The 72,089-nt window shown below is 33.8% G+C and overlaps 2 protein-coding genes, 2 long non-coding RNA genes and 1 pseudogene across 6 annotated transcripts; 3 read left to right on the forward strand and 2 right to left on the reverse strand.

Annotated features, from left to right (window-relative positions):
* Positions 1-8,094: 8,094 nt before the first annotated feature.
* Positions 8,095-12,609, forward strand: LOC124432520 (annotated as a pseudogene).
* Positions 12,610-19,893: 7,284 nt separating this feature from the next.
* LOC124432352 (histone-lysine N-methyltransferase SETMAR-like) lies at positions 19,894-20,397 on the forward strand. The gene is made up of 2 exons (XM_046981267.1): positions 19,894-20,202; positions 20,308-20,397. The coding sequence occupies exons 1-2, from the start codon at positions 19,894-19,896 to the stop codon at positions 20,395-20,397; spliced, it is 399 nt and encodes a 132-aa protein (XP_046837223.1).
* Positions 20,398-25,572: 5,175 nt separating this feature from the next.
* On the forward strand, positions 25,573-26,438 carry LOC124432354. Its single transcript, XM_046981268.1, has 3 exons — positions 25,573-25,593; positions 25,701-26,045; positions 26,283-26,438. The coding sequence occupies exons 1-3, from the start codon at positions 25,573-25,575 to the stop codon at positions 26,436-26,438; spliced, it is 522 nt and encodes a 173-aa protein (XP_046837224.1).
* Positions 26,439-28,445: 2,007 nt separating this feature from the next.
* On the reverse strand, positions 28,446-48,962 carry LOC124432521. 3 transcript variants are annotated; one of them, XR_006944282.1, is made up of 10 exons: positions 48,912-48,960; positions 46,992-48,645; positions 44,600-44,711; positions 42,876-43,080; positions 42,642-42,705; positions 42,323-42,473; positions 42,051-42,195; positions 30,290-30,460; positions 30,133-30,213; positions 28,446-29,415 (listed from the first exon to the last, which is right to left on the reverse strand). It is a non-coding gene; the product is annotated as an uncharacterized LOC124432521 (long non-coding RNA). The 3 variants fall into 3 exon arrangements; XR_006944283.1 differs by lacking the exon at positions 28,446-29,415 and having other exon boundaries at positions 30,168-30,460; positions 42,564-42,705; positions 48,912-48,962; XR_006944281.1 differs by lacking the exon at positions 28,446-29,415 and having other exon boundaries at positions 30,168-30,460; positions 42,656-42,705; positions 48,912-48,958.
* On the reverse strand, positions 36,219-38,759 carry LOC124432524. Its single transcript, XR_006944286.1, has 2 exons — positions 37,211-38,759; positions 36,219-37,103 (listed from the first exon to the last, which is right to left on the reverse strand). It is a non-coding gene; the product is annotated as an uncharacterized LOC124432524 (long non-coding RNA).
* Positions 48,963-72,089: the final 23,127 nt, after the last annotated feature.

Raw genomic sequence — 72,089 nt, forward strand, 5'->3', positions numbered from 1 at the left:
TTAAAAATGGAAGTCAACAAAGAGAAAACTATGAACATTTTACAGTTTTTCTTTGATAAAGGCGAAAATAGAAGCCAGGCGGCTGAAATTGTGAATGGTGTTTATAGTCCCGATACTGTCACAGCTAATTACGTACAATTTTGGTTTCGTCGATTCCTTTCAGGTATTTTTGATGTTAAAGATGCACCACGCACGTCGTCGAAAATGTCGATAAAATCACAGAAATAATCGAAGTTGACCGGCATATTAGTAGTCGTAGCATCGCCCAGGAGTTAAAGATCGACCATAAAACAGTTTTAAACCATTTGCACAAAGCTGGATTCAAAAATAAGTTCGATGTTTGGGTGCCACACCAATTAACACCAAAAAGCATGATGGATCGAATTTCCATCTGCGAAGCCTTGGCCAAACGGAATGAAATCGACCCATTTCTTAAACGGATGGTGACTGGCGATGAGCAATGGGTCACATACGACAATATTGTGCGAAAACGATCGTGGTCAAAGCGCGGTGAAGCAGCTCAAACGGTGTCCAAACCAGGACTAACAGCCAGGAAGGTTCTGCTGTGCATTTGGTGGGACTGGAAAGTAATCATTTATTATGAGTTGTTTCCATATGGCCAAACACTAAATTCGGATCTCTACTGTCAACAACTGGAACGTTTGAAGTTAGCGATTGACCAGAAACGGCCAGAATTGGCCAACAGAAGAGGTGTTGTGTTCCATAAAAACAACGCCAAGCCACACAACACACGTCTGTAGTGACTCGCCAGAAACTCCTGGAGCTTGATTGGGAAGTTTTAATGCATCCACCATATAGTCCGGATCTGGCACCAAGCGATTATTATCTTTTTGTCGCAATGCAAAAATTCCTGAGTGATAAGAAATCGTCATAATGAGAAGATTGAAAATCGATAACTAGAGTTTTTCGCCAATAAGGACCAAGACTTCTATGAGAAAGTCATTATGAATCTACCTTTAAATTGGCAACAAATTATAGAACAAAACGGTGTATATTTGACCCAAATCGGACCAATCCGAAACATTTAAAATAAAGTCTTGAAGTTCACGCAAAAATAATAGATTTCCTTTTCCCCAACCTAATATAACAATCAGTTTCGTGTAGGTTAAAGTAAGTAGTGTTAATATGCTGTGAATTCACACTTTTCAATCGCTACGTATTTGTTTCACAAATGTAAATGAATAAAAAATAATAAAAATAATTTACACATATAATAAATAGTATATAAATTTGCGACAAAAAATTAAATGTCGTTGAATATTTTGTCAAAAATAATTACTGAATACTTTATATATATATATCGTCTCTTCAAAATCATATCGAATGATCGTACTTGAGTCGTAATGAAAAAAAAAGATTATTTTAAATATATATAAAACAGAATTTAATAATAATCAAAAAAAAATCGAGGATATAATACAAGCAACTGTACATATCGCAGGAACTTCTGAAAGGAAGAATTTACATATTATTTACATAGTTATGTAAAATTTATTAAATTTACATGATATTATATCTATTTTATAACGTTTTAGATCAGTTTATAGAATATATAGGGAAAACAAAATGGGAAGAATATCGTCTCCAAAGAGATCAAAATCACGTCAGAAAATCTTCAATAAAGTAAATTATTTTTATAAAAATGCAATAAGATGAATAGCCAATCAATTTTTCTATCGAAATGAAAATCCCACAATTGATAAAGTTTTGATATTGATAAGTGACGATATTTCTTGGCCGAATTTTAAAAGGAGTACGTTTTAAAAAGTTGTAACAGCTATGAATTTCAAATATGAGAAAACAGGACGCAACAGTTTTTTAAGCGATAAAAAAGAAATAGTTGTATGGCAGCAAAACTATTTACGAAAAATAAAAGAATATAGAGAAGCTAAAAAATCAAAATATTATTTAGACAAGATGTGGATAAATGCAAGTCATACTACAAATAAAATATAGAAAGATTCAAACGTCACTTCATCACGAAGAGCATTTTTAGATAGACTTTCAATAGGTTTGAAAAATCCCTCCGGTAAAGGTAAACGCCTCATTATATCTCGTACTGGTAGCGATAGTAATAGGTTCGTTGATGATGTATTGTGGATTTTTGAATCAAAAAATCTAAAAAAAAGTAATAACTACCATGAAGAAATGAATTTTGTTACATTTGAAAAATGGTTTACGAGAATAGTCTATAAAATTTAAGGAGAATTCAATTATTGTTAATGATAATGCTTTGTGTCATTCCCGAAAACGGAAAGAATGCCTGGTGTTTGGAAAAAGGATGACATTCAACAATGATTGACTAATAAAAATATTAATTTCTCTCAGGGTATGGTGAAAGCCATTAACTTCTCTAAGGATATGATGAATTGTTGCATATTGCAAAACAAAATAACCCAACAAATAATTTTTATGCAATAGATGAAATTGCAAAGTTACGAAACAGTATTGTACTGAGACTTCCATCTTATCATTGTAAATTAAATCCATTAGAAATGGTATGGGCTCAAATAAAAAATTATATCATAAAAAGAAATGCAAATTTGAAAAAATTTGCAAAAATGAAAATTTTATTTTATAAAGCAGTAAACGCTGTTACTAAAGAAAATTGGAAAAATTGTGTTGAACACGTTAACACTAAGGTTGAAAAGAAGTTTTGGAAATTGGATTATATAATTGAAAAAACTACTAAACCTTTTATTAGAAATATAAATAATAGCGATATTAGTTTAAAAGAAAACACAGAATCAACTTCTGAGTAAAAAACATTAATTTACAATTAAACAGAAAAAATTAACGTGAAACTTTTGCGTCAATTATTTCATTACGAGAATTCCATCCAAAAGTGGTTTGAAAGGATTTGGAAGTTGTAAATACGCTCCTGTCCCAATCACACATTGGTTTATTTCTACTGACTCGATTCGTTGAACAAAGTATAGAACCTTTCGTTTCTTTTTGTTCATCGACCGGCATATTTCACACACACACATACACAAACACACACACATATATATATATATATACGCACACACATACGACTAGCCAGTTCTGGAACCTCTCATCTTATTGTATACCTGTTGATCGACATATCTCATACACAAACATACGACTAGCTAACTCGGGAGCCTTCTTTCCCACATTCTGCATAGGCATCTGTCCTCAGATGCTATCATATTTTTCATCACTCGTATCACGCCATGCGCTCTGTCATCGCTATCACTTTCTTTAATCCATTCGTTCACACATATTCATAATCGAGGTTACAATAATAATTACCATTTATGCCTAACTTATATATAACGCATTTACACACTTAACAAATTCCACGGCACTTTTTGTTTCCTTTTTGTAATTTTTGAATTGTAACAACTTTCTCTTCTTTGGCTTTTATATTTTTCTGCTCGAAAATAAATGAAGATGTAGATCGTCCGGTTCCTTTTGTGTTTTCTCAGTTGTAGATGATTCCTTTTGTAATTCCTGAACATTACCGTTAACTTCATCGCCCTCATCTTCGTTCATACTTTGATGTCCATTTCATCAGTTCGCCTGTCTAATTCGTAATGTGTTCTTTACATGAAATCATCCTGGCACCTTTCTCAAGTACCATATTCACTTGGATTTCCACTAATACTAAATTCATTATTCATTTCTTCTGGGCCTACATTTGGCACCTATACTATTTCTAACAATATTTCTGTTTACTACATTATCAATAAGTTCTTAAATATGTTGACGAGTCTGCTCCACATCTTGGTGCTTCCCAGATAATAAACATTTTCTATCATCAGAATCATCCTCTCTTTCTCGCTGGTATCGTACTCCTGCTCAAGTTCCGACTTGGATATTTTTTATCATGTCTCTCCCTTTACCAATGACAACAGCTATTGTGGCTCTTGGAACAAGTAGTTCTACTCCATTAATAGAACCACTCTATTAATAGAGCCATGAATAAAATTACTATCATTACTATCAGTTTCCTCCCTATCACTATCCCTTACATCTCTACAAAATATTTTTGTCATTTTATGGAGCTTACCACTGTTGCCCTTGACCGAATATCTTTTTTCCTTTACAGTAAAGGCACTATTCATCCTCAGGCACTACTCATCCGGAGGCATACTCAGTCTCGGAGTGTCATTTTCTCGAAAGCTTCCAATAAAGCATCGCTCGAGATAAAACGTTGGATACTGTTACGTCTGATGCCATTCTTACATCTAATGACAAGACGCAAATAAATTTCCTTTTTCACAGCAGCTATCAAGCAATACCCATCGAGCAGTTAACCCTGTCCGCGACTTTTCAAATCATTGTACTTTATAATTTTGTACTCGTTGTACTTCAAGAAATTCAGTTTTGTTCGTACTCGCTGTGTATATATACTTGAATAACCCCGGTTGCGCGTATCGAAATTCATTCGAGATCCTTCTAATCGTCTTTATTCAAACCTGTAAGGTTTCTTATCTCTACGATTCGGGAATCGATTAATTAAGCGAATTCTTTACCGCGCAGTCGACAAATTCTCTCACGTGGTATTCTTCCACTCCTTACTATTCAATCTTAAAACCTCAATGTCATACTTTCGTTAGAGGTGCGTACGACTTGCACGTGCGAATGATAACTTCTTATCAAATCCTTCTAGTGATGCATACGGTTCGCACGAGTGAGTCCTTATCAGCTTTTCTCCTAAAAATTCTCACAAATGCCGAGAATACGTCATGCCAGTAGAAAGTATCACTTGCGTCGACTTCTCGCGACGTTACATGGTACCCACACGTACTTCACCGATGTCATTGGGATTTATCGTAACGAAGAAGCCAACAAGAAGAACGAGGTACCTTACCGCCTCATAGCGATCACATTCGACAGGAAGGCCATTCCAGTTCCTCATTTATCAAAACCTGACCCGAGAACACCCAGGTATTTGAAGATCGAATCATAATTCACGAGGATCACCGAACAAGGTAAGGACATCCATTAAAAAATCTCTGAAGTGCTGTGTCTCGAATCATTTTATGTGTGCTTGTACGAATCTCGAACCAAGAACTGCACATAACAGGTAAGGGCCAAAAAGGTACTAATCTAGCGATAAGTAGGAATTCCTTGGAAAAATTGTAATATATTTTATTGAGGCCCGTACTGAGCGGGACGTAACAACATTTCTGGTGACAGCGGTGGGATACATGAATAAGATACAAAATGTTCAACGACAAGGCAAGTCAGCTCGAACAAACAGACGTGCCTAACGATAGAATGGAGACACGAAGCAAAACTAGACAGCCGCCCGAAGCCGATTACGAAGATGTAGTACGACAAATTCGCAATAAAGAAGTCCAGCTAGCGTAACGCGAAAGACTTTTACATGAACGCGAAGAAGCATTCAGTAGAGCATAAGAAAACGTACCAAAACCTGAAATGGACGCGTTAACGATAATCTTACAAGAGATTCACTTCATGCGGAAGCATACGAATAAATCTCGCGAATTAACCGATAATTACTCTATACGCGAAACTATGAATATCATGCCGCGATTCGACGGAAAGAATATGCCTGTAAACACCTTCATATGTGCTTGTAGGAGAGCACGAAAAATGATGCCCTCGACTTCTAAAATCACAACCACCAATGGTAAACTTATGATCAATAACTTAAAAGTCGTAGCTTACACAACTATCGAAGACTGTGTAATAGACTTTCTATATATTTCTAATAGATTACGTAAGATCTTCGAAATCTATCCTACGCATGAACATTATAGGTCAGAATTACGAAATATTCTCATGCATAATAAATCATGCAAATATCAATGATAGACTACATAGGGCGAGTTGAAGACTTGTACCAAGCCTTGATAGATGAGTTACGCAGTAGACAGGGATGAACCGAAGACAAACAATGCGAAATCGACGATCTCACCTTACAAAGTTTCTGCGATGGCCTTCCGCTTTAATAACATCGTTTGATAATACCGCGTCTTTGTAGAAACCTCTGAGACGCATACGACCAGGCATTAGAGTTATGCGCTAAGATGGAATATGCGAAAGAACGTAGGAGAGATCTCTCGCCTTCTCGAAATGCGAAATATAGGAACAATAACCGTCTGAGTAATAGGGAGAGACGCGCTCAGGAATGATATAACGAACCATGTTTTCGAAACAATAGAAATAAATCCACACGTGTCGTGCACACGTCCTCTCCTCATAAGGAATGTACATATTGTAAAAGGATAGAACACACTCGGGAGGAATGCTTCAAATTTAAGAAAGAACAAAGGACACAGACATAGAAAGACCTTTCAGGAATAGTCTCCCTCCTCGACTTCCTCACTCTCTTCAGCCTTCCGCCACCCAATCATTCCCTTACCGTTCCACCACCACTCCAAACACGAACTACCTCAAAGAATGCCAATATTATAAAAAACTTCGGACATGTGATAGAGGAATACCGAAAGAATAAATGGTACGAACAACAAGCGAAAAATGGCAGCCTCCCTCCGTTGAAGGACGCGACCTCGGAGGCGACCGCACAGATGCGTCCAGTAAGAACAGTAAAAGTGTATGAACCCTCCATGTCCGCACAATCAAGTTAAAAAATGATCCGAGTAATTCTTCTGTCGCCGTAGCTTCCAAGGACTTGAAAACGAAAACAGAATTTTTAGTAGATACGGGATCTGAACCAAACATCTTAAAAATAGATATGGCCGATGACGATTTCTTATGCGACGAGTCAAACAAAATAAAATTATCGATTTTTATAGTTATTCCGTGGAATTTCACCCCGTCTCAAACTCCGTTTCATATCCCTCATGGCGGCATAATAGACTCGGATTTCTTTAAAAATACAGTAAAGATAAATTTCATAAAAGAACAAGTAGAATGGCACAGAATGACTATGCAATTTGTTAAACCGAGAGAAATAGTCATTGTGACTCGCACTAGTAACATCCTAAAGTTAATATCAAAAATAATAAAAATAAAACGGACTATGTGCTCGCAATCGATTTAGGAAAAGGAATATTTGCAGGATGAAGCTTTAGTTACAAATGACAACGGCAAAGCTCTTATGAAGATTTCCAACACGAATGAGACAGACGTTAAAATTACAATACCAACGATCAAACTCGAAGAATTCGAGACGTGAATCTCTTATCAGCCTTAGGGCATATGAGGTCGTCTACGATATCGTGGATTTCAACGATTCAATCAAGTGGTTCTAAGGAGAAATGCATAACACTAATCGCTCAGCCACTCCAATCTCTCATCTCCCTACTCCTAGACTCGAGGCAAGCAAACTCGACACACATTCCACAACTCTCCTAAAGCGAGATAAGGATGCCGAAAAACTTAACATACATGCCTCGCACAAGCGATTGAGACAAAGAGAATCTCAGCTATTAAAAAAGTCGTCGAAACCTCTCGTTTTTCCTCTCCTAACTCCTACCACGGTACAAGTCCAGATAAATTCGAAGAATTCTACACGAAAGCTTTGCAAAATATCAAACTAAACTCGCTCAATGAAGAAGAAAAGGAAATGGCACAAACCATGATAAAAGGTTCATTAGATTTATTTCATCTACCTGGAGATAAACTCACGCACACCTACACAATAACTCATAAAATCGAGATTACAGAATCTATTCCGGTTTCCGTACGATAGTATCGTTTTCCTCCAATCCACAAGGAGGAAATAAATAAACAAATCAAGGAATTACTGAAGAATGATGTCATCCAGTCTTTAGCATCGCCCTATAAGTCCCCTCTCTGAATCGTCCCGAAGGAAGCCGACGCAAACAGTAACAAGAGATGGAAGCTCGTTATAGATCAAATATTAAACAAGCAAACATTTAAGGGCAACTATCCTCTCTGCCTAATATTACCGAAATATTGGATCAATAAGGGAGCGCCACATACTTTAATACTTTCGATCTCGCTTTAGGCCTACATCAAATCGCAATAAGTAAATACAACGCACAGAAGACGGTCTTCTGGACAACATAAGGGCAGTATGAATTCACGCGGATGCTCTTTGGCTTGAAGAACGCCCCGTCGATCTTCCATGCCTCATGAATTGGATTCTTACGGAATTACAAAGAAACGAACTTTTTGTATATCTTGATGATATTGTCATAAATTCCAGCGTTTTCACCGAACACATTGTAAAATACAGCAAGCAATGCGCTCGTTTAAGACAAGCAGGACTGAAATTACAACCGAAAGAATGCAACTTCTTACGAAAAGAGGTAACTTACCTAGGGCATATGATTATCTCCGTCGGAGTGAAACCGAATCCAGGAAAAATAAGAGCAGTACAAGATTTTCCTATACTCAGAACACCAAAGAACATAAAACAATTTTTAGGATTAGCAGGCTACTGCAGACGGTTTATACCAAATTTCTCTGCCATGAGTAAAACACTAACAAATTTATTAAAAAAGAACGTAGCTTACGTATGAGATAATCAGGACAAAGCATTTAAAACATTGGTAAAATTATTATGTCAAGAACCTCTATTACAACATCCAGATTTTACGAAACCTTCAATCGTTACAACTAACGCTTCAAATTATGCTATCGAACAAATCTTAAGCCAAGGTGAAATACGAACGTTGAAACAGTCAAATGAAAAAACTTGTTCGATTAAAAACGAGACACCACATGATTATTACAAACACGCCCGGGAAGGCGTTTGACAAAATCTTTTTAGACATCGTGGGTCCGATGCCCACAACGAGGGCAAAAAATATTTATATATTGACTATTCAAGATCTGTTTAGCAAATATTTTCTCACGATTACTCTCTAGCAAGCTTCTTCAGAGGAAGTCGCAGACGCATTCATCAAAAATGTAATATGCCGTTTTGGATCATCAAAAGGAATCTTGATTGATCAGGGTAGTGATTTTATTAGAACTAATGAAAGCAGTAGCGAAGAAGTTTCAAATAAATCACCATCACACTAACGTGTATCACTCGCACACAAATGGCTTCATCGAACGTTCTCACCATGTACTCATCGAGTTCCCCAAGCACTTTATCACCGAAAATAACGATTGGGATAATTGGGTTGACATAGCAATGTTCTCCTATAATATGGGCGAACACGTAGGAACAATGAACAATTATATTTAATCAATTAGCTAGGATACCCAACGAGTCCACCTACAATGACTTACAGAATGGAACATACGCAGATTATTTGGGCGTATTAAACGAACAGCTCAACAAACTTCAAGAGGCAGCAAAACATAATTTAACCTGTTCAAAATATAAAACAACAACGTACTATGACAAAAGGCAAAGAGTCGTTAATTTTAAAGTAGGCGATAAACTGTATCTTTTAAAAGGAACGCAAAAAGGGAAATTCGATGATAAATATATAGGATCATTTGACGTCATAGAGATCAAGGAGAAAAATAATATAAAAATATGTACCCACAAAGGCAATCGTGTAGTACAAGCCAACAGATGAAAACTCAATAAGCTAGTTTAATTTCCAAGCTCGATAAGTCGACATTATGGAAATCTGCATCACCGACTCGCGGTTTCAGTAAGAGCAGCATGGCGCAACAGTCTCTCTCCTTTCCATGATGGCGATCAATAAGACCCCCACAACTTCGATAGTCGATAAGAACTAGCGTATAAGCAGCGCAAACAGGTGTGTCAGTATCAATTGTTCTCTCCTACGAGACAAATCAAATATATAATCTTCAATCGAAATCATGAATATTTTTTTTATAATATTAACTTTAGTAAGAATACCAGTGGTCTTAGTAGGATATGATTATACAACGATTTCATTAAATATCTACACATTTTCTCTTCTGGACATAGCCGATTGCGAGATATCAAATCTACAAACTACCAACAACTCCGTCTACGTACAGCTATTACAAGCAGGGAACTACAATTCGGTTAAAGTACTGCAGTGTAGAGTAGAAATCGACAGAACAATATTTCTTTGTCTGCATTTTAATGCACTCCCACACATCCATCGTCTATAATGGACGTCGGGAGTATTTATTCACCTTAAATCACCATCTATGTCAACAAGTACACTCAACAGGAAGTCTCTCTTTGGGTCTAAATGCTTACATAAGAGAATTATTCAATAACAATGCAGATGCAATAAGTTTAACTATTAGTGGCACACTTACAACCGATGGAACATGCAAAGCATCTCAGTATAGTGACCCCTATGAAACTTGGGATGACGTGGTAGTTCAAGCCTCTCTAAGGATAAAGCTACGCGACTATTACGCTACAGTCAAAGCAAAGACCATGTAATACACCTTGGAATGGGAACCGTCTGCGCATTGAACGAGGAACCTTGCCTCGACTAGGACGGAAGCGAAAGCTATTGGCCGACCCTTCCAACCGACAGCTGCGGTTTCCACGAACACGATGTACTATATGAAGGACCTGCAACGAAACTAACACCTCCGGAATCGTCACAGGGTCCCATTCTTTATACAGTAGCCACTAAAGATGTTACCTTCGCTATGACGAAGGCCAATGAATTCGTCTTAAGCGGTTATTCCATAATCCAACTCAACATCTGAAGTTATTTATCACGGAAACATCTCCTGGACAAACATTCAAAGGAAAAGCTAAGACTTCCGTAGAAAATCTAGATATTTTTGCATACATGAAACCAAAGTTTATATACGTAGAGAGACATCTAAAAACACAGTGTACATCACAATATATAGATAAAACTAGACAGAAATTCATCCTCGAACAACAAGTACTCAAGGATCTACTCTCTCTAGCTACAATAGCACTAGATGAAATAGCATACACTCTTATGAAGCAACAAGGATACATGGCAGTAATAGCTGCCGAAGTAATATCTATATAATTAAATGCAATCTAGTACGAGTAAAAATCAGGCAGACCGAAAAATGCTATAGGAAATTACCCATTTCCTATCGCAATAATTCATACTTTCGAGCGCATCATCTTAAAGGAAGCATCGCCGAAGGATTGCAATGAACTACTACCAAATATGTATAATTTACATGGCACCTGGTATAGAGTCACAACTAAATTAATGGAGTCAATACCTCTTCCGGTGATTAAACCCTAAACGAAAGCAAAATGAAGATACATCGATCCCGAACATCTCGGAACGAGCTACTCCACCAAAGATTTAAATAAACTATCGCTAGACAAGATAACATCAAGCACAGGACGTCTATGGGGAGCATTCATAACTTTCGGATCAGCAATTGCCGGGTTCTTAGTCATTTTCATGGCCCTTCAATTAATAAAATACATTGCCGACACGCTCCTCCACGGATACGCATTCCATAATATATACGGCTGGAACCTACATCTCATAGGAGGGATATGGGGATCATTGATTCATCTCCTTCTACATCTGGTTACTAAACATCCAGAACGCGAAGAACAACGAGCGACGATGCCACCTGTAAACGTCACGGTTCACAAACAAAAAGAAAAACTAATGGATAGCACGTCCAACCAGTTGAGCACGTTCACTGAATTAAATGCGTATTTAAATAAATGCTAAAATGCACGTATATGTACGTACACTTTCTAATAGAGGGAAAAGTGTTACGTCAGACGTCACTCTTACGCCTAAAGAAAAGACGCACATTAATTTTTCTTTCACGACAGCTGTCGAGCAGTACGCATCGAGCAGTTTACTTTGTCCGCGACTTTTCAATTCATTGTACTTTATAATTTTGTACACGTTATACATCCATATATTCAATTTTGTTCGTACTCGGTTTGTATATTTACTTGAATAAACCCGGCTGTGCGTATCGAAGTTTATTCGAGATCATTCTAATCGTCTTAATTCAAACCTGTAAGATTTCTTATCTCTACGATTCGGGAATCGATTAATTAAGCGAACACTTTACCGCGCTATAGACAAATTCTCTCACATGGTATCCATCCACTCCCAACTATTCAATCTTAAAACCTCAAAGTCATACTTTCGTTAGAGGTGCGTACTTTCGATATAATTAAGTTGGAAAACTGATCGAATCGATTCTTTTATTTCAGATGGAGAATCAAGGCTTCGCGGGAGAGCAATAATGGAAACAGTACATTCATTCACAAAGATTTCTCAATACATCTTGACGCTCACATTTACGAGATGTCCTAGTAATCATCTCGTAAATGTGAACACCCAAGTTGCAAGAAATTCTGTAGAATTTCTTCCGACTCCCTTGAAGAAACAGCTCATTTGAAGGTCGAACAAAATGGTTTATTAAATTATAACTTTGAATATTAAGAATGACCGGTCCGAAGCAATCTTCTCAATCAATTTATTTCAAAAGAAATTTAACTTTTTAAGTTCCCTTTTCGCCGTGGATTTTTATCGTCAATTCCGTCTTCTTCGGCGAATTACTACATGTGGGAAAAAATAAATAGTAAAGAAAGGAAGGACCGTTCATTGGAAATAAATCTTTCTGATAATCTATTTTTGAAGGAGAATAATGAGAATAAAACTTGTACGTTATCGAGATTGCGAAAAGAGGATCATATTAGCACAAACAAAAAACGCAGGATGTAAGCACTGTAGAAACAAAGGTAACTCTGTGAACTTTGAGAAGATTAAATTCGAATCATGAGAAAGAATCATCAGGTCTTTATTTATTTAACGAACGTTTTCCAACGCAATGACAAGTCCATTCCATTTTGTCACTCATTGTTCAAGATTACAAAAGAATCCACGGAGACTATTTCTAGGCAAAATTCTATTCTACTTCGGGAAAAATTTCTTATTCCATTCTGATATTTTCAATCACAGAGAAGGTTCAACAACAAAAATAAGAGCAAGAGCAACAACATCATCACCATCGTCATTATTACGAACAGCAGCACTTACCATTGAGAATACTCGAATGCAGTGTAGTATGATAGAAATGACGATAAGACGAAGCTCCTCCACGTGGTGGAAACTAACGAAGATAAAGTGCTCATTATAACGACCAAATATAAGGATAAATTCCATTTACACGCATAACCATTGACATGCCATAAAATCTATAATATTTTTCACAGAGCTTAAGGATTTAAGTGTTTCTCAGGTGAACAATACACGTTAATTTCGTTTAAGGAAACGTGATACTGAGAGCAGTAATGACAGCGATATAATTTATCGAAAACGAAAGGTACGGAACTATTGAATCTGACACTGATAATAATACAAGCATCTCAACGGAAGATGATTGGGTCAGTATTACAGAGAATGGGTACATGCCACTTAGAGTAAATTTTTCAATAGGATCAAAAGTAACAGATCCTTTAATATTTTGAATCGATTCAGTTTTTCAAACTGTTTTTCACGAATCAGCTAGTTGATGAAATAATAAAGGAATAAACAACTATGCAAAATCTTGTTATTGTTGTTAAAATCTAAATGAAGACTCCGTATGGCCAGCATGGCATGATGTAAGTAAAGATGAATTTTGGATTTTCATTGATTCCTTCTAAATACACGTACAATGCCTATTTCTAATATTGGTCAACTAAATATAATAGTAGAATTCTTATTACGGATATATTTACAAGAACTCGAGTCAATCAATATTTTGAATGCTTCATTTAAAAATTCATAAGTCAGATAGCAAAAATATCAAAATACAACGATCTCGTATTTTTTTAGAATATCTAAATTCAACATTTTCTGAAAAGTTCATTCTCAACCAAAATATTTGTGTAGATTAATGCATAGTAAAATTTGAAGGGAAAATTTTTTCATTATATATAACCCGATTAAGCCAACAAAATGGAGTATAAGAATCTATGCGATGACGAATTCTGAAACAGGATATATCTGTACTATCCTACCTCATTATGAAAATATTACATGAGAAAATCTTATTCGTCCAAACCTACCAGTTAGCATTAGAATACCGCTGCGTTTATATCAAAAGTTGTTAAATAAAATTTCCAAGGAACAGAATTACCATATGTTTACTGATAGATATTATGCCAATATATCTTCGGCAGAAGAACCAATGAAAATGAAATGTCATTTGACTAGTACTATAAAAACTGAGAAGAAAACTATTCCAATATTTACGAAAAAAATCCAAGCTTTTAGATAAGAAAACTTGTTTCTATAAAAAAGGAAAAATCACATTTTCAGCCTTGAAGGACAAGAGAACTGTGTAACTTTTAAGTAATTGGAATGATGCTGGAATGATGGATTCAAAAAGAATTCTATGAAGAGATAAAAAAAGTCTAGAATTAGAAAGCATAATGCAGTTGCCAGCAGCACAACTTACGTGAGGGCATTGATCGAGCTGATATATAGTATCTACTTATTGTTTTTTGAGGAAGTCTCCTAAGTAGTGAAGAAAAATGTTTTTTTTGGGACATGGAAATGTCTATAATCAATTCATATTTCATATATAATAAGATCGTGAAAAAAATCAAAACAATAATAAATTAAGACATTTGAAATATGTTAAAATACTAATCGACCAACTGACTAATAATTTTCAACAAAAAAGATCTACAGTTTCTACTTCATTTGCTGAGATTAAATTAAATGGTAAACTTCTTGAAATGTGCAAAGGTAAAAAAATAAATTATGTTGTTTACTCCAATAGGCAGAAGAAAAGTGAGAAACATGAAACCAGTGAATACTACCATACTTATTCTGACAAACCAAAAAACCTTGGAGATTTTTTCAAGATTCCATAAAATGAAGAAATTCGTACTTGATACGACGTCGATATGCATTTACTTCACGAAAAATGCAGAAAGTATAATAAATATTATATATATATGTATATATATATATATATATATATATATATATATATATATATATATATATGTGGCGTTGTTTTTGTTTGAAACGATTCAAAAAATCTGATGTATCATCACTTCATATATTCAAGAACAAGCAGGCACTCGTCTATTTCACGAAAACAGAATATACATCATTCAAGCGTATATATAAAAATCAGTAGATCTTTTTCTTTTTTGTCGCAAATTTCGAAGGCACCACTGAACATGACTTTATTCTCATTATAAATATGGAAAAGTGTATATACAATAACAATAAGAATTTACGTAACTCTTGATCAATTTTGAACAAGCATAAATTTGGACATTTACTTTTCTGATTAAGAAAAAATCCGTCATCAATTTTTAATACTTTCATGTTCATCTCTAGCAGTCCTATGAGTAAATTTGAACATAACTATGCGGTCATTATGCCGAAGTTTGATATCATTTCCTTTGAAGAGAGGCGTCTAGTTACCGATTTTATTATATTAATGTTAATAATAATAATAATACTAATAAATAAGTAAAGAAAATATTATCAAATTTTCAAGATATAATACAAATGCATGGGTTTTGTGACGTTAGTAAAAGAATACATCAGTGTGCATATACTTTTGGAATATCGATAATGGGGATAACACGAAGATGTTCCTCGTATACACCAAGTCGCATGTTTTTACTTTTACGATATGTATATAATCAAGTCTCGAACTTTGCGGAAGACAACTATTAGTTTTGTTGTTTATTTCCGCATCCAATGCGATTCATACGAAATTTGATAAATTTGTTTTTTGGTCAGATTTGATCATTGTATTATAATGCCTCAATACCTCTCCTCACATTCTGGTACAGATTGTGACAAATCGCGTAATAAAAATACAATCTACAAAAGTCATCCGAGACTGGCGACATTTGAGATCTCAGGTAGAATACATTATCGCAGATACGTTATTGCGGGGATTTTATTCTAATTATTGTCATGACAGCTTCTTTATAGCAATAAGATCAGAGCTTACCCTATTCGCATTACACAAGAGAACTAATTATATGATATATATGTACAAAGTGTAAACAAACTTTAGGTCACGAATTCTACAGGTGACCGTACAATTTATGATTGGCGAAGATAGTTTAAAAAAATTATCCACAAAATTGATCTTCATCATAAATTTGAAGGTCAAATTTTTTGTTGAAATCTATGCTATTTGATTGTTCCGGAAGTAATTTCGTTTTTTTCGTAACAGAGGCATTAATTTAAGCAGCTAACTTCATTCTAAACCGTATTATTATATATATTTTGACAGCTAACATTTGAAGGCATATATGTAAACAATTTTGTTTGATTTTGGTTTTTTGTTATTCCATCAAATGCAGAGAATCAAAAGTATAATTTTCGAGATATTTTGCTTCTTTGTTACCGAAAAGGTAAAAATGCTGTTCAAGCAAGGAAAGGGTTATTTATAAGGATAAGTGACTCGTCTGGAGAAGATGTCTTAATAGAACGCCAGAATTGCCAAAACTGGTTTACAATTTCATTACAGCAATTGTGATATTGAACTACCACGCTCTAGAAGGTCAATTAAGGCTGATAAAGACAAAATAAAGGTATTGATTGAGCCAAACCATCAAATAATTACACGATAAATCGGTATGAGATTAAATTTATCAAATTCGATCATATATGATCATGAAACGACTTGATTTCATTTCAAAACACGATACATGGAATTTACATATTCTTAAAGAAAAAGATTTACTCCGTTGCATTAATCTGTGATTTGCTTTTCAAGCATCAAGAAAATTTCTAAAGGGAATTATAACTGGCGATGAGTCTATAATAATGCCGAACAGACTCGATTATGGAACAGAAGAGATTGAGCGTTTTGACCTCGGATTCATTGAAGGAAAAGGTGATTGCATTTGCAATGAAAACAAGTGATTACATATGAGTTTACGTAGCATTCGACGTCGATCACCATTTCGCATATCACCAAACAACGCATAATTCGTGAAGAAGGTTTACATCCATATCACCTTCGATAAGTACAAGCATTTCACAATGATAATCGTTCTCTATGACGTAATTTTTGCTTATGTTATATGTTGAAGAAATTAAAACGAAATCCACAAGTTTTGCAAAACGTGTCCTTCACAGATGAAAATAATTTTTCCAACACGAATTTTCAGAATTCACAGAATACTATAATGTAGGTATAATAAAAATTCTCACACAATGGTTAAAATATTTTATTAAGACCATTTCTCGATCAACGTATGCGTAGGAATCATTGTCGATTGTTGGTCCTTTTTATTCGCCCAAATCTTTAACCGGAGCACATTATTTTAATTTCCTTCGGTCGTATCTCATACGACAATTAACACGTTCGTCGCCCAGTGCGATTTGGTTGAGTTTCTCACCGTACCCAAAAATCCGACTGTCGAACGCCGGAACGTAAATAAGCGATAACACTAAACGTACCGAGCCCAATCATATGACCTTTTTTCAAATTTAATCATGAATTTTTCACTGATATTATTTTTTCCAGTCATCATTAACTATCCCTGAATTTTTAAATTCTTTGATTAATCAGTTTCTCAATTTTGGTTTCTTTATCTTTGTTTTCTTTGGAGGAACATTCATCGCCTACGTTTCTTACCATAGCTGGTCATTTGACTGGCATTGCACAAATCTTTTATCATTTTCTAAATTTTTCGATCAGGATCTTATCTGTGGATTTAAGTATGACAACAATAGATAGTTATGTACATCTTAGCATTAAGAATATAGATTTTTTTTATCGTAAGCTGAGGCTTGATATCTGGCGGAGCCGGATCTGGTATAGCCTCAAAATCTTATCGGTCCTTTTGTATTCAAGGAACAAAATGCATATTTTTTGTGCTTTTGTTCTCTGATAAGAATATTCTATTCTAATTGACATCTAAATTTAGTATTCTTTTGAAAATCTCAGAGTACAGATCGAAGAATAGGTATATATGATAGGTCCGTACGTTTAGTAATAGGCAGGAATAGCAATAATGTAATTCGAGTAGGCCCGTACATTGTCGATTATCTAATGGTACAGAGCCTTCGGTTCTTTGTAAAGAATAAAGTGTTTAGTTCCGAAATGTGGAAAGCGATAAGCTTGTCAGTTAGAGGACTGCCTGGGATCTCACTGCAGTTATCCCAGATCCTTCATTTAGTCGAGAAACATACTTTTTTTTTTAGATGCACATCAGTGATTTTTTTATCCTGAAAATGTTCATTAGACGGCGTAGTAATGAAGTAGTGAGATTTAGAGGAAAAGTGAGAAATAGAATTTCATTGAGTTCAGACTCCGATACTACGGAATCATATGCAAGTGAAGACCTTGACGACATGTTGACAGAACTTGCTATAGGCAAAGAAGAGAAACTGAACACTTCTAATAATTCATTGAACAATATCCAGTGGAATGAATTTCCTAACATCAGGCAACAATCATTTCCGTTTACCGGAAAAGGTGGCCGTCTGATATTAGCGAAGTGAAGTGTTTAAAGCTATTCTTATACGAAAAAGTGGTAAGCCTTTTAATCATAGAAATTAATATATATGCAGAGCAAAAATTGCATCAACATGACATGAATAATCATGCTCGACTGAACAAATAGAAACTTTTCACTTCTGAAGAAATTACATAATTTTTCGGACTGATGATTTGGATGGGTCTACTACGGACACCATTCGTTAAATGTTGGTCAACGGACCCTATATACAACTTTCCATTTCCGCACGGCATCGTGTCCTGTAGTCGTTTTAAATTACTGTTAGCAAACTTACATTTTGCAAATAACGAAACGATAGAAGAAAGTTACAGACTTGAAAAAGTTTTACTATTCCTAAACATATTGACAGACAATTATCAAAAATTCTTTTCTCCAAGCGAAGATATTGCAGACGAGAAAACAATGGTTCCTTGGAGGGGACGACTAATATTCAAGTGGTACATACCAACTAAATCGCATAAGTATGGTATAAAACTTTTCAAACAGTGCTCCACCAAAGGGTATACATAGTCTGCGAAAATATATTCAGGATAAGATACCAGCGAAAGAAAACAAGTTGGCATAGCCGAAAACGTTTGCATTGAACTTGCAGATAAATTACTAAATGAAGGACGAACTTTGTTTGTCGACAACTTTTACACGAGCTATAAATTAGTAGTCAAATTGTTAAAATTCAAAACGCAAGTCGATGAAACTGTACGGTACAACAAAAAATTTATGCCACGTTTTGTAATGTTGTACACATTGAAGAGATGTGAAATGATGGCACGAGAAGATAACAATGATATTGTGGTGGTAAAATGGAGGGATGTTCGCAATGTTAGAATATTATCAACAAAGTATGCACCTAATATGATTTCAAGCTCGGATTCTACTCACCGTGATCGTCCTCCGAAACAAAAACCTTTGGCGATACTAACATATAATAGTGGAAAAACTGATAAAAGTGACCAGATGGTGTCATATGCAATAACGATACGGAAAAGTATCAAGTGGTATCGGAAATTAAACCTACATTTGCTCTTAGGAACAAGTATAGTAAATGCTCACACCATGTAGCAGAGAGCCACCAATAAATTAGAAAATTTCGGGAACTTCTCCTTACTGAATGGTTGTCCTTGAAAAATGCTATGCCCGACAATAGAAATGAAACAAGGCGGAACGTGTCCACCATTTAGAAATTCGTAAGAATCAGCAAGGGAACTCTATAAGAAGGATGTACAACCAATGTTATCAGAATAATAGGCAAAGTGGTGAACGAAGCGAGGAAAAATGTAAAAAAAACTACGACCTATTGTCCGAATTGTCCAAAACCACCTCAAATATGTTTAGAGTGTTTTCACGAACATCATGCGACATAGTATTAGGATATCTCATAAGTTCTTTCCGCGCCACGCTATGTATGACCTCGAGCCGACTATGTTAGTAAACATGTAGATTTAACTATTGTCCGTTTATGGGATCAATTTCAATCCATAACCATTATTATAACCCTATCAAAGTACGTTTCTTTGGTGACAAAGTCTCTTTTACAATCTTTTTCTACGCCGTTCAATATGGATAGCCAAAAGAATCATTTGCGGCATGTTATGCTTCATTGCTTTGAAAAAGGTAGTAATGTAAAGAACACTGCAGATGAGATTTGCACCATTTATGGGAGAGGTACTACGACTATTAGAAACGTCCACAATTGGTTTACGAAATTTAGATCTGGCAATTTTTATTTGAAAGATGAAAACCGCCGCGGCCGCCCAGCAACGACGGATACGGACCTCATCAAGAGTATGCTCTCTGAAAATCCACGATATGGTGTGCGCGAGATAGTGAATACCACTAAAATTCCTAGGACAATGGTGCATAATCAAGTAATCAAGATGTGATATGTGAATCGGTATGAAGTTGGAGTTCTACGCCAATTGACGGAGACCGACCTAATGAACCGCGTCTCTACATGCGATTTGCTTTTTCAGCAACATGAAAAAAATTCTTTTTTAAAGAGACTTGCTACTGGAAACGCGACTTGGATTTTATATCAAAATGTGCTTCAAAAACGCACTTAGTCTAAGGAAAATCGACCTTCAACTGTTGCAAGACCAAAATTTCATCCAAAAAAAGTTCTTTTGTGCATTTGATGGAACTGGAAAGTATACTACGAGCTCCTTCCAGAAGATAAAACGATCAATTCTGCAAAATATTGCAATCAGCTCGATAAAGTGAAAGCCGCCATAGTCGAAAAACGGCAAGAATTGGTTAACCGATAAGGTGTCGTTTTTCATCACAGCAACGCAAAACCGCCTGTTGCGTTGGCCAATAAGACAGAAAATCTTAGAGTTTGATTGGGACGTTCTACCTCATCCTCCGTACTCCCAGAGACCTTGCCCCATCCAATTATTACTTTTTTCTCTCGTTATAAAATTCTTTCCGTGATAAATGTCACGAAAAAATCTGAAAGCGAAATAAAAATGCACCTCGATGAATATTTTGCAAGTAAATCTCAACAATTTTGAAAAGAGGACATAATGAGGTTTCCTGAGCGATAGAAAAAAGTAATAGAGTAGAACGGTTTATATATAACACAGTAAATCAATCTTAAACAACAAATATCGTCTATTGACTTCGCATCAAAGAAAAGGAGAAAACTTATTAATGTAATATGTTACCCTAAATATAAATTAATAAAAAGTATAATATAGTGTGTATATTTGTAGTATTTTTATGTTGTACATTCAATATTTATATTTCACTGCTTATTTCATTGAATTTCTTTTAAAAATCCAACTGAAAACCCCATTAACTTGAACAAGAAGAGCGTCACCCAAATATGGGTGACGTAGCGATGAACGTGTTAAGGGAAATTATACCATATTATAGCCGCTGCCAAATTTTTTTATGCACGATGGTGTATCACCGCATTTTATTAGATCAGTAAGAGAATTGTTAACAGAAATATTCGAAACTCGTTGGATAGGACGTAGACCTGTCCCCCATTTCTGACTGTCTCGTTTTCTTATAACTCACGATTTTTTTCTTTGGAGAACAATATAGCATATAATACACTAGTCACGACAGAAGATTAGAACAATACAATTGTTAAAATTAAAAACTGAAAATGCATTTCGTCATTTGCATACTATATCAAATCTTTATGAAAAAATTTGACAAAATTTAGAAAAAAGATTAAAGATTTGTTTATGTAATAATAATGGTCATGTTGATGCTAGAAAAACAGCACCATTGCTAATAATCATAAATATTGATGGTTCTGTGTTATAACTAAGAAGAAGAAACCTAAGACAAAAAAGAAACCGATGAAAAATTTTCCATAATTTTTGGGGAGCATATTTTGAAAGATAACGTAAAAAATAGTCAATTACTGATATTTCATAAAGGAGGAGGAATATTTTATAGATAGATACATTGAATATGTGCAAATATTACTGGACTTGAGAAACATGGAAAATCCAGGGATATCCTATCGTATTGTCGCATTTAGTAATTATATCTATTACAGAAATTAGTAAATTATTATTTCACTCTTGAGTCAACTCTGAAATTATTTGCTTCTACTAAACAATATAATCAGGATATAAGACAAAGAAAATTGGACAATGAATTGCTAGGCTAACATATGATTAACTAGCAAAAAGATTGTTTTTATCTACATATTCATAATAAAGAACGTAACAGAGAAATAACATTCGAAGTCTAGAAGATGTAATAAATTTATTCAAAGAAATACCAAAACTGAAGGTGTCACCTTTTTCCTCTATATGCGTATAATAACAATCAAATTCATACGTGTAATAACAATCAGATTCATTTCATGAAAAATCTGACTTTAACAAATCTTTGTTATCCTGAATATTTCAAAGTTTTGTGCATGTATCAAAACGCTTATTACAATTATTTTCATAATTTACTCGAGAAGGAATTTTATGAATTATTAATAGATGCTGATAAGTTGATAAATTTGATGAATCGTATGAATGAGAAATTGCTCAACGATATTACCCCACAGTACGTTTATATCTGGGAGTATCGATTACTTAGTTTGATATGTATTTATAAAAAATATGAAATGAATAGATAATGTGCTTAATTAAATTCACACAGTTGTTTGATTATAAATTACGGGGAATATAGTCAAATATTTATGTTTACACAATGTGAAAACAGTCACAGAGAATTTTCCACACTGACTGGATACCGATTAAAATATTTTGTCTAGGAATTGGTTATTATCAACGCAATCCTTGTCAAACAAGACAATAAATAATGTATATTAATTAATGTAATCTTTCTAGTAATATCCACGTATCGGAAATCTATTCGAGGATGGATCGATAGCATGTATGGACCAGTAGAAATCACAGCAAGTATTCTAATGGGACTAATACAAATTCACCATTGCAATAGATCGATAAAAGTGGCCTTTATACCTGAAGATCTAACTTTTATACTAATGGGATAATTGCTAATATATGGGATATTTCAAAAAATCGAAAGTAATGTCAAATGATATGGTTAACTAGAAAAAATATTTTCACGATAAAATCAAACGCAGATATTAGAATAAATTAAATTAGTCCGTTTTTAATAGAATACATAATCCTTCAGATCCAAGGAAGACTTTTCTATATAGAATTACATATCTAATTATAATTCAATCATTTACGGGGAATTTGTAGAAATGATACTTGAGTATAGAGAATTGATAACGTCTGAAATGGCAATTTGATGCCACAGCTTTAAAATGACGAAGTATCGACTAACCCATCTTTTCTACGTATAATTTCTACATTTACTTATAATCGTAACGATCACGTCGTGTCTGTATAAACAGCCAAGATAAATGTCTTTGACCTTATTTTCTGGAGGGAAAGTATAAAAACGAGAAAAGATAACAATTTCATGCAAGCAATATTCCCTTTTCTACGAGATTACTCCAAATATATGATAAAATTCACTAAATGTATTCGAATTTATTTATTCATTTTTCTATGATCGAATGCCATTTTACGAATAATAGATGAAACGAACTAAGGAGAAAATTAAGATCTTTAGATCGTGAATTATTCTTTATATAAAATATCTCGTTTGGAATAGTTATTTTCAAATTTATATCCTAAGGATAAGAACATACATTTTAAAGGATTTCCATTATTTTTCGTACTTGATGGATTTTGATTAATTGGTAAGGAGATATTAGGGTTAGATCTTTTTTCATACACTATGCTACTTATAAAAAATATGTTTATCTTTTTAGTTGTTTTTAGTAATTTTTAGTAATTTTTAAGTAATTTTTAAATGTAGTTTAATCATGAGTTACGTACACTAATTGTTTAAGCTTTCTATGGCCGAGGGGAAGAGGATACCTACTTCTTTTAAGCTTTATAGTTCTAAAAGCTTTATAGTAACTACTTTGCCTGAAAGAACGCATGCTTCAAACATTTATTATTTCAATGATAATACGTCAGGGTTTATTTTAATTATGCAAAATGGAAAATACTTCTGCAAATAAGTAAAAAAAAATAGATTTGCATACAATAAAATCATAATTATAAAATATGTTACAAAAATTTACTCATATTCCTTTATAATAATTCGACAACTGCTGCTTACAAAAAGGCACATAGCTATAAGATTGAAGATTGCAAAAAAATATAAATATTATACCAAAGAATTATGAGCGAATATCATTTGGTCTGATCAAAAATAAATAGAATTTGATCAAATGATAGATAGTGGATATGGAAGGGAAGAAGAGAAAAATTGCAGAAGAGACACGTTAACTATGATTATAATGACTATATGTTGATTTTGATTAAGGGATTTTTTGTGTCTATAAAAAACACATTTTTTAATTTCCTTGCCAGAACGATTCAATACATTGATCACAACCTTTTAGGCATTCTGTATGACGACCGAATATGTTATAGATAGACCAAAACTTATCAAGAGCGCTTTGTAGCGCTTTGATGTCTTCTAGAACTGGTATTTTATAGAGAGGTCATTTAATAAAACTCTCAAGTTAAACATAATGATTGTAACATATACAAGCAAAAACACTATCACGATTGATTTAGATTACAGAGAAGGATTTATAACACCTATTACATATACCAATTAACCATCTAAAATGCTAACATTTCGTTATTACTATTATCATCAAACAATTGATAATCCAGAGAGCAAAATATAAGTAAGTGAACAAAGACAATATCATCTTCCTGAATCATTTGGATTTTTTAAATTGTTCAATCTCTAGTAATAGACATGAAAATATATCTGCTAAATATATCTACATGTTTTATTTGTTTCCCTGGTCGATATATTTTACAATGCTTTCTTTATAATCTTCTTATATAAGAAGCTATTTAACTGCATGCGATGTTAAATCCTTTTTACTCATGGTTTCGTAGAACGTGTTATGACATTTCACCAATAATTTTACAATCACAAACACTTTCAGTTCTTAATTTCAGTTCTTAGAATAATTTGTAAATCTTCCTACTTATTGTAGTCATCTATTACGGCAGCACAATCGAAAATTCTTTCAAATGACGTTAATTTAAAAATTTTTCAATAGCCTCAAATCTTTTCATCGTCTCGAATTCTGAAATTTTGTAAAATCATCTAATCGTTTCAAATTTTCTCAATGTCCCGAATCATCTATCGTCTCAAATCTTCTTATTGTCACAGCATCACACACTTTTGAAAAAACTTACCGCAAATTTTCACTATAGAACTCTGTGAGAAAAATTCACATCTCGAATGACGAACACCTACTTATATATGAAAATTATAAAAGTTATATTGTAATATAGAATTTACAGCAATTTACAAAGTGTATTAAGTTACTCCAATGTTGACAAAATGTACGATGGCTTTATTCACTTATGGATGCCGATCAACAATTCTATACAAGTGGCGAGGACATTTACACAAATCACGAAAACATCTATATAAGTCGCGAGAAATTCTGTAAAATTTCTCCCGACTTTTTGGAAGAGTCAGCTCATTTGAGGTTCTAACGAAATGATCACTAATTTATAACTTCGAACATTGAGAATAAGAAGTCTAAAGGAATTCAATCGGAATCGTCTTAGTCAATATATTTCAAACGAAATTGAACTTTTTAATTTCCCTTTTCACCAAGGACTTTTATCCAAAACTCCGTAAAACAAGAGTGAGGACGTATACTGTAAAACTAGTTAGAAGAAATATTTTCTAATATGCCCACGCGTTTAAGAGCAGTAATTAGACAAAAAGGATAAACAACAAAATATTAAAAACTTATTATAATTTAGTTTATGTATTATTAAATAGTTATAATCTGTTAAGTATCTGAATATTTTTAAAGATGGATGGAACGAAACCAGATCTTACAGACATGCACATCTTTGGATTCAAAGTCTACATACATGTATATAAAGAATTGCGAAGAAAAATGAATGACAAGACTAAGGAATACAGATCTATTGGTATCGACAATAATTCTAGAATACATCGTCTTTTGGATACTAACACAAACAGTACAATTATAAGTCGTGATGTGAAAACAGCCATTTCAATTAAATTGGATATAAATGATGGCAATGAATCACCACGAAATTTTTCTCATGCTATTCCAACTCATGTGGAAATAAATGAAGGGAACAAAGATGACATCGATAAAGAAGCGGAAGACGACATCAAAGATGAAGCCGTATGTGAATTGATAAAGAGGCGGCACCTGTATCAAGTAGAGGGTGCGAACGACCTCGAATAATAAGAACCGCACTCAGAATTGAGTATTCGAATAAGACGGAAGTGCTAATCGGTGCTCTTTTGTTAAAAGGATATATAATACAAGACCCTGCGTGGATTGTGCAGTATAAAAAAGAAAATGAAGAGAACGAGGGATTTCGTAGACCAAAAAAAACAGCATCGTCGAAACTTTCAGTCGGTACTCAAAGCTCAAACTATGAGTAAGACAATAGATTTGAGCCGCTATATGAGTTTCACGGAAGAGTGCATAGCTGAAAAGGCCAACAGCGCCACAATAAGAAACAAAAGGCTGAAAACCCCCAAAATCCAAATGCCCCCATATACATTTTAAAATCTAACCTAAAGGATATCATTATACTACTAACTAATAGCAATATTAACAAGGAAGCTTTCTTGTTAAAACAACTAGATATAGATATGATAAGATTAATAACCATGGATACACACGGCAAGTGCATAGCTATACTAAAAGCCAAAAATTACACATATTCACACCAAAGCATACAAAATGCAATACCTTCGTATTAAAAGGTATAAGAGGTAGTTTCGGCGTTCCCGATGTTACAACAGCATTAAACGTGCTAAACATAAGGAATGTTAATATAATGAAAATCAGTAAACTAATTTTCGATAGGCAAAACATAGATAGATATCATTTCATCAACTTATAAAAAACAACATAGTACTCAACGAAAGAGTAAGGAAGAAGAAATTAAAATGACCAAAAATTTTTCAGTGCAAAAATTGCCAAAGAGTAGGTCATGCCAGCGCTAATTGTAATATGGGATACAGATTTGTAAAATGTGTAACCAACCCCATGAACTGAGAAAGTGCAACTTAGTTAATTCTGTAGAGAAAGAGAAGCTGAAATGCGCAAATTGCGGTCCATAACACACCTCAGTCAACGCACCATAATAGTCAATACAATACAATTCAGCCTCAAGAAGCTCATGTTAATAACGAAAACAATTACAATATCACAAACCAAATACTAGCTATGTTTAACCCTTTGCACTCCGCTGTCCCCTCTCATGGGACATTAAAGTTGATTATTAACGATTATGGGTAATTGAGATATTTCAACGCAATTTTTTGAGACATGTATGTTTCCCTAAAGTTTTCTCTTGAAATGGCACAAGAAATCAAATCAAAATATAGTATAATTACTAAGTTATATAAAAGAAATGTCAGCGAGTTTTGTGTCATACGAGAATGCGATAAGCGTCCTCACAACGGTCCGAGCAGTTCAAAGGCGCCACTTGAAAAGAGCGATAAGGCATGTTTGTAAAAGAAAGGTCAATATGCAAACATAGCACAAACTGTATAGTGAGATTTATAATCATAAATAATCACTTCTAAATCTGAAGGAAAAGATTTTTAAAGCTAAACTCAGTCTGGTTTGAAGCGTCGCTTTGAATCTTCTCTTGGTAAATAAATTGTTTGGTAAAAGCTTTTTTGGTAAATATCATCTTGTGAGTTAGAAATAACAATTAGAAATTTTCAACCTATGTATTTATTCATATTTTTTATTAGAACTATGGAAAAACGTTCAAACATGAATGAATCTCATGACACAAGTAGTAGTTAAGATGAGCTCCAGATAGACGTTTATACAGATATGTTAGAAAGACTAACTGTAGAAGAAAACGATAGCAGTGATAGTGATATCGTCCAAGCAACAAGGCGATAAAGAGACTGCATAGATAGCGATAGCGATGAAATTGGTACGGAAGAAAACACACAGGAACATGACGATTTTTTTGGGGGTTGGAAATGTGTGTCATTAACTCATACATTATTTATCGTATCTCAAAACAAACAAATAATGAAACGCCAATGACGCATCACAAGTTTGTCAAGGCACTCATTGACCAGTTGAGGGGTGATCTTTGTGAATCGAGAACGTGTCCATCCACATCTTCTGCGGACAATAGATTAGAGAATAAACTACATATTCCTGATGTGAGACAAAGAAAACAGGATTGTATTTTTTGTGCTGCAGGAAAACACCTGGTAGCAGGCGTCAAACAACTTATTATTGTCAAACGTGCACTAATCAGCCTGTAATGCATTTTGGGGAGTGTTATAAAGTTTATCATACTGTACAAAATTTTAACAAATAAGATATTGATTTTTTTGCAAATATACATGTAAAGAAAGTATACTTTCGTAAGGTAGACTTGCCGCGCTTCTCATGTCCCGCCCTTCCATTGTCTTTTGTTATCTACAAATCGAGCCATTAAGATTTGGAAGAGAAACGGGCATTAGGAAATAGAACTTAGACGAGAGAAGTACCATGAGAGACTACACAGAAATTTTATAAAAGATAATATACCAAATAAAATTTAAGTAGTGTGAATAATAAACGTGAATTGTTGTTTTTTTGTTCACAGGTAAGACTGTAAATAGCAATTAATTATTAATTAACAAATAAAGATTTATTCTTTTGTTCTCAGAGAAACATATTTTCGTTTATCGCCTCACCTAATAGATCCGAAATATTATATACATTTCTCGATTTCAACCAATTCATATAAGTCCAATATCATTATAATATGTTAGTTATTCCCAAAACCATACTAAATAATACGAGGGTCTGTAAATACACATTTCTGCCACAAAGTAGCGCTAAGTAGCTAATAGGCAGAGTTCAGAATAGTTCAAAGTGCAAAGGATAAAAGATAGTTTGAAGGAAATAAAAGAGCAACTTATTGAATTGAAGTTGAATAACAAAATTATTCAAAATACAATGAGAATCGACTACATGTCACAATGGCAGGCAGAATAAGGTTAAATACTAAAATAAATAACATACTGAAAATGTCCACTATAAATGTGAACTCACTTTGCTCATTAAAAAATAGATTAGATTTACAAAAATACTTAGATGAGTATAGATATGTTACTGTAACGATATCAGAAACTAAACTAAATAATAAATATAAACTAAAATTTAACAATTATGACATAATCAGATCGGATAGAGCAATAAATTCCAATGAAGGTGGTACAGCAATAGTATTAAACAATAATATCAAATATGTAAACATCACGCAGCCAAAGAAATACAAGATAATAGAATACTCAGCTGTGAGAATAATGGTAAACGCAAATAAATCACTACTTAAATGCAAGAAACACATATTGGAAGATAAGACTACATAAACGATAAAGGTAGACGCCTACATCAATGAGAACAAAATAACGGTATTCAATTCAAAACAACAATCTATTCGGCAGCCAATCCCACATACATTAGAAGCAGTTCCTGTTTTGACTACTGCATCGCTGACAGCAGAATAGAGATTCTGGATTTAATAAATAAGAAAATAAAAATTAATTCATATGACAGTGACCACAACGCATTAACCTTTAACACGTTAATTGCTGCGCGAATTTTACGTGACATGCGCCAGGTACCAACATAAATTTTTTATTATGCGATGCATATTATGTTCAAATATTATTTATAGCAGATAAGGTGAGTTGTATAAATATGTCTTATACAATTTTCGTGGTGGGGATCACCGGTGGCCCCCAAGGCGCTGTAGACCATTTTGCTCGTATGAGAAGCCAAAAATGATAGTAGATTATAATTTAGGGAAATCTTCAGTTGATTTGTCTGATCAAATGACTGCTTATAGTTTACCATTGCGAAAAACTATAAAGTGGCACAGAAAATTGACAATAGGGCTTTTGCTGAATACTAGTGTTGTAAATTCAATGGTGTATATAAACAAGCAACTTGAAAAAATATTTCAGTCATCGATTTTAGGATGAAGTTAGCGATGTATTGAGTGAAATGTTTTGATGATGAAGATTCCATTTCATCAAGAAATTGCGTACAGAAAAACGTCATCATGAACTTAAAAGGGAACCGGAAAGTATGCAAAATGTAAGGCGATTTTGCAAAAAATTCTACGAAAAAAATTCAAAACCGCTAGGAAAAAAGAGAGCAAAGAATAGCACTAAAAATTTGGCGATATAATGTGCCGACTGTCCTAGTTCATTTTTTCTTTGCTTACCGTGTATCAATGTGATTCATCGTTATGTGCACAAATAACATGTATATTTTCCTTGTATTGATAAAATTATAATTACATGTTCTGTAAAGCATTAATTTCTTTAAACCACTACGGAATCAATGGTATTATTTAAAAAATTTATTAGATCGATGTTTACCCTAATTATGTATTTTTACTATTCGTCGCGTCGCTGGTCACCAGTGGCCTCCACGGCGCTGTAGCCAAGTCGAGTGCCGGTCATCGGTTACCCCCACGGCAGGCAACGTGATAAAATAGATACAGATACACTTTGCCAAGGCATACTACTGGCATCGCCCAGATCATCCACCTACAATTTCAAAAGAGTGAATTGGCGTAAGTTTGCTAAACATATTGATTCGAAATTACAGAATAATAACCAGCTGCCCAAAAATAGAAATCTCTCAATAGAAGAAATAGATGAAAGCATTATGAATCTCGAACAAGTAATTACCAAATCCATTAGGGAAATCATACTTAAAAATCAAGCAAATAAAAATGACTATTGCCAGATATACATTAGCAACAATATCAAGAAGTTACATTCAACAAAGTCCTTCCTAATAACGAAACTACACTTCATTAGATACCGAAGCCCATATAACCACAGCATATAGGAAACATATCGTATTAAAAGATCAATTAAAGCAATTAATAAATGACTACAAATAGAAATATCAAAATCTGTTACATCATATTGGTCATCAATAGCCAAAAACATAAACTACAAAGAAGAAAACGAATTTTTTCCGATCATCAACAAATATTTAAGACCACAAAAAAACACCAGTATTGAACATTTTCGACTTGATTTAAACAAAAACTAATTCAATCAAGAGATTGGTAGAAAAATGCCGCAATTAGTTTATGAAAATGAAACACATATCACTGATCCAATGATAAAATTAGAAGTCATGGGCACGTACCTAGAGAAAATCAATTCGCCAAGATACACTAATGAAATTACCATCACTAAAAATAAAACAGATGATACCGCACACAAGTACCATGATATTTTACGAAGAATTAGGAATACCAAATCTACCTTCATGATTTTTTCTGATCAATTTCCAGCACATGATCCGCTACAAAACAAGAATGAAATAAAATATTTCATCTCGTTCACCGAAGTCGGAACAATTATCAGGAATTTAAAAAATAAAATTTCTTATGATCTTGACAAAATCCCATGAATAGTCATCAAAAATTTACCATTATCAATAAGTACCGAGTACACAATTATTTTCAACAACGCCATAAATCACGCATACTATCTAAATAGATGGAAACAAGCAAATGTTCTACCGATTTTAAAAAAAGGGAAGATTCCAGAAGAATCACAAAATTACAGACCTATTAGTCTTACTATGAACATAAGTAAAATATTCGAAAAAATTACCAAGAAAAACATGGATCATATTAATACTCATAACATCATTCCGAATAATCAATTTGGATTTAAATCTAATTTATCTACTACTCTATATTGAGTACTACGCTATACAAACTAACTTCCAATCTGAATAACTATTTACATAATAAATACTCCATTGGTGCTGTACTGTTATATTTAGAAAAAGCGTTCGATTCTATATGGAAAAACGGACTTATACATAAGGTAGAAGACTAAAAATTTCCTGTGGGTTTAATTCTACTGATTGCTAACATGATTGAGGAGAAGACATTTCGCACGTGGGACAGCATCAATTTCTCATCGAAGTTCTTCAGAATAATAGAGGGGTTACAGCAAGGAACCGTCACATCACCAATCCTATTCAACAGTGAACCAATCAACAAGTTTGGCATGAACAACTCTGATAAATTACACTCAATCTCTTATGCAGACGACTTAATAATTTATAAAGCAGTCAAGGACATAGATAAAATCAGATATACATTATAGGCAGTTATCAACGAAATTAATTGTTATTACAAAAACTGGAATTTAAAAAGCAACCCAAATAAAAGCGAATTAATTTTTTTCAGAAGACCAGTTAAACAAATCTAATACTCTGTAGTTAAAAAAATAGATAGTTTAAAATTAACAACTATTGATACCAACACCAACGAATTAACTGAGATACCGAAGAAACGCATCGTGAAATATTTGGGAGTTCATCTAGATCATCTGTTAAGACTGAATAAACACTACTCGATTCAATTAGATAAAGCTTTCAAGTTGAATTCGAGAATTCTTTACAAAAAAAATCTTGCTACTAAAGCCAGAATGGACTACTGGTGAGATCTATTTTAACTTATGCAGCTCCTATATTATGGAATACAGGTCCAACTATAATTAAAAAAATAAGAAGATTTGAAACATCTTGCTTGAGATCATGCTTAAGAACGCACGGAACCGCTGAATCAGATTATAAAAAGAGAATAAAAAATGAGACCATTTACAACAATGCCAACATCAATAGAATTGTCTGTTTTTCTCTCAAAACAACCAGAAAATAAAGTAGCAACATTGATCGTATAAACGATAGCTGAATTACAGACATTATTTCATAAGCAGAAGACTCAATTCTGAGTAAATTAAATTCAGGCTACATTCCACCTTAACTATACATTTATTGTGACAAAAATGGTCTAATCCAAGACCACAATAATGTTCCACTAAACTATCACCGCCGAAGACATTCTGCAAGAAAACAAATTAATAGTATCGATGATGAAGATAATCAGGAGAACTAGGTTTTCTCGAAAGCACTACTAAATAGAGATGTGAAAACAGACACTTCAATTGGCAATGACAATGAATTACCGCTAAATCTTTTTAATACTATTCCAACCCATGCAAAAATAAATGAAGGGAACAAAGATGATAACGATAAAGAAGCGGAAGACGACATCAAAATTGAAGCCGTATGCGAATTGATAAAGACGCATTGGCACCAAGTATTAGTATCAAGTAGAGGATACGAACGGCCTCGACTAATAAGAATCGGATCTAGGGGCAGATGATTTAATAATAATAAACGATAAAAGAATTCTGCTTTTTTTTTCTTTCTCCTTTTGTTTAATGAAACTCAAAATGCATTTTCATAAACAAATTTTACTTCGACAGATATTGACAGGAGGACATGCTAATAAACGGAATTCAAATCGAATCGTCAAAATTGTAGATGCATCGTGATTAATCCATTTAACGATCATACAGATCATCATGGGAACGTCAGACTCCTCAATATCCATATTCGATGAACACTTCATTAGTACTTCTAATCGAAATAGCAAACAGAAGAAAAACTAATCGTTTAACGAGAACACAATAATAGGCAATCCGAAGGACAATGAAACTCGCTAAATCATTAATTATATTTGAAAGCAAACCTTTTACGCTTGTGAAATGAAATGAATACGCATATTGAATCGATACATAATTATCTTTTTCCGCTTTACCTTCGAGTTATGCATTAAGAATCATGCATCTTAATCGAATTATTCCAGGGAAAATCAATTCGTACTTTCGATAAAATTAAGTTTGAAAACTGATCGAATCGATTCTTTTATTTCAGATGGAGAATCAAGGCTTCGCGGGAGAGCAATAACGGAAATAGTACATTCATTCACAAAGATTTCTCAATACATCTTGACGCTCACATTTACGAGATGTCCTAGTAATTCATCTCGTAAATATGAACACCCAAGTTGCAAGAAATTCTGTAGAATTTCCTCCGACTTCCTTGAAGAATCAGGTCATTTGAGGGTCGAACAAAATGGTCATTAATTTATAACTTTGAATATTAAGAACGACGGATCCGAAGGAATCTTCTCAATCAATTTATTTCAAAAGAAATTTAACTTTTTAAGTTCCCTTTTCGCCGAGGATTTTTATCGTCAATTCCGTCTCCTTCGGCGAATTACTACATGTGGGAAAAAATAGATAGTAAAGAAAGGAAGGATCGTTCATTGGAAACAAATCTTTCTGATAATCTATATTTGAAGGAGAATAATGGGAATAAAACTTGTACGTTATCGAGATTGCGGAAAGAGGATCACATCAGCACAAGCAAAAAACGCAGGATGTAAGCATTGTAGAAACAAAGGTAACTCTATGAACTTTGAGAAGATTAAATTCGAATGATGAGTAGGAATCATCAGGCCTTTATCTATTAAACGAAACGTTTTCCAACACAATGACAAGTTCATTCCATTTTGTCACTCATTGTTCAAGATTACAGAAGAATCCATGGAGATTATTGTTAGGTAAAATTCTATTCTAGTTCGGGAAAAAATTCTCTTTTCATTCCGATATTTTCAAACACAGAGAAGGTTCAACAACAAAAATAAGAGCAAGAGCAACAACATCATCACCATCGTCATCATTACGAACAGCAGCACTTACCATTGAGAACACTCGAATGCAGTGTAGTATGATAGAAATGACGATAAAACGAAGCTCCTCCACGTGGTGGAAACTAACGAAGATAAAGTGCTCATTATAACGACCAAATATAAGGATAAATTCCATTTACACGCATAACCATTGATATGCCATAAAATCTATAATATTATTCACAAAGCTTAAGGATTCAAGTGATTCTCAGATGAACAATACACGTTAATTTCGTTTAAGGAAACGTGATACTGAGAGCAGTAATGACGACAGCGATATAATTTATCGAAAACGAAAGATACGGGACTGTTGAATCTGACGCTGATAATAATGCAAGCATCAACGGAAGATGATTGGGTCAGTATTACAGAGAATGGCCACTTAGAATAAATTTTTCAATAGGATCAAAAGTAACAGATCCTTTAATATTTTTGAACCGATTCAGTTTTTCAAACTGTTTTTCACGAACCAGCTAATTGATGAAATAATAAAGGAAATAAACAATTATGCAAAATCTTGTTATTGTTGTTAAAATTTGACTAAAGACTCCGTATGGCCAGCATGGCATGATGTAAGTAAAGATGAATTTTGGATTTTCATTGATTCCTTCTAAATATATGTACAATGCCTATTTCTAATATTGATCAATTAAACAGTAGAATTCTTATTACGGATATATTTACAAGAACTCGAGTCAATCAATATTTTGAATGCTTCATTTAAAAATTCATAAGTCAGATAGCAAAAATATCAAAATACAACGAGCCCGTATTTTTTAGAATATCTAAATTCAACATTTTCTAAACAGTTCATTCCCGGTCAAAATATTTGTGTAGATGAATCCATAGTAAAATTTAAAGGAAAAATTTTTTCATTATATATAACCTGATTAAGCCAACAAAATGGAGTATAAGAATCTATGCGATGACGAATTCTGAAACAGGATATATATGTACTATCCTACCTCATTATGAAAATATTACATGACAAAATCTTATTCGTCCAAACCTATCAGTTAGCACTAGAATTCTGCTGCATTTATATCAAAAGTTGTTAAATAAAATTTCCAAGGAACAGAATTAACATATGTTTACTGATAGATATTATGCCAATATATCTTCGGCAGAAGAACCAATGAAAATGAAATGTCATTTTACTAGTACTATAAAAACTAAGAAGAAAGCTATTCCAATATTTACGAAAAAAATCCAAGCTTTTAGATAAGAAAACCTGTTTCTATAAAAAAAGGAAAAATCACATTTTTAGCCTGGAAGGACAAGAGAACTGTGTAATTTTTAAGTAATTGGAATGATGCTGGAATGATGGATTCAAAACGAATTCTACGAAGAGATAAAAAAGTCTAAAAAGCATAATGCAGTTGCCAGCAGCACAACTTACGTGGGGGGGAGGGACATTGATCGAGTTGATCTATACGTATGTACTTATTGTTTCATTCTATTCGCTAAATTTGTACAGGATAGACGTATTTCCTATTACTCGTGACTTGTTTTTGTTTATAGTTCTTGTAACGTACATTAACGACCTCTTGTATAATCTGTGTAATGTATCACGGCGCGGTGATACAGTAAGCGTACATCTTATGGTCGCTGGCTCAAATATGCCACCAATAAAACTAAAAGTCTCAATATTGGGAGACACTTACTCCACACGGAACACATCAAATAATGAAGTAAAGGATGTATACATGTCCACTAACGATTCAATCTACTGAACTGAGTCTCTATTTATTAGCAAAATATAGCAAATCTAATACAATTACAAATATGTCAAATTCACACACATCAATTCGAAATGTGGCTACAGGATATACCGACACACAACTCATAATATGGTATCCTCTCTGAAACCGATGCTACACCAACAGGTAACACCAAAACAAATAAAGAAAATAAATCTCCTCTTATTTACATTCAGGGTCAAGATTCATGTGAATAAGACTAAATCCTTCTCGAATGTTGGAGTCAATTATTATGTTCCTTTTCACACCAAAAATTGCAATAAGAGTTTTCACTAAGAGGTTTTGTGCTAACTTCTCCATATCTCAAACCTTGGGCTCTAAGATTCCTCATTGTCAACACCTGCTTATTTGCTAAATCATTCGTACTTCAAATTTCTTTGTCCTAATAACCAAGTCATCAAGGACTTCGGTAAAATTCGTCCCTTAACTTTATCTCGGCAAAATTCGTCTCTTAGCTTTATCTCAGGCAGAGGTCCTTTTTTAGGCTCTTTCCCTCTTATTTTTTTCATCATTTGGAATACCATTGGTATGAGGAGATGGTAGACTGCCGTGATCATTTCCCAACTGATGAGCAATTTAGCATTCATCCGTAGCATGAATCCGCTTCGCTCGGAAAGAAAATTATGGCCTAAAAAATCCCAAGGAATTTGCAGTATCCAATTGAGTGCTCTTTCCTTTTCCTTCTTTCTTCGAATGTTTGATCCTGAGACAAATTTCTTCTTCGTATAAATTACCCAACTCGGTCAAGACTTCAAAATTTCTTTGCCTCAGAAAGCTTTTCGCAACGGATAATTTCGCACCAAGAGAATTTTTTTCTAAAGAAGAAAAAATCTATTCCTCCACTTTGTTCTGCTATAAAATTTGATTCATTACCCAAGACGAATGTTTGTCTTCACGAAATATTTTATCTTGCCTATTAAAAATTAATCGACATCAGTTCACCCACATAACTCACTTACCTATCTCTCATCTACCGAAACGATCGGAACTACTAAGGGCAGATTCCATCCCTGATAGAGAAGACATTTAAGTCAGAACATGTGACGCTTCATTCATGCAAAAGTGTTAATCACTCGTAGATTTGTCCTTACGTTTTTCTACCGTTTTATCTAGTTCCTTTATTAACGTTAGACTATCTACATGATCAATTTTCTTTTTCTTTCTTAAAGATTTTCTTATTTCTTTCTTGAAGGTTTTTCCTCGAAGTGTACACCAAATCGTTGTTTTTCCTCATAATTTTATGTGGGCTTTCCCAATTGCTCTTGAGCTTCTTCGTTCTGCCTCTTCTGTATTGAGAGTTGAACATATCTTCTGATCTTTTCTTCTGATCTTTTCTTCCTTACTCTAAGATTATACTAAGCATTCATGCTGCAAAACTTCATCTCTATCCGCTTCTTTATGGTTCTATGGATTTCGTCTAGCTTCGTATTAAGCTTCGGGACATAAGATTTAATGTGTATCTCCGTTTTCTATACGGATGGACAACAAAGAAAATCTAATAGCATTTTTAAGTTATTTCTAGTTAACATTTTTGCTGAAATCTTATGCCTTGCCGATCTATAAATTAAATAACACAATAAAATCCACTGATCCTAATCTTTCTGGTCCTAACGAATTTTGCCAGATGATCAATCAAGTCCGTCTTGTTGCAGATATAACGCCGTCGACCTAATTTTTTGGATTCTTAACAACTCCCAAACGCGTATCGTCAACTTTCTCTTTTTTCCTTTCAAATGAAAAATCCTCCAAGGAACTCACTTTATAGAGAATCGGTTAGGTCTATGATATGTTCAAGAGTTCCGCAATTTCTTACGAATTCTTTTGAAAATTCTTGAAAGAATTTTGGGAAATCCTTTTCTTGTTCCATCGATAAATTCCTAGAATTTTCCTTAAGCACGTTATTCAAACTATTAATCAATTCTCATGAAACCCTCACTACTGAACCCGAACTTTGTAATACAACGCACCACAATAGCTCCATCAAATCTATCTTTCACAAAAGTCGCACTTTAAGATGCAATCATCTGCAATATTCGTTACCACTAAGGAACAGTTTTCCTGAAAACTTCCCTGACACCACCAAAATTTAAATAATCTGGAATACTTACGAGTTTTCCTGAAAACTTCCCTGACACCACCAAAATTTAAATAATCTGGAATACTTACGAGTCACATTCTCTCAGTCCAAGTGACCTGAGTCTAAGACAAAAACATATCCAATATTTATAGTCAAAACAGTTTTGATGTATAGTAATGACTTATCAATTCTAAACCCGCTCGTAACAGTATATAACAATATTTATTGATTATAGACATTCAAAATGGAATTTTATAATAATAGTAGAATATTTTTTCCAGTAATATACTAAAAAAATACCACAATACTCGCAAGAGTTACCATGAAGGCGAATGTGTGTAGTTGTATTGTATGCAAATATGTATGTGTATGTGTAGGTATATTTTTTCAACAGATTTCTATTGAAAGTCTATAATCGAAAAGTAACCATCTAAAAAATAATATATTCCTTCAATTGAAAGTCTACAGTTAATGAAAAAAAAGTTAAACTTTGTCCTAATTATTTGCAATGGCGAAAAAAAATGAGCATAATATTATTTCATAAATCATCTAGTAGTAAGAACTAGTAAAGAAAAAACCTATGGATTTTACAAAAATTTGCATAGTAATGATAGGAGAGAATTTAAATTTTTCCAAAAAGAAAAACAAATAAAATTCTATGCATCGGATTTTGATTTGGATATTGATGATTGAATAGTTGTGATAATTAACTTGATACTATATAAATATATAGTAAGATGCTATTCAACAGATCTTACAAGAATTAATTATTAAGAAGGATATTGAAGATGATAATGCCGAGGAAACTGCAATTAAGTGCGCTAGGTGAACTTAATTTTGTAAACGTCAGAAATTGTTTACTATTACTCTAGCAACCGACATCAACAACTACTTATATTATACTTCATATGATGTATTTTTTTTATTTGTTAATAACAAATAGATAAATTTGCTCATAGAACAAATAAACAGAATAAAAATTAAATAAAATCACATTAACTCAATTTGCACGAATGCATCAATAAATATAAACTATTCTGGATGAAATAAGAAAATTCTTGGGATCAATTTTGTGATGTAAGAGTCAACTCTATAAACAATTATTGCTAAAAAGTACATTGTATAATTTTAATTTACCGCGTACCATCATGTCACAGAACAGATTCGGATTATCATACTTCTCAGCAACTTTCAGTTTGCTAATAACATTACTATTGTTTATAGTAATGGACTTGGGAATGTATTTCGACTGTGGGATAAGAAAAAAACAAAAAAAGTATCAAAAAATATTTAAACTAGGAAAAAATATCATCATTGAGGAAACATTAATTTCATGGTATAAAAGATTGATGATTAAGTAATATATTCCAAATAAAGCCCATAAATAGGAAATAAAATAATTTAAATTATGCTCTCCTAAAGAATATATACGGATATAATAAGGATCTATAGTGAAAAGCCAACTACATTTTGCGACAATACAATAGTACATCCCTAAATTTTCTATATTTCTCAAGTCCCATGGTATTAACATAATGATATCAGAGAAACTGGATTGGCATATAATGTATGTCTGCAACTTACAGGAAAGTTTATCAACCAGGGATGAACATTATACATTGATAATTTTTATACCTACTATGAATTAACAATATCGTGCCATCTAAAACAGGAGACTCACATAGTTGAAATAATTAAAAATAATAAAAAATTCATTCGAAGACATTTTTCAGCATATCAATGATTTACTGATATGTGAGTCATCTTCAATGGCCGTGTCAAAAGGCATTAGAGTCATATCTGTCATGATATATTCTGGATCGTTAGAAACTGCAGCAGTAATATCTATACTTACGAAAGTTCCTGCAAGAATTCTTACGACCTTGATCGCGAACAGATTCGCACTTAGAATAATTTTATTCGCGTAAAATTTCCATCCGCGCATCCACGGATTATCACTCCTCGTTAGGAAAACGAACTCTGAAGAGAGTTTTTTCTTCGAAGAAATCTTCGCATTCGCAGGAGTTTGAATTCTACAGCTGCACATGGATTGTTTTAGAGCAGTAATTACAGAAGAGATTCATCCAGTTTGTACATCGGATACAATTAGATATCCTGTTACTGCAAAAGTCTTAAGTTCAAAAACAAGACACGGGCTTCACCTTAATCAGTTTAGGAATTAAAAGAAAGCTTGCAGTAGTGCCCGCTCAAAAATAGCGGATGGGTTCTTAGAAAACTTGATTAAGAAATTAATCAAGTATGGCAAATGACAAATTCAGTCATTTATGTGTATCTGTTATCTGACCGATGAACGCCACCGGCCTTTTAATTTTATAACTCTGTTTCTTCAATGGTTTTTACGAGACGTGAAATAAAAGTATTAGAATCAGCAGGAAAGGAAGATATCCGCTTAAATGTCCAGACTAAAAAAATAAACTACATAAAATTACCCAATCCTAAGCTGTGAGTCGTAGTAATAGGATGAATAACTTATTTAGTCGTTAGTAAGCCAACTTACAAGAACTAGTCACACGTTGGTATTCAAAACGACATAGAGAAAAGTGGTAAAAGCAACTTAACATGTCATGAAACTTCATTAAAATCAGATGATTAATAATAGCTATTGAAATAGCAGCGATTATAGTTTGCGAAACAATAACTGGATATTTCCAACAGATGTGTCTACGTCACATGCTACTCAATACAAGTGACACTATCGTGCCCTATATGATGCATCCGAGCCCATTTAAGAGGAGAGTGGTTAGCTTCTTTTATGAATATCACGAGATGGCAACTGAGTGCTGCGTTGTTGTAACATGTGGAGATATTCCTGGTATGCAATAGACGATAAGAATCGGCAAGTTGGCAATAATGTCGTGTAGCAAGGACAAAGTTACTGATCCATTTTTCATAAAAAGATGCTGCAGCTATCAGCTAACAACAAAGAGACTCTTCGATGATGTCAGCTTTGCTTAAAGTGTCATCGACGTAAATATCTTAAAACCACACTTTCGCGAACTCTGGATGAATGGCTTCTTCATTCTAGGCCGATCATACGAAGAATCAAGAAGATAGTAGAAGAAATACATTAATTTACGGTATTCACTCGGTAACATCATTACCGAAAGTAGCCATACGATACAAAGAGCTAATAGTTTCGTTGACTTAACACTGTTACGTCTTACGTACATTTATTTTTTTCACTGCTCACGCTTAATATTCTTATAAATGATATATATTTATAACTCCATACACATGATTGTTCTAATAAAAAAACAATGTCATGACCTGCCATTAGAATTCCCGAATCTATGCATCACTGTCTTCTTTTCGTTCACGTTTTGGTACTTCGATATCGAAATATCGTAATATCGAATGATATCAGGTAAATGAATGCTCGATTTCACAACTAATATCGTGAGCATACATAAACAAAAGATGAGTTAATTAAATGCATCATTAATTAATAATACAATTAAATTGTATCGCTCTAATCGATAATACAAAATTCCATTTTAAGGTAATAAAATAGATAAACATTTTAAGAAAAAAATGAAAACATTTAAAAATGTACTACTTATGAGTAAATCCAAAAAAGGAATTGTTAATGGTCATGTTCTTTAATGATTGATTGAAAAAATTACAACCAGTAACTCGTACCGATTTGGATCTTTTATTCTCAACATAATAAGTATTGAAGAAATACAATTTTGTTCACTTACTTATTTAAGAAATTCCACGGTCCAAAACATTCATCCTTATTGTAGGGTGAAATTAGAGTAGATTGACTCGTAATAAGTCAAAAATAAGATAGATTTACATCGAAGTAAATTGAAAATGAAGTAGGTTGAAGTTGCAGTAGATTGACTTGGTAAATTGATTTGAGAATACAATGATGATATGAAAACAGATTGAAAAAAAAATTGATATTAAATTTTTTGTAATAAAATGAATTGTAAAATTATATGACTATAAAATTTCAACATTTACTTACTATTATTGTTCTATAGAAGAAATATACTTCGATTCTTGACCGTCTTCCATGGTGTATTGATTCTAATACGCGTTAATTATTTATTGATCAATTGACAGATAATAAATTTAATTCCATTGGATGTTTCACATATAAAGTATAGTCTATGGAACTGTAAAAAAACAAAAAAGAAACATTAATAAAACTTTATACAAACAAACACTAACTTAATGACTGCTTTGTGTACAATGTATTCACATACACACGCTTCTAAAGTTTAATTGAAATCACAAAATACAAACGAATGCAAATTAACAATAAAACTCTAAATCGATTTTACTTCTTTTATTTTACCGAAACAAAGATTGATTCATCCATCACTCCATTAATTGTGCATTAATAATCTGAAATAAAATACAAAAAAATCATTAAAAAATATAGACAGAAAATAAGAGGTTACTTGAATTTTTACTGATATAAAGTAACAATGAAATAAACAAAAATATTATAAAAAAGATTTAATAAACATAAACTATTACCTACAATTTATTAACTTATTCATATTAATTATTACCTAAAACAAAACAACTTCTCTTCCATTAGTTGCATGATGAACAACTGTGTCAATCAATTCATTCCTCCACTATATAAATTTACTGATCATAATTCCATGCTCAGCGTTCATCAAAATTATGCTTAAGAATTACGCCTGTTTTCATTATTGGTCTAAACACTGTTTTCCATATTTTTCGAGAAGAAAAAGTATCATACAGTATCACCTGCAAAAAAGAAAAAGTTCATATCCCCATTACTGAGATCTAATAATGGGGGCATCTTCTTCCATCTTATCGGAACAAATAAGCGCAAAAAGAGCCACATCTCAAACTGCCAATTGCCTATCCTTGACCAACGAAATATTAATAACGTTTATAGTGCTAATAATTTTATAATAAAAGTACATAGCTTATAATAAATCATAAATATCAATAAATTAATAATTAATTTATTATTAATAATATTATTTATAATTAATATTATTATTTATCTATGTAACAAAAAGCTAAGTATTTTCCAAAGTAGGTATCCTATTACTTTGCAATAAAAATTATTTAATCCTATCCCACGACACAATCTTTCATAAATTCATGCATGAAGACAAATTTCCTAAAGCATACTGACTAAAATAAAATAATATATATTCTTCTAAGAGAATTAATATATCTTAATATATATTCTTATACCAGAATTTATTTGCAAATTTTTAATAGATACACGTAACATATCTTCAGTTTCATACGAAAACTAGTAAAAAAAGACACTGTACGTGTAAAATTGTCTATTCGTATTATAAGATATATTAAAAATTATTCGTAGCAAATGCTTCTAGAATTTAATAAAACTACGAATTATAACGTAAAATAAAAGAGCTTTATGCATAAATATAAAGCTTTTTCAAATATTCAAAAAATCGATATCGTAGATAAAATCTTCCTCCTTAAAATAAAACCGCGTTCATAAAAATCGATTAAAAATTACTCTTGTTCTCATTATTGGTATAAATGCTGTTTTCCATATATTTCACAATGGTCACTCTCGAAATCTGTGGCAAAAAAGAAAAAGCTCATATCCCCATTACTAATTCTCATAGAAATTATTAAATTTAAGAAAAAATTGTAGTTCGTTTTTTATTTTATAAACTAGAAATGAAGAAATTTTATAAGTAATGTGTAGTATATTAGTAAGCGTCTAAATTCGTAATTCAGGAATCATAGTTATGAAGCTAATGATTCCGTTGGTACCTTTTTGATTTTACCGATAAAAATAATTAATAACTTTAATTACTTTTGCTTATTTAATAATTTAATAAGATATTAATATCCAATCTCTTATATTTATTTCTCCTACTTGATGCGAGTTTCGGGATAACCTATTCTGTATAGGACAAAGGCAGCAGTACAATTTTTCTAGATGACAAATATATAAAGTATATATATACATTCGTCGATTATTTTTTTTAATGTAATAAATAGAGAAAATATACACTTATATATTATATTTTTCTCTAGCATAGATTATTATGAGACTTTTTTTATATATCATCATCAAAAAAGATATAAAAAAAATTCAACAGAAAGAATGATGTAATAATTTCACGATCTAGATGACAATTTCATTTTCGCGAATATCTTTTAAACGCAATATTTTCCACATTTGCGAACACTACACTATAAAAAGTGCATGTTTTGCTACTGATTAATATATTGAACGAAATTGTAACTTAAAAAAAAAGTTAATTACCTGTAAATAGAAGGACGATGAAGCTCCGTGAAAAGCTGTTGGCGCAGGCGAATCCAAAATGAGAGCAATAGTAGGGAAACCGGTAGAGACTTGTACTTTTAGTGGAACTCATCTGGCAACAGCGGAAAAGATGTTCTCAACCTTGTTCTCAATCTTACGATAATAAATAAATACGAAAATACATTGAATCAAATAATAAATAAATCTGTGCAATAAATTTGAATCCGTTCCATAAATATTTTAAAGAAACAATATTTATCTCTATCTATTCATTGTTATCTATAAATCTCTAATAATATAGAATTTATAATTAAAATGAAATATCACGAATCATTAGAAATCAGAAATCATTGGAAATGTTCGGTCAGTGTATAGAAAGAAGAAATTTGCGGCAAAGAAATAATTTTGAATAAATAATGGCATAAAAAACTAATTAACAATGAAGGTTTTTACACCAAACCTTCATTATATATGTATATATATATATTTGTCTTAATCATTAATTTTCTTACTGAAAGAGAGAGAGGGAGAGTGGGAGAGAGAAGAGGGAGAAGAGGGAGAAAGGGAAAATAATTGTTTTCCTAAATTAATATTTAAATAAATGCTTAAAGTAGAAACTTATAGATAAGAACAAAAAAAGCAGAATATAATTTTCAAATAAGAAAATTTAACTTACAGTATTCATCGTATATATAAAACTAGCTCTCTTCTTGCTACTTCATCTTCTTCGACAGATCTTAGAACATCCTTCCAAAAATATATATAGTAAATAATTCTTGACATTATTTCCTTTTCTCTGTTTATTCCCATCTACTTTAAAATCTCTCTTTGTACTGTACGTATAGCAAAACAAAGAACTAATAACCTTACAAATTGTTTTTATTCATTTACTCAAGTCTATTGTTTTAAATTGTACTAGAATATTTCCTTTTGACCTTATTCCTCGTTACCTTACATATTTACTTACACATATGTTTACACAGAGAATAACTTTTAAATGAAAACAAGAAAATATTTCCACTATTTATGAATGTATGGAAAAAATGTTGAGAACAAAGTCACCTTTCAAAGGACACCTATTATGATGGAAAGAATTTTTTCTAAAGGTTTAATTTTTTTAAGAAATTTCAAGATCATAAATATTTTATTAAATCTACGATTAGTTTATATAAATTGATTTCTCTTGCCATTCTGAATAAAAAAGTATAAAACTACAATTTCAAAAAATGATTAGTTTGCGAGATATTTTGAAAAAATTATTTATGGTAGACAACACAGTCGCAATCATACATACGAATGATGAAAAATATAGAAAAATTAATTGTAGATCAATATAAGAAGATTAATTCTCTCTCTCTCTCTCTCTCTCCCTCTCTCTCTACCCCTCTCGCCTCACATTAATACACATACACAACAGACAAACACATATATATTCAGAGATTAATTTTACTTCTTTGACTGTACTTGACAGCAAAAAATGACGTAATACATATCTCTATATACTTTAGCATTTTCAAAGTATAATTTTATAAATTTGAGAATCTTCTTTTGTCAGTATCAATCTATTATAATGGGTTATAGCCATTATTGGAAGTTTTGGAAAGTACAGTAAATTGAATTTATAATTTTTACTTCGTAATATTACAATTAAAGTTTTTTATCAGATTATTTTTTATTAGACCCAACACAAATAGTAATTCTCAAAAATGCCATCCCATTTCAATAAAAAACTTAAAAATCTTACACGAAGAGAAAGATTATGACGACTTCGATAGCGTTAGAGAATGGTGCAATTAATAGTTACTATTACAGTGTCGCTTAAGTCAATAATTTTTCAATAAGCAAAATACAAATCTTTGTATAATACACGTATATGTATGATATATGGATATACATATATAAGTATGTATATAATACGACTAATCATATAAATTTACATCATATTTCGATATAATAATATTTAAAAGTGAACAAGTCACAATAACCTTAAAGTGTCTTTAACACGACTTCGAAGTACACAATGAGCTGACAAAAACAAGCAAATATCGACATGCGCAGAAACGACATTACCACCTAATAGTCACATTTCACTACGGGAAAAAAAATAATTATAAGTACTTTAGTAGATGTACTTTAAGTAAATAGAAGATTTAGAAAAGAAGAGAAATTCATTAAAGTACGTTAGTAAAGGTACTGTAAGTAAATAAGGACTTAGAGAAAAAAAAAATATTTTTTTTAATTATAAAGTATTTGATCATGCAAGCATTCCACTATTTATTTAGAAGAGTTCCATCATGGCTCTATTTCCGCGGTCACGTTCCTATGGCGAAACTTTGAAAATTTTTTTAATTTTTTAAATTTCGAAAATATCGGAAAATTTTATTTCCCTTACCACGGACGAAAAGGTCTGTAGAGCCGTGCCTGAAGTCTCAGGTGACAAAGTCTGTAGAGCCATGCCTGAAGTTCCGTACGTCTCCCGCGCATTTAAGATTTGAGGTTAGGAGTAACGCATGTGCGCCAACTATCGAAAAATAAATAATGTGCACTAACACTACAAATTGTTATTGTCCAATCCAACAGCTAATCACAGTACGGCGTGAATTAGTTGCAAATCCACTTCCGTCTTGCAACTGAAATTATCAGTTGAATCCACCGTTCGTCCATAGAATATAAAGTGCCACTTCCGCAAAAACGAACGTAACCTCCATAAAATTACTGAGTACATTTCTCATTAATTATAGAGTAATTAATCAATCCCCAGTATTGATTATTATCTCACTTTGTTCACCGCACTCTAATTAACGAGTGAGATATAAATTTTCACAGGCAAAATGTAGTAAACCGGAAAAATTTTCACAAAACGCGGAGCACACGGCAACTCATTCATCCAATATCGCAGCCATGATGGAACAGTATAGTGTAAAGGTGAACACCCGTAGGGTGTCTGCACCAATGCTACCTCGTCCATTACGGCATACGCTACGAAACCACCTAAAGACATCAGCCACCACAGCCAAGTGACCGAATTCGGAAAAACCCAAAACTCCTGCCAGCGAAATAAGGTGAGTGGTTTAGACATATCCTCGCAGCAACGAATCACCACGCTGATGTCGGTTGTGCCCACGGGAAACCACGGAAAGACCCGCTCACAATGCCACGATCCTTGACACTCGTTCCGTAGGATAGGATGGGATTGGTAGGATAGCAAGTTTTAGGGAGAGTATTAGGTTGTAATGAGAAGAAAAAAAAATAGGGAGATGCATGCAAGCATCTTCGACTTTATCCTATTCGAGAGTAAGTTAACCTGAAAACATTACAGACACCCACCCTCATCACCAGAACTCCGACAATCCTAGCTGAACAGGATTTATGAACTAATTACCCTTAATATAGATGGTTTCTTTACAAAACCGCGAAAAAGGAAAAGGCCTCAGCCGTGAAGACAAGATGTCTCGTTGCTTCTGGCCAGCTCTTTTCGCAGAATATTTCTTTCAGAGCAACTCTCTGAGGTTTGAAAATCGGACATTCGATGATGTGTTCCGAAACCATGTCTTCTTCGCCACACTCGCATGTTCCATCCGTGACGAGGTTCAGCGACGTTAGTTTTACTTTGAAAGCCGCATGATCTGAAAGAAATTGTGTTGAAAAGTAGTTTGGAGTGACGAAACGGACACCCATGCTTTTCTTGATGTCCGGGAAAAAAGTAAATGTCGTCCTTCCTTTGGAGGAATTCTCCCATCTCGACCGTTAATTTGCAAGGATGTTCTCGTCGATCTGTTCTACTAACGCGCGCTTAAGCTTCATGTCTTCCAATTTTCTACTCGCTTTCTCGATGTTCCTGTTCTTCCTAAGGTCGTATAATCTGCTCCGTTTGTTTAACTAGAAATTAATCAGGGGCTCTCCTGCTATGGCACACAGAGATTCCGTTGCGATTGTATGATATGCGGATGTGACTGAAATTAGGGCCGACCGTTGAGTCGTACTTAACTTCCTAGGGTTCCCCTCCGTGCAGTGATCGCATCATATCATCAAATTTTTATTATTTCCTGATTATTAAAAACATATAATTTAGAATCACATATATATATATATATATATAGAATAGGATCTACATATATAGCAAAATTTTTCTCTCATATTTTTTTCATTTTGTAATAGATATATTTGAATATTTTATTCCTTTCTTCATCTTCTTTATTTTCATTGTATATAATTATGAGTAAATACACAAATAATTAATTAATAATATATTAATCGTTGATATCTTTCAATAATTTAAAAAGAAATAAGTATATGTAATTTTTCGTTTTACCTAAATGTTATATATAACTTTTTTTTAATTATACTATTTACTTTAAAAATATAAGTTATTAGTATTTGACAACTACAACATCACAAGGATAATCTCTTAACACTGAATAATAATTATAATAGATAGATAAAATATTAACTTAGATCAAAAATACTATAAAAATCTCATGAGAATTGGTTTAATGATTTTCACCAATCATATTTATAATCATATTATCGATGGACATTTTTGTAAATTATGTTAGATTACATTTCAATGAGTTTCGTATCTAGACCTCACTATACTACAATCATGTTTATAAGTAAAAGAAATCAATTTTCTAATAAACTATGCATGTTAATAAGCATTCGAAACATTGAAAATATTTGACAATTAAATTAATAGAAATCTATGTAATATGTAAACGCAAAATAATCGTAATTAAATGAAAATGTGAATAATTAAATGTAACTGTGAATAATAGATTTCAAAGCCGCCTACAAGAAAATTCTAACAGAATACTATTTTATTCGTTTATTTTCCATTTATTTTTATATATACATATATTGTACACCTTTTCTTCTAATTAAAATATTTATTATTACAAGTATTGGTCATAATTACAAGTACAATAATCATGGAAACTAATAAGTAGATGTAATTCTATACTGTTAATGATTCTCTATTTTTGAGCATGATAGGGGGATACTATAAATGCAGTATTCTAATCAACATGAGGAATGATACTTGGGTCAATCATGGAATTTAGTAAATTTAACAAACATCTTGATAAGTGGAATATACAATGTAACAATGAAAGCTTGGAAATCAACAAGTAATTGTCAACCAACGAATATCAGGAATTGCCGGTTAGGTTTAACAAAGTTCTGTAGAATTGGTACGAAGTTAACCCCGTACGTGTAGAATACGTATCAGTCAAAAGAAGAAAGTGGTCGTCGAACAGGAGAATAGTAATTCAGAACAATGTTCAAAAAACTGGCTCTCAGCCATTGTGGGTAAGCTATAGCTTGATAAGCAAGTTGTCATGGAACACAATATTTGTATGATAATCATGGATATAGTGGAGGCTATATAATAAATTGTACAGCCTAGTGAGAAGATCGATACATAAGAACAACTCTAGTTTAGCTATAAGAGTTTTAGATGATTAGAACTCCAGTGTAATGTTCTCTTCTATTAAGGAATCGAGGAAAAATTTAGACATAGACTTATTAGAAGAAGAAGCTGTGACAGCGATAGTTGAAAATGATGAAAGCTTCGATTGATTAAATTATTGATGGAACTTTATTAGCTCTCTCAGCTATTTGTAATACACAATTTAGACTACATTAGAAATTATGGAAAATATATTCCTTTAACATCTTTTTAAATTGGTCGAGCCTCTCGCGTTGTCTTATATCGGTTGGTAAAGCATTATATATTTTAACTCCTTCATAAAACATACTCATTTGCGCACTCCTATTTCTGCGAAATTTTATTACAATGTTCCTGGTCTGTCGTGTGTGTTTTCCGCTTTCTTTTCCTACTATTTCTAACCTATTTCTTAATTGTTCAGTTAACAAATTCTTCAAGATCTTGAAAATACATAGACACATGTTGTAATATACTCTCATTTCTCGATTTTGCATTACTTGCAATTTATTCAGCTGTGTCTCTCTCATATCCATTAACAACGTTACAATATTCTGTGCTATGATCATACGTGATACATTTAGTATATGCCAATATACAATTTCCTATTCCATTCAAAAAACTAGTTTTCTTACCTATCTTTTTTAACATACAATTGCAATGACCTTTAAATCTAAGCTTACCATCTATTCCTAAGTATTTCATTATCTCTACATGTTATATTTCGGTTCCATCAAAGCGTTTCAATACAATATTTCCATCCAGCTCTTTTCTTACACTCCTATCATATATTCCGTCTTTTCTGCATTCATTCTCAATTTATATATATTCTTCCATTCTTCTACTGTATTAACAGTATACCGTCCGCACGTCTAATCTAGATTTTTTCGTGTCGCGCCGGTGGAACTGATTTACATAATATCGCTTATCGCCGGCAGTTTTTCGAAGTTCATGTTTACTAATCTTGTCGTCAGTTCCGATGTCTCAATACTGTCTCTCGATTTTCTCGAAATTGTGAGGGTATACGTATGTAAATAAGTACAAGATTTTTCTGTATTACATGTTTATCTATTTATTTATATTTTGTTAAAAACTTAGTATTTATTTTTTAAATGAAACGAAGCAAAGCACTCTCCGAGGTGAAGCGCAACTCCACAAGATTTACAGATTGAATTAGTTCTCTTAATTTTTTTGTTTTTATGACACCTTCTGCGTTTTCGGTTGTTGGTTTCTGAAATACGTATCAGCTGGTGTTCCTTTACTAGGCCGGAAAGTCTGTTGATTAATTCACGACTGGAAGCACGCCATGTACTCGGTACTTCCAAGTTCTCTTCACCAACAGGTGAATGATCTTTTATCCAAGATTTGCATATTTTCCATGAAAAATCAATAAAATCAATAAAAAAATGAAAGTGGAGTTTCTTGGAATCTGCATAATGTCGTTGCAGTACGAACGCGTTGTATAAAGCGCAATTGAAAAGGTATAATGCCACTTTTTTGACCATTTTATGGTTTTCCGGTATATAGGGTAATAGCTAAAAAATTGATTAGCTCGATCTACAGCCTTCATATATTTATTATAATCCAAAATAGATGCGGAGTTTTTAATCGTACTATTGGTTTTTCTGCATTTTTTTGCTGTGTCAACTAAACCGCCATTGTGTATGGTAGAAATTGTTCTTATTATTTTCGTCTTCGTTGCTTTCCATACTTGCACCAGTACTGCTCCTCTTCGTTGATGTTTGGTTTCAAATACATTTAGTTTGCAGTTTTTCAACTTTGCCAGTAATCCTCCATTCTTACGCAGCGTTCCACAAACGCGAATTTTTTTCGTAAGCAAATCTTCCGCAAGTTCCACACTGTTATAGTAGTTGTCCATATACAAGTAATGCCATTTTCCAGTAACATTTTTCAATAGTTTTATCACTGTACCTTTAAAGGTTTTTTAATGCCAGAGTATATTTTGTAATGCGAAATATATCCCGTAACGGAATCACACAGCATCCGGACAAGTATACCGTACTTTATATTTTTTGAGGGGTTATAATCTTTAAAACTCAATCGCCCACGCCACGGTATCATTCCTTCATCTATTGTAATATTTTGACAAAGATTGAAGTTTTTTTGCAACTTTTTTGTAAAATAATCAATTATACCTTGTACTTTGAACAATCGGTCGGCATTGGCAGGTATTTTACTATTATCTAAGAAATATAAAAACGATAATATTTGCCAAAATCTATAGCGGGACATCGTTTTACGAAATATTGGTGTTTCCAAAAATGGATTGGTTGCCCAATAATCTTCAATCCTTGGTTTTTTAACGATTCCTAAGAGAATAATTAGTCCAAACCATATTTTTAGTTCGACTGCCATAACATTGAAAAATTTTGCACTTTTTTATCGGGCTTCCTCCTGGTAGAATTTTAATCTTAGTACCTGTTCGTTTCGGTACTAATAAATTCAAACAAGTCGTTCCCTATAAATAGTTCCACGACATCCTCGATATTGTTTGTATCTCTGGGAAGTACGTTAGGACCAGAAGATCCTTCGAAAGCATTATTGTTTCTTGGTAAATCAAAATCTGACCACTGTCTACTGTTATCTTCGTCTGATTCTTCTGTATCACTTGGTAACGGTAGTGTTCGCCGAATTCTCTGTCTACATATTCCAGATTCATCTGAAGATATTGCCTCATTTTCCTTTTCTGAAGACGTAATGTCTTCTAGTTCCTCACTATTTTGAAATTTGGATGGAACATCAGACAAGATGTCCACACACTCATCACGTATAATTGTATCTTCTCTTTCGTTTGCCACAGGTTTTTATGAAAACACAAAGTTGCTACGTCTGTAATTTACTGTTAGTTACAGAACACGCAATATTTTTTCGTTCTCCAATTTTGAATTTGAATTGAATTCTCCACAATGCAGCCATTGGTGCTTGAGCAATAATTTCCGAATGGCTCCAAAGTGGAGCCACCGGCACTTACTCGATATTTTTCGCATGACACCAAGGTGAAGCTACCGGACGTCATAGTGTTAAATGCCTTACTCATTTCTGTCTTTAAATGTATAATACTTTTTCCAATAACATAAATTAATGTATTATCCTTAAACATTTTTATACTACATCATTCAGAGAATATTTTTTTTATATAATTTATATATACAATGAATGACAAGAGTCCCGATACAAATCCTTGGGGCACTCCATATTCAATGTTAATTAATTCAGACCATTTATCGTTGAAACGAATCTGCTGCTTTCTATTATTTAAATCATTCAAAAACAATACCTCTAAAATTATATTGATATAAATTTTCTATTAATCTCTTTCTATCTACTGTTTCAAACATTCTCTTAAGATCTATAGAAATAATATCCATAATTGTTCTCTAGCTAACTATTAATTTCCATTCATCAACAACAATTTGAATTGCCATTTCACACGAATATTGTTTTCTAACATCTAATCAATGTTCCGTTATAATACCATTAAATTCAAAATATTCAAATAAGAATAAATAGTAATGTGAATATAGCATTAGTAACAATAGGTACAACGTTTTGAACTATTGTCAGTAGATAGCGGAGAGTAATCAAGAATACCAGCTTTTGACTTAAAAGACAAGCTAGTGGTAGAAGCTTTTTGTTAGAAGGTTTAGATCTAATTTCTAAAGTGAAGGAGAGCAATAAAGCATGTTTAAAAATTGATGGTGTTTGGAATGGATTGGATCAAGTACTACATTTGCTCCCTAGGAACTTTAGGGATGTTAAATGGGATGGGAACCGTTGGTTTATCATTACCAAAATGGTACCTGTTAATACGAGCCTATGCTTGTAAGTTGACAGTATATGAAAGGAGAACGTCTAACTTATTGCAATCTATTTGCAATGAGCAATATTATCACAATGCAATGATGTACGTAAAAAGAATGATGTGCGCAATGTGGAAAATAAACTGTGAACTTGAGAAATGTGAAATAGATTTAGCACACTTCGATAGATAACATCATTTATTACATGGGTGCTAATGAGAAATTAGGTGGAAAAGGTGAACCAATAGGAATTTACCTGGATAATAATAGCTGAGATGGCACAGTGACCTCAGAAGAGTTGATGATAGAAGCTGACATTTTTGATGGATTCTATCCTGCAGAACTAAGAGGCAACAATCCATCAAAAAAGTCAGTTGCTGAAGGGAAATGGCATGCCCTATTACCATGAACGATAATGAAGATATTTGGTTAAGATGTGGTCATAGGGGGAGCTGCGAATTGCTCATTCCTTTGGGCAATACGATAGTATCGATTTCAACAAGCACGGGTTTAGATTTGGAAGAGTTACGTAAAATAGTTGCTAAGATAAGATACTGCATGACTAGGACCAATAAAAGAGTTCGTATTAATAAGGAGATTGAAGTGATACCGTTTTGTAAGTTAAGCGATGGAGATGATGGAATCTGTAATGATCACCACAAAAGATTGGGCAAAGACTATAATCAATAACCTATAAGAAGTATTGAGTTTGCAAAAGAAGAAGATCAGAAATGGAGAAAATTCAGATGTCTACGTATATGAAAGCTTCATACAATGAAATTGATTATTGTACTAATTGTATTGATTATTGTAATAATTTAATTTTTTCTTTATCTATACATTTTTTTCTTGGGCTTCTTCTTAGGTCGACATGTAAACATTAAAGATAAAATCTTGTAGTTATCAACAAACCTTGTAAGTGATATTTTATCAAAAATGAGACTAACTATCAAAGTAGGCATATCAATTTGGGAATGACAAAACGACAATATCTTGGTAATGACGAAGGTCAAGTAACTTAGCCATTTGTTATTGTATCTTCATATACGCAGTATAAGATACTAATGTATTAGCTTGTTAAGCGTGACGGGATATGGAAAGATTAGATGGCCATAGGAGAAGAGCCATCATTCCATAGGAGGTGGGAGTGCAGAATTGTTTAAAAACAGTTGCAGCTATTGGAAAGCGTGTATGGTGTAAATAATTTAGATAAATAAAAGGTTTAATAGCTTATAAGAAAGAAATGCGTGAAATGTTATTTTTAAGCAAAATGTTAACATAATTAATAGTATATGTAAGATTAATATTACAGAGTACCTTACTTTAATGTATAAAGTTATAATATTCTTAGAAGTGTATCAGCCTAGCATTCTGAATCGGGAAACGTATATACAAAGCATTTCTGCAGATATGTTTTAACGCGAAAGGATGTTAATATTGAAGGTTAGCGTTTGATTGTGGAGATGAAAGATGCAAGCGAGTATGTGAAGCTTTGATAAACGATGGTCTGCAGAGAAAGAGTGAACACCGAGCTTTCTTGAGTAGCGTAAGAAATAATATAGATTTAGTGAATAAGAATAATGTAACACCGAAAAGAGAAAAGGAGAGAGAGAGAGAGAGAAAGAGAGAGAGAGGATAATTCTCTTCAATATTCTAATCTTCTAAACCCTTTCGCTCCGACGGGCGTATATATTTCGCCCTTCAAAGAATGACCGAATTCATGTACGAAGAGCGTATATATACGCTCTGAAAAAGTGGGCGCTCGGGTACGAAGAACGTACATATACGTTCATACCATATACACTTTGATTTCATACTTTACATGAGATACTTTTGTTAATTAGTACTTTTGAGATGTTTTTATCCATTTCGCAATCTTTGTATAGATGAAAGCTTAATGTTATTTAAAGGCCGGTTATCATTAAAACAATTCATTCCTGCTAAACGAAACAGATTCGGCATAAAGTCTTTTGTATTATGCGATTGCTTGTCAGGCTACATTTAAAATTTTATTGTATATACAGGAAAAATTACAGATTCCAACGGACAGTCCAATAACAATTTAGGAAAATCAGGAAGTGTCGTTATGACACTCTTAGAACCATATCTTGAACAAGGCCATACCGTATTTGTCGATAATTGGTATAAGCCCCGCTTTATTTGCAAAATTACGACATCATAAAACAAATGCTTGCGGAACGGTAAAAAAAAACCGTAAAAATACGCCCATAATTTCCAATCATTCAAAAAGAGGCGAGATATCATTCCGTTCGTGCTATAATTTATTAGCGTTAAAATGGCATAACAAACAAGATGGTTGGATGATAACAACTTGTCAATCGGCAGACATCGTTGATACAACTAAGATAGATTATCGTACAGGATTGCCGATACAAAAATTGACCTGCGTTATTGATTATAATGACAGTATGGGAGCCGTTGACAAAATTGATATGGTTTTAAAATCTGTTGAATGTAGTCGTAAAAGTTTAAAATTCTACAAAAAATATTTTTTTCACGTGGTAAACATGGTTGTGTGGAATGCATATTGTTTATTCCAATCAGCAATTGCGACAAAATTACCGTTTGCCAAATTTCATTTAACTCTTATAAGACAATTATTGCAAACATACGGGAAACAAAATCAGATATGAAATGTTCAGTTGCACGAAATAAAAATAATCCTGAAAGAGTTACTGAAAAGCATTTTCCGTCTATATATTCGAATGAGGCGTCAAAAAAAGTTCCAGTTCGAATATGTGTCGTCTGCAGTAAACGAGGAAAAAGGCGTGAGTCGAGATACTATTGTTCACAATGTAATGTTGGATTATGTGTGGTTCCATGCTTTAAAATTTACCATACCAAAGTTGATTATTAGTATTATATTCGGCTTTAAATACTTTAGTAATTTCGTTGTAATAAAAAATATTACATGAACATTATAATAAAATATTAAAAACAAATAAATTTTGATTATACATTTTTATATTTTAGAAAGTAAGATGATATTACTGAATATAATAAATGTCATTGTGAAATTTAGAGAACAAGAAACGATTTCTAATTACTTCGTAGCGTACTTCAGTGTCAACTATTCAGTAATACGGTCCGTTCACAGCGATCACATTGTGGCGCAAGCACTCCGTAGCGAAAGGGTTAATATTTAATATATAATCTTCGTATATTGTGTGTGTACATATATGTATACATATGTGGGTGTTCGAGATTATTACTTGTCCCTTGTTCTCTTTCCTGTCCAGTTACGCTCTTTGCCTGTCGAAAAATGTTCACGCGACTTCTTTGAATATCAACTCTCCACCAGCTCTCTTTTTGCATTCTTTCTTTTGCGAGGCCGTCAACTCAGTCTCTCCGGCCATTAGTCACGTTTTGTCTCTCTAAACTCTCATAGCGCTTTATTTCTCGTGAATCTACTTTCATTAAAATTATAATTTTTAATTAATAAAAAGTAAGCTTCCTGTGTTATTTATTTCACGTGGATACTATCCATATATGGAATATGGTCCTTCAAGCCGATTATTGATGAATATTAGTAAAAAAAAATTGTGACAAACAACAGTAAACATTTTCATTCTCGCATGCAATACAGACAATCGTTTGTGAGTGAGAATATGATGAAACATAATCGAAAGACATTATGACTATATCGATCATTTTTTTTCGCAAAATTGTCGATCTTAAAGCAATATGTTACATATATATTTGTGGGTAGTACAACGAGACACAATAGTGTACGTTTTCATAATCACACGTGTACCAAACATTGCTAGATTTTCAACGATAAGAGTTATGTTATAAAATCGTCGCGCAACAGTAGCATGCATCACACGAAGACAAACACGTCGGCGTCGCGAAAAGACATGTTCGACAACGATCGGTTCAATTCTCATTGGCGTTTGACAAATCTCCAAATTTTTATTCTCTTTTCCTCAGTTACTCCTATATAATAACTCTATCTTGATATCATGTCGGAAGAAGACGTTAAAAGAGCAAAAGCAAAGCACAATACGATTAAAGACGTTCTCACAAGAGCCGAAACATTTCTCGCTCGTTATTGTATTTAAATACCGTAATTCTCACACAATTACATCAGCGTAAAACAAAAATAGACACAATGTGGGGCAATTTTGATCAGGTTCAAATACAAATCGATTTGGCAAAAGAAGGTGCAATTTCGCAAGAAGCAAGGACAAATTTCGAAGAACCATATTTCAATATCATTTCTCGATTCGATGAGATCATGGCGATATAAGAGAGATCACAAGGAGAATATCGTAACGTGGATTCAAATCACATTGATGGTGAAAATCAAAATCAAAATGATGATCAAAATCGAAATTCACAAAAAGAATATGTAAATAATAATTTGTGATTGCCGAAGATTGAATTTTTAATATTTTCAGGTCGTTACAAAAAATGGTATCTATTTCACGATACACTTCATTCGCTTATACCCAAAGTAGAGCATATTCCAAGAATACAAAAATTTCATTATTTGAGATCTTTGCTTTATGGTGAAGTTGCCGAGGTCATACCAGTGGTTTCCGTGGATAATTATGTCGAGGTTTCGAGATGCTTCGACAAATATATAGATAATAAATGATTCATCGTTCAAAAACACATAAAAGCGATTTTCGATTAGCCCTCCGTGTTTAAAAAAAATCACGTATGATTGCGATCGTCGATGATATGTCGAAACACAAACGCGCCTTGAGAGCCTTAGGCCGAGCGATAATCGAATGGGATGATCTCCTCGAGTATGTAATCACAAGTAAGCTCGACGTTGTCACAAATCGGGAATGGGAAAACAGCCTAAGGGAACCAGAAATCTCGACCTTGTTAGATTTAACAATTTTAAATTCATGAATCACAGATGTTATATGTTGAAAATTATTCAAAGAAAAGCGTCACAATCGTCTACTCCTTCAATCCTCAGCAAACAATGGCAAACAAAGCCGACTTCGCTCAACGTCATACTATCAAACTAACAAATATTCGCTCAACGTCATACTATCAAACATACAAATCAAACTAACAAATGCCCCATTTATAAGGACGAGCATTTCGAGTTCATGTGCGAAACTTTACTGAAGATGTCAGTTCTGCAAAAGCAGTCAAGGACAACAACATGTGCCTGCATTGTTTACGATCTATCTTAAATCGCACGAAAGATTGTCGAGTCGGTGGTTGCAAAACATACTTCAACAGACACAACACGCTTATATATTTTTCCATCAATTCCACAAGGCGATTTGGCAAAACCAATCGAAAGATTTGCATCAGATTATATCGGCAGCCACACATACACTTCATGATCATGATAGGTCATAGGTCCGGTTGTCCACAACAATCATTCAGGTGTTGGACGTTGTAAAGGCATTTCCATCGATATTTGTTGGACAGATTAATCTGTCCAACTGATAGAAGATCATCCAATCCTTTGAAAAACTCTTTTCGGTTGGGTATTGGACGGATTGACCGAGAAGACGAAACAGACTGGAGCTCGCACCGATTTTTATCACAATCTTATCACAAATCAACAGCTCAACACAATTTTCACGAAATTTTGGGAAAGCGAGCAATGCCCAAAGCGAGTTAATCGCACGACCGAGAAAAATTTTTGTGATTATTATTTTGTTCAAATTTATCACAGAGACGAGGACGGTCGTTTCGTAGTGCAGCTTCCGATCTAAATGGATACGACTGCGCAGCACGGCAATTTCAATGGTACAGCATTGCGACGATTCAACGCATTGGATCGAAAGCTCGAAAAGAATACGAAGTTAGGAATCAATACACGGAATTTCTTAGCGAGTATCAACGACTAAGCTGCAGAAGTGAATCGATGATCAAGATTTGTCGTCAGCGGAATATTATTTACTGCATCACCCAGTCAAAGATACGTATTTCACAATAAAGTTACGTGTTGTGTTTGACGCATTTTGCAAGACCTCGACAAGAGTTTCTCTCAACGACATACTCATTGTATGTCCAACTCTGCAGCAAAATCTCTTAGACATAATTCTACGATTTAGCGTATGGCAGGTTTGCTTTGATGACTCGCAAACAATATGAGCACATCTTATGAAGGACCGAAAAGATCAAAACATTCGACCTTAAAACGGACACATGTATATACGGTACATACAAGAATTGCAAAAAATTGCGCATCTCGAGAGAACAAATTTTTCATTATAAGTGGTGACCATGTTGTCGGATTTTTACATATTGATCAAGGCTGGATTCAAACTCAGAAAATGGGCATAAAACTCGCCAGTATTTCGGAATTTTTCTAATTCGTTTTTACCGGAACCAGTCTTGACTCGACAAGAGCGAGCATTTTTCGACATTGGACTTATAGCTAAACTTATATAATTGAACATATACTCAATCATGATACCTTTCAATACTATGTGATACCGCCGATTCCCATGAATGATCGATACTCACAAACGTCATTCGAATCTTCGATCCTCTCGGGTTACTTCGGCTAATTATCATAAATAGAAAGATTCTCATACAGAAGCTTAGATTGCTTAAGATCGATTGGGTTGAAATAGTACATTTGGAAGTCGAAACAAAACAGTGTAAATACTAGAATCAAATACTACAATCGAATACATTGAAAATACTAAGAAATTATCACCTATTCGCAACCTTATTTATTGAGATATACGGTTTTTGCGTCACAATCACGCGTTTGGGGATGCGTTCGGAGTCGCTATTTATATCAAAGCGAAGAATGTCGATAGTTATCGAAAGGACATTGTGTGCAAAGTCGCTCCTGCAAAAAGTATTATATATTTCTCAGATTGGAACTTTGCACGGCGCATTTACTCGCACATCGAATTTCACAGTCTCTCAGCATCAAGCTTGACGGAATTTACCATTGGCCCGATTCATGATCACGTTGGGGTAGATAAGAGTTGACGCAAAGCGTTATTAGTATCAAATTTTGTAGGTTCAATACAGGAATGAACTGATTCATGACCATGGAAGTATTTAAGCATGAAGGAAAAACCTTCCGACGCTATTTTTCGAGGAATCTCGTCGTCTCACTTAATTCAATCACAACTCTTGGAAAATGATCCTCAATGTCTCAGTTCTGAGACTATACACGGCAATAAACCTATGCCTCGCAACCGTAAGCTTCTCGGCTTCATTCCGTTCATCGACAAGACTGGCGTCATCAGAATTGGAGACAGACTGTCACATTCCGCATTGCCGTGCTCGACAAAGCATCCTATCGTGCTGCTACTTCCAAAATACAAAATTACGAAGATGTTGATCATGAACGAGCATCAAAGATTACTTCATCCTGGTCCTCAATCTACGCTAGCTTCTTTGCGACAACGTTTTTGATCAATAACTGGAAAAATACGTTAAGACGTTTCACGCGAAATTATTTTAAATATTTTCGTACTGCGCCAATTGCAAAACAGATAATTATGGGTGTTCTCCCGACTCCTAAAATATCCCTAGCGAAACCATTCGTCTATTGCGAAATAGACTATTGCAGTGTTCGTATCCTTGTCATGCAAGATAATCCATCCCAAATAAGTTTTCAATTTGTCGACAAAGTCGTATTTAAACACACTCAAAATATTCATCTCGCGAAAAGGAATTCCCTCCGATGTTTACACCGACAAAATTACAAATTTCATCGAAGCCGGAACCATTTCTGGCGGAGGTTGAGAAATCCTCTAATAAATTTATTAGTTTCAGAATTGATTTCGTTAAAAAAATGGCGTCATTCCATAATTATAATTCATAGAATATCCTCAGAAGATTATCGCATTATTATTTTACACGTGAGAACGTACCTATTGATCTCCGTATTAGTGCAGTAAAAGAATAATTCAATTTTTCATGCTATCGATCGTTGGCTGCATAGGCGGAAATTGTGGTAATTCAAATCTAATAAAATCTTTAATATCTCGAATTTTAATAAAGCAAGACTTGATTCTTATGTATTTAGATCTGACAATTTTATTGAGAATACCTCCATAACTTTAGAACCATTTCTAGCAGAATTTGAGCGTTCCCTATTGATTTGTTACGATCACGTTGACAAATGATCGCTATTCCTTAGTTATAACTCATAGAATATCCTCACAAAATTTTTGGGTTGTTCTATACATTTACACGCGTTTTTTGAGCCATATTTCAATGGAATCGATATTTCTATTTTTCGTGTACTTTAATTTAGCTATAAACATGAAAGTCCTTGTAATTCAAATCTAATTAATCTTGAAGACTTGGAATCTCATTAAAGCAAAACTTCTTTTGTTTTCTATTGAGAATATTTCTAGAAACCTAGGACTACTTTTTACATAATACGAACAATCGATATTAATTTATTTCAGAATCAATCCCATCTACGAAATGCTGCAATTTCAAATTCATAGGATATACCTAGAAGACCGTTATATTCCTGTTATTCACTTGAAATCGTGTTGATTGAAACTGGTATTAATGCAACCAAACAATATTTGAACTATTCACGTGCGATATCTTGTTCGTATTTATTTCGAGCAATAACTGCAAATAGCAGATAAAAGCCGAAATAGATACAAACCTCAACAATATAAGAGATACTCTCTTAAAGATATATTTTCTACAGATTCGTACCGAACGGGATGTAACACAGAATTGAGACAGAGATGGAATACGTGAAATGTCGTCAAATAAAACGAATCAAAACAAGTTCGATCAAAAAATGGATACACAAAGTAGTGTTAGGTGGTCCATGGAGGCTAGACTAGAAAAAATACCATATATATCAGAAATATCAAATATATGAGAAACTAAAATCGAAAGAACGACTGATTTAGAAGGAGACCTTAAAATTCCACAAACAGGAACGCGCACTTCGCGAACGTGATAAAGTAGTATATTTAATTGTTCGCTTAGAAAGCGAAAAAAAAAGAAAAAATTAAAATGAAAGTAAAATCGAACGCAATGATTTAAACGAAACGGGATATGAAGACAGAGTAAAGCCTGTAATACACATAGACATTATCTCTTTGACGGATTCAACATATTAAGACAAAAATTAAAATTTTGCTTGGTTATCTTCAAGATATAGGATTGGAAATTAAAAATATTTTATTGTCTTATGCTACTTTCTATTTATTTTGACGTGTCAATGATTATCAACGATGGATCAAATAATTAATTGATCGAAAAATATTTTGCTGTGAGATCTTACAAATATGTGATCGAATACTGTCAGTGGCGGACTTTTAAGAGACCTCAGGTATTACAAATTTTTTGAGTCCTATTAAAATATGCCCCAAAAAATAACGATCTTTCATAACAACAGTATTACGATAAAAATTTCATGACATACCGAATTTTTATTTTTATTTTTACTATTTTTTTGCTATATTTTGCTATATTTTTACTATTATTTTAAGAAGCAAGATGAAGATATTCGAAATATAAATTATAAAATTCATTTGCTATCAATGTAGATTTTATTATTTCTTTACAAAAAATATTTCAAATATCAAATATGTTTAAACCTAGTTTTACTTGTAGGGTATAGGGTATCCTAGACTGAGCTCAATTTAAAATAATTAAATGTTTGTAAATAGGACTTGTGCTGCCATTAATCTGTAGTTGAGATATTGTTATGAGTCGGACTAGAAAAGTTCTAAGTGAACTTGAAACTAGAAGATCGTTTCTAAGCGCCCAGAAAATGTGACTAATAATAACGAGTTATCATTTATCTTTTAAAGGAATTCGGCCAGAGAGGACGTGATATGCGAACGTTCCAACATATTCGGATATTTTTATTGAGAGAATTAATCTGCTAAACTGTTCATTGTAAATAACTTGTTCTTCTTTGTTGTTTATTAAAGTTCTTTTTCGTTGAAAAGCATGGTTGCGTGTAACAATTTTGAAAGTTCGTCTGGGACATAACGAAACGTATCTTCACGAAACAGACAGGAAAATCGGCGAGGAAAAGAAGGAAGAGAAAAGAAGATACAAACGCTCACTCTTGTCCATGAGCTTGTCTAAGAGCTCCAGGGGAACTTAAGCAACAACTGAAGGAACTCGAAGTGGAAAGGAGGCGGAATGATGAATTTGTTGCGCGAACAAAAATTCGTCTCTGTTTTTTAGAAGAGGAACCATATCTGATAAGTATTAGGTGTACCAGAAAGTTCTGTTCGTTCCGATTACAGGTTTCAACAAGTATGCGCATATTCATTTGACGCATATTCATTTGACGCATATTTGGCTCTCTCTTTTTGTCAATGAATTTATACATACTGACCTAGCGAGTGAACTAAAACAAAGATGATTTATGGTAGTATTAAGTGAGACGCGGTATTGTACCCATGGCTTCTGATATAGTTCATTTATGCCACTGTATTTCGAATGAATGCCAACAAGGAAGAAATGTTATAGAAGCGTGAGGAAATTTATTGAAAGTGTTCGGTAAAGATACAGTTTCCGATAGAATCTACAGAATATGGTTCAAAAAATTTGAAACAGGTGATTTCGACCTTTCTGATAAGCCAGGATCTGGGCGACCATCTTTGAGCGACAACTTTGACGATACTATCAAGATCATGCTAAAATAAAATCCTTTTCTGACAACATTGGAGATTGCAGATAGACTTAATTTAGCTCAATAAATCATTTCGGACCATATTGGGAAACTAGGATTGGTGTGGAAATATTCGAGATGGGTGCCACATGAGTTAATCGAGAAGAATTTGAATGATCGAGTCATTATATGCACATTTCTGCTTGCACATAACAAAATCGTACCCTTCTTGGACCCGATGATAACTGAGGATGAAAAGTGGATTACCTACGAAAACATCGTAAGGAAAGGGGCATGTAGTGAACCCTGAAAATCTGCTTCCTTCACTTTTAAACCGAAGTTGAGCCTGAGTAGGAGAATGTTGTGTATATGGGAGGACATAGGATCAATATATTTGGAGCTGTTGAAACTGAGCGAAAAGCTAAATTTGAGGTATTGTCAGCAATTGGATAATTTAAAAACAGCACTCCAAGAAAAGAGGCCGGCGATGTTCAATAGGAAGGACATCATATTGCTTCATGATAATGCCAGGTCACTTACTACTTTGGGGACTCGCAAAGCTCCCCGGGCCTAGCATTCTCCGATTATCACTTGTTTCTGTCCTTCCAAAATTTTTGCAGGGCAAAAAATTTAAAAAGGAAGAAGATATCAGACAAACACTGGTTCAATGTTTCGCCTCTAGGGATAAAGCATTTTTTAAAAATGGGATATATAAATTGCCATCACACTGGCAAGAAGTAATGATGGTAATTATATTATTCAATAAAGTTTATTCAAGGTATGAAAAGTTTATTATTTTATTTTCTTCTAAAAACAAACAGAACTTTTCGGTAGACCTAATATTAGTAATCAGACTAGTAGGTGGATTATGTTATCCAATGAAATCGAATAATAACAGAAGTTAAATAGTGTTAGAAAAATTATTTAGTACAAATGGGTGAATGATTAAAGCTTTTAAATAACTAATTTAAAAATAGCGCAAAGACAGAATTTGTGAATATGGGCCTTCACCCTTATTTTCTGGCATGGGTAGTCAAATTCCGTGCTAAGAGATACTACGTAGGAGCAGCGCGTGGAAGTAGATACAAACGGGCTTTTATGTACTCAGGAAGAGTACTTATCTCCGATTTAGAAGCCTGTACGACAAAAGTACTTACCCTGGTAGATAGGCGAGATAGGATATTCCAAGGATGTAGGCATTCGACTGAGGATCATGAGCTGAATGTTTTTTATGTTCGATAACCCTCGATTAACCCTTTGTGGATGAGTGTCGGAAAATAGCCGCCCAAGCCTTTTTACCATTGCGGACGCGTGTCGGCATATAGCCTTCCAATTCTCGCGCTGTGGCTGACGTACGTCTGTCGTCCTAAACGATAAGATACGCATGGGTATACTAGTCTAAGAAGTCAAGTTGCTTCTCAATGAAATTATAAATTTTATAGTGATGAAATCTTATATTCCGTATAATATAAATTTACGATGCATGACCATGGTAGGGTCAGAACGAATTTAAGTTTGTCGAGTCAGTCTTTCATTGTCATTACCAGAGAAACTAGCAAAGTTTTCCACATATTTTATGTCTTATAACATCTTATCCAAGATAGCTAAAAGACCCAGAGATGATACGTTCAATAGTACTGATGAGATCCAGTTTGAATCTGACAACACAGAAGATTACGACATTGTTTCATCCAGTGGAATCCTTGCAACAAGGAACGCACTCAGACGTTTCAATGTGGGCAGTGATAGTAGCAGTAATGTAGAAACGAATATTCAGGAAAATGGTAGCTGTAGTGATAACGAGTGGACGAATGTTACAAATCACGATGTCATTCCACAAAAAATACAATTTAGATCTGGATCACGAACGCCTGATTCACAACTAAATTCAACTTATACAGAACCATTAGATTTCTTCAATTTGTTCTTTACCGATGAATTGATCAGGAAAATAGTTGAACGAGGCTAATTGCTACGCCAATCGTATGATACAAGGAAAACATCTAAAAAAGCGGTCAATATGGCATATATGGACTAATGTTACACCAAAGGAAATGCGAACATTCCTCGGCATAATATTGCTTATGGGGACAATAACACTTTCGAGCCTGAAGAATTATTGGACCACAAACAAGAAAAGTAGGATCCTATACTTTATTGTAATATTCAGAAGAGATCAATTCCTACAAATATTTTGGATGCTCCATACAAACGAAAATATTAAAGGTACGCGAAACATGACAACAAGAACGCGAAAAATTAGCAATTTTTTAGATTACATTGAAATGTAAATGTCGTAAAAATTTTGTGTCCGCGGCGGAGTTATCCATAGATGAATCATCAAATTCAAAAGGCGAATAAGTTTTATTACGTACAACCCACAGAAACCGACCAAGTGGGTACCATGTTTATTCTTGCAGATGCCGATATTAATTATATACAGTATTATGATAGTTTCACCGTATTATGGCAGTTTTACTACAGAGAAATTACTCAGACCATATCTGCCAATAAGCACAATAATAGTTCTGCAGCTATATTACAATTTATTGCAATCCAATTCTGGCGCTGTAAGATACCACATCTTCAACGACCGGTACTTCACAAGCATTCCCTTGGCAGATGCCTACTGAAAATGAAATGTTATGTAACTGGAACTATTCAGACAAATAGGAAATTTATTCCACTCCAAATAAAAAATCCAAAGATTACCAAAAATGAAAACATTGCCTACAGACGGAAAGATTTACTATTATTGGCTTGGAGAGACAAGCATATTGTAACCATGCTCAGCACCTGTGCTACTTCGTCTTTAAAAACCGTCAGTAAAAGATCACGCAAAGAAGGAAGAACTGATATTGTAAAGCCAAATGTGATTATAAACTATAATAAATATATGGGCCGGATTTGATAAAGGAGACCAATACAAAGGCACGTATTGTTTCATGTGAAAGTCTCAAAAATGGTGGCGAAAATTATGTTTTTGGGGATTGGAAGTTTCAGTCATAAATTCTTATCTATTATATCAGGAACATCACAAGAAATATAATATAGAAAAATTAAATCATATATAATTCGTGCGTCTCTTAGTAGATTAATTAATTGGAGATTTTCGAGAGGCTAATCTTAAATCTCCTTCGACATCTGGAATAGCTGAAAGACTTAACAGCTTTCTACATATAATTCGGCAAAACGAGACAGGAAGAAGTAAAGACTGCGTTATATGTTCCAATCGAAAAGTAAAACATGGAAGGAGAGATAGTATTGTGCTACTATCCAGATACTATTGTGCTACTTGTTCGGCTAAGCCAGCCAGCCTTGTACATAGGTGATTGCTTCGAACAATACCATACAAAGCTCGAATATAAAACGTCTCATATGTAATCAGAACTAAATTTGTTTGTTTACGATTTTGTTGGATTTTATGAAAAAGTTATTTAAATAAAGCTTTAGTTTTTATAACGCAAACGTGCGACGTGAACATTTTCTTTACTGCGCGCTCCAATACCTGTTGTCCACAGCGACGCTCGCCCGTCAGGTGAATCCGTCCGCAAAAAGTTAATAAACAAACAAGAGAACTTCTGGCATCTGAAATAATCCAGCCTTCAGTTTCGTCGTATAATTGACCAATTTGGGCAGTTCAAAAAGCAGACTCAAAGAAAAATCCAAAATGGCGAATTGGTGTTAGCAATAAAGATCGAGAGGTTTTTTAATCGGTAGGCGATCCAAACCTGAGAGTATTCTCAGGCTGGTTGAATCCGACACTCATCTAAGTACCGGGCTCTGGGGCCTATGAAGATTTTTCCACCTGACGAAACAAAAAAAAGGCATTAGTAGATTGCGCCACGCAATCCTTAAACATCACATCGTACTCTCTCCTGGATATCGCTGATTGCGAGATCCCGAATTTACTACCAATCAACAACACCGTATACGTACAACTACTACAGACTGCCGACTACAACACTGTGAGAGTTCTACAATGTCGTGTGGAAATAGACGGCACGATATTCCACTGTGGCATGCATTCACACACATCTATCGTTCACAATGGACGACGAGAGTATTTGTTTACGCTAACGCATCAGTTGTGCCAACAGTTACATTCTACAGGCACTCTCTCTCTCTCTCGGACCAAATGTATTTATCTCTGGCATAAAAAAGAACAGCACTGATACAAGGAGCATCACTTTGAGTGGCACCATGACAACAGATGACACTTGTAAGGACTCACAATATAGTGATTTTTACGGAACATGGGATGACGTAGTGGTACAAGCATCTGTCAAAATCACGTTACGGGACTGTAAAAACAAAAGCCAACCAGGTACACTTACAGACAGAAACCGTTTGTGCATTGGACTAGGAAGCCTGCCTCGACTCAGACGGAAGCGAGACGTATTGGTCAAATATACCCGCCGCTTTAGGAAAATATACCTGTGGCTTTAACAAATACGATGTTCTCTACAAAAGGACCGGCAACGAAACTGACACCCGCCGAATCGTTGCATGGACCCACATTGTACATAGTAACAACAAAAGATGTCACGTTCGCATTAACGAGAACAAGCGAATTCATCTTATGCGGATATTCGATAGTAAAAACGGAACACTCCAAACTATTTATACTCGAAACATTGCCCGGAAGAACTTTCAAAGGTAAAATGAGAACCTCTGTGGAGAATTTAGATATCTTCGCGTACGTAAATTCAAAGTTTATTTACGTAGAAAGGCACCTCATAACACAATTGAACGCTCTATACATCGATATCACCCGACAAAAATGCGTGTTAGAACAACAAGTACTTAAAAACGCTCTCTCACTGGCAACGCCAGCACCCGACGAAATGCCTTTCGCCTTAATGAAACAATCGGGATATATGGCTGTCATTGCATCAGAAGTTATCTATACCATAAAATGCGTTCCAGTAGAAGTCAGGATAAGACAAACAGAAGACTGTTACAAAGAATTACCAATAACTTACAGAAACGATTCTTATTATCTCTCGCCGAAGACACGCATCATCTTGAAAGACTGCAACGAACTGCTATCCAACATATACGATCTGCATGGTACAGGGTGACACCAAAACTAGTAGAATCATACCTCCACCAGTGATCCAACCATTAACAAAGCCAAAATGGAGGTATATCGATCCAGAACACCTGGGACCGAGTGGAATCTACTCCAACGAAGACCTAAATAAATTAAGATCTCATATAATGGAACCAGCCTAAAAACCTACTATTATCGATACGCTAGCCAGAGGAATCAGCGGAAGGTACATACACTCCGGAAAAATTTCACTATACAACTTAATGGCCGAAGAGTCGATAAATAAAATCGCATCAAGCACGGCTCAATGACTATGGGACGCGTTCATTACACTTGGGTCAGCAAGTGCCGGATTTTTAGCCATCTTATTGGCAATGACTGATAAAGTTCATCATCGATACACTTATCCACGGTTATGCCCTACATGACATACGGATGGAGCTTACACCTGTTAGGAGCACTATGGAGCTCGGTGACACATCTTCTTCTCCACCTAGGAAAACGAGAAAAGAAAGAAGAAACTCCGACAAGTACGGTAACCGAGGCTACAATCATCGACGAAGAAAAAGGAGATTACGCTGCTGATGAAAGGAATAAAACATTTTACAAACTAAATACTTACCTAAGTAAAGAAAGAAGCTAAAATGCACGTATAATTACGCACATTTTTTAATAAGAGGGGAAATGTTACATCCCGCTCCCTTCTCACACGTAAAAATTAAAACCTATAAATAAAAAAGCTTCTTTTTATATTACTATGTATACGAACAAAAAGGGACACCTCACGCTTATGTATTATCTAAATTTTTTAACTTTTATTAATCAAAGAAACGTACAAGATCATTACATATATATATGTTATATTATATATAACATATGCCCGATGTAAAGGGAGTATCTAGTAGTACAAACTAACTTTATTATAAAGAACACGATACAAATAAGCCAGAAACATATCAGAAAGAGCTCGTCAGATGATCCCTGATTATCCCGAGAAATTATTCACTAATGCTACTATACGTAAAATTCAGGATATCGCATACCGCGCCATAGAGAAACAGGAATTCCGTAACATGAATACTATATGTAACCGACTCCGACAAACATTAGCATCCGTACATTCTCAAGAGTTTTACAGAGCCGAGCTTAGGAATACCCTAATGCGCGAAAATTAGCACATGATCGATTACATCAGTAGAGTAAAAGACCTATACGAAGCGCTTATGGACGAAGAAGGCTACTGGGAAGAAGCGTCCGAGGCAAAGAAAAGTGAGATTGATCAACTAGCTCTCGACAGTTTTTGTGCCGGACTTCCCATGGAATATTTTCCGTACATGTTAGATCAAAGAAGCAGAAATCTTTCCGAAGCATGCGATAGAGCTATTGAGCTGCACGCGAAAATACAATATGAACTAAATAGGAGAAAAGCCGCGAAATCATGGCATTTAAAGGATAACAGCGAACGACCAGCCGACCAGTATTATCACGAGTCGCGGAAAGTTAAACAGACGAACACGCGCGTAGCACGAATCAATAACATACGCGAAATCTGCTCATATTGCAAGAGAGTAGGACATACATGGGACCGTTGCTATAGGAATAGACAGGAGTCGCAAAGACATGCTCCTACACATAGATCATATCACCCTCCTTCTCCTCATCCTCCTCCTCCTTCTCGCCCACCTCACACATCCCCAACTGTAGGATCATTCCGCTCTCCTACTAAGGAATGTAAGTACTGTAAGAATTACGGGCATACAATCGAAGAGTGTCGTAAAAAAAAATGGCAGGAACGTCAGTCGGGAAACGCGAGCCACCCTCCGACGAGAGACGCGACTTCGGGGGTAAGCGCGCAAACGCGTCAAATCTTGATGGAAAGGACGGACGAACCAACTACGTCCGCACAGTCCGCTTAAGCAGTGATCCGAGGTCACCTTTTGTCGTCATCTCTTCCAAAGACCTCAAGGAAGAAGTTGAATTTTTAGTCGACACAGGGTCAGAGCCAAACATATTAAAAATAGGTAAAGTTGATGATTATCTAATGTGCAATGAAACTAATAAAATAAACCTAAGCGGAATTACAAAAGAAACGGTGGGTACGTAAGGAACGTGCATCATCGACGTTTATGGATACCCCGTAGAATTTCACATTGCTCCCGACTCCTTTCCTATCCCACATGGCGGCATTATCGGGTCGGATTTTTTCAAAGATGCTGCAAAAATAAATTTTATTAAGGAACACGTAGAATGGCACGGAATGACTATGCCTTTCTTCAAACCGAAGGAGATAACCATTCCGGCGCGAACCAGCAATATAATCAAAATAAACACGTTAGATAAAGAAAATAAAATAGGCTATGTGCCTCCATTAAAATTCGGAGAAGGAATTTACGTAGGCGAAGCTATAGTAAACAGTAATAATGAAGAGGCCTTCATAAAAGTGTTTAATACGAAAGCGGAAGACGTAAACGTGGTCATTCCGAAAATCGAACTTCAAGATTTCGATACGGTCGACGCATGCATTGTACCGAGTCTAGAACTTAGAAGCACGGATAGAGATAAAGAGAATATAAGAGATTCTTATCTCCCCGTCA

Source organism: Vespa crabro, chromosome 25 (assembly GCF_910589235.1).
Source record: "Vespa crabro chromosome 25, iyVesCrab1.2, whole genome shotgun sequence".
NCBI classification, from domain to species: Eukaryota; Metazoa; Arthropoda; class Insecta; order Hymenoptera; family Vespidae; genus Vespa; species Vespa crabro.

Bases quoted from the DNA above. Each gene is read 5' to 3' on its own strand.
- LOC124432354 (XM_046981268.1), top strand. From the start codon at position 25,573: ATGCCCACGCGTTTAAGAGCA. The intron at 25,594-25,700 runs GTAATTAGACAA...ATATTTTTAAAG, and splicing joins TGCCCACGCGTTTAAGAGCA to ATGGATGGAACGAAACCAGA. The intron at 26,046-26,282 runs GTATGTGAATTG...CGAAACTTTCAG, and splicing joins ACGACATCAAAGATGAAGCC to TCGGTACTCAAAGCTCAAAC.
- LOC124432352 (XM_046981267.1), top strand. From the start codon at position 19,894: ATGGATAGCCAAAAGAATCATTTGCGGCATGTTATGCTTCATTGCTTT. The intron at 20,203-20,307 runs GTAATCAAGATG...TTGCTTTTTCAG, and splicing joins GGACAATGGTGCATAATCAA to CAACATGAAAAAAATTCTTT.